We start from the raw sequence: 59,141 nt of genomic DNA on the forward strand, positions 1-59,141 counted from the left end.
ATGGAATTTGTACAATATGCATATAACAATGTAAGATTGATGTATGGTATCCAAGGGACAAATGCAAATTTTAAATAAATGCATTTTATGCTATTTTAAAGGGGCACCATTTTGTTGAAAGGAGACAATCAAGTGTCAATTTCATAACAATATTGTCATGTTTTCCACAAATTGTGTCAATATCTTCTCATTTATTGAGTGGACAATTTTTTGTTAAACACATTGCCCTTTTACTTTCTTAGCCAATCCATCAGCTTGGAAAACCGTTTCCCTTTAAATATGGTACTGCTATTCCATGAGTAGCAAATGTTGGACGGTTCGGTTAGGGTAAAATTAACGTAATGGGGATATTTAATTTTAATCAGGGAGACACTGGAGGAGTAGATCAAAGATTAGCATGAGGTTTCCCCAATGACAGTGCACACAAACCAGAAGATCCCAGGTTCAGTCCTGTATACAGAGTTATCTGACCTCAAGTGAGGTGTGACAATTAGCCTCTAACCTGGATATTGTATATCATAATTTAATAGATACTTGCACACGTGGTGGTCCACATGGCTTCTTTTTTTCGGCTGCATTTACATGAATCGAGCTGGAAGCATACTTTGGATCTTGCTACTTTCTGGGGCTCAGTACCATTCACTCCCCCAGACGATAGGATACCTCATTTCTATTAGTATACAAATTGTCAATCAAGTGAAAAGCATTTAAGTTGATCCCCCCCCCCTTTCTCTGCTAATGTAAGTGTATAAAACAAAAAAAAGTGTTTCCCAGGCGATAACAGATTGTTAATAAATTTATTTCAATTAAAAAGGCAAGTGGTACCACGTTCTGCACCTCATTGGAGAGGGAGAGGGAGAGGGAGGGGGCGGGAGCGCGTGTGTGTTGGCGCGGACACGTGACGAGTGCGCGCCCCACGTGACCCACGCAATCGCGCGGGCCCCACGTGACCCATCCGCCCAAGCATTTGTGACGTCACCAAGGCCCGAGCGTTTCTTTCTGAAGCCGGATCACAATGGACGGTCGCTACGGAGGTTAGTAGAATCGGGTCTTTCTCGGCGTTCTGTGCATTCATAAAGCTCGTGAATCTTATTTTACTATTTTTTTTGCTAATGGTTAAAAGATCATTTCTTTTAATGGCGCTCTCGACGTTTGCTTTCTAATAATTTGGGGATTGGAGACTACCTTGCTGCTGTAGCACGTCCCTCCTCTGCTTGGTTGATTGGTTGAGCTGCTGTCGTTGCTCCATGGGATTGGTTAAGGGCGCTGTCAATCATCGCCAGTCAAGTTTGATTGCTCCGGCAGAGGGAGGTCCGACATTGCTTTTTATTCCAGTACCGTACTTGCATTCGTTTTAAAAAAAAATAAAAACGGGTGGGTGCAGCTGGGCCGGGTAAAAATAATCAAATCCCTAAAGTTCAAAAAAAATATGAATCCGGACAAATGCGCGCTATGTGGCGCGCGCCTCCCACGTGTGGTTTGCGATCTTAAATGGCGTTTTTTAAAAAAAATTAAACTGCGGCGTATTTCCCCCCCCCCCCCCCCTCGGGCAGTGGGATCGCGCCCCGGCCCTGGTTTGGTTTTTGTTTTCAATTTTATTAACGCTGCCTGTTTGTTTGTGGCGGGAGGATGGCGGCTGGTTTGAGTCTGTTTCTCTTTCTTTCCCCCCCCCCCCCCGGTCTGCTCGCTCTCAAACGCCACAAAATGGCGGCGGCCGCCTCCTCCTCCCCCCCCCCCCCCCCCACCAGAGCGCGCGCTCGCACTCTCTCTCGCGCGCGCACACAATCTTTGGATTCCTTAACTGGCATGTTGCGCGCCTTTTGAAGAAGCCCTGCAGCAATCTGGGCCCATTTCCTTAAAATCATAGAATGATACAGCACAGAGGGAGGCCATCGTGCCTGTGCCGGCTTTTGGAACGAGCTAATCAATTGCTCCCTCCCCCCCCATTGCCCTGCAATTTTTTCCCCCCTTCAAGTATTCTCTTTTTAAAATATATTATTGAATCTGCTCCCACTACCCTTTCAGGCAGTATTAAGCCCTCGAACTCTACTTCATTTTCTCTTTTTTTTGTTTTTTTGCTTACTCCTTTTCTGGCCCAGCCTGCAGCAACTTCGGTGTCTCAAGTGGCCGTTTTTATTTTATTTTTAAAAAGCTTATGATGCGGGTAATGCTGATTGCCCATCCCTAATTCCTTGAGAAAATGCTGGTGGGCCTTTGCTGCAGTCCCTGTGATGGTGTTTACATTGGTGGCACTTGTTGTCTGTGTTCCCCCATTCTTAATTGTGAGTATAATGATTATTCCCTGGCTTTTGGGCTGTGGAAGGGTATTGCTGGTGTTCCTGATCCTGTCCCTTGCTATGCAAGTGTCAGGAGAGAGAACCCTGTATAATTTTTTTTCTGACTGAGAGTTATAGAAGCTAATTGAAATGTCTCCTACTATTTTTCTAAGATCAACCAATTTGACAGAGGGGTCAAACTGCCTTGGCTCAATATCTCATTTTGAATTTTGGGGAGATCCCATTGCCACTTCAATTTGTTTAGTGAATTCTTTGCCCCACTCCTTTTACCCTGCCACCACGCCAGGTTTCTGAGGCCAAAAAGCTGACTGGCTTCAAGATCAATGTTGACCTGTAATTGACTGCCAAGAGATGTGGGAATGGTCAGTGTTGCTTCACCCCTTCACTATGTCTTTTCTTCCCTGTAGGAAAAAACAGCAGCTTGCATTTATAATGTAAAATATACCTTTCCTTTTCATGTCTTTTAGGTGTTTGAGATTAGGACAGTGTTGGGCAGAAATGTGGTTGCAGCAATACAACCCACCAGTTTTTGGTGATACACTTGATGCTAGGCTGTTTGTATAGTTTTGTTGAGTTTTTATTTGAATTTAATACAGTTTCAATGAGATTTGTGTCTTTATTTATTGGTTTAGCTGGTATGATCTTTGAGGCAAGCACTTGTTTTGTGGTGTAACCAACTTGTGTTTTATATCCTGAATTACAAGAAACTGACATTTTGACAGCAAAATTGTCCACTGCCAAACTGGTGAATACTTGACATTTTAAAATGTGTTCAAAACATTGTTTATGATGCTAAGATGTTTATGTAGTGTACTTGGGAAATGCCACTTGTGTAGTGACTGTTCCAATGACAATCCATATTCTGTATTACCATAATTTTGTTTTCTCCCCTCCTGTACTGCACCAGGTTGTGTATTTGTCAGTTAAACCAGCAGGATAGCTTTTATCATGTTATGAATCATGTAGACTTCAAGAGGATATAGACAGGCTGGGGGCATCGGCAGACACATGGCAGATGAATTTTAACACAGAAAAATGTGAAGTGATACATTTCAGTAGGAAGAATGAGGAGAGGCAATATAAACTAGAGGGCACAACTCTAAAAGGGGTACAGGAACTGAGATCTGGGGGTATATGTACACAAATCGTTTAAGGTGGCAGGGCAGGTTGAGAAAGCAGTTAAAAAAGCTTACTGGAATCTGGGCTTTATAAATAGAGGCAAAGAGTGCAAAAGTATGAAAGTCATGATGAATCTTTATAAAACACTGATTTGGCCACAACTGGAGTATTGTGTCCTGTTCTGAGCACCACACTTTAGGAAAGATGTGAAGCCCTTAGAGAGGGTGCAGAAGAGATTTACTGGAATGATTCCAGGGATAAGGGACTTTAGGTGGATAGACTGGAAAAGCTGGGGTTGTTCTCCTTGGAACAGAGATGGTTGCGAGGAGATTTGATAGAGGTATTCAAAATCATGAAGGGTCTAGATAGAGAGAATAGAGAAACTGTTCCCATTGGCGGAAGGGTCAAGATCCAGAAGACATAGATTTGAGGTGATTGGCAAAAGAATCAAAGGTGATGTGAGGAAAAACTTTTTTACACAGAGTGGTTAGGATCTGAATGCACTGCCCAAGGTGGGTGGTGGGGGCAGATTCAATCATGGCCTTCAAAAGGGAAGTGGATAAGTACTTGAAAGGAAAAAAATTGCAGGGCTACGGGGGGTTAGGATGGGGGAGTGGGACTAGCTGAATTGCTCTTGCATAGAGCCGGTGCGGACTATGGGCCAAATGGCCTCCTTCTATGTTGTAACCTTTCTGATTCTATGTGTAACCCTATCCATGTGAATTCCTGAAGATATGTTCTTCAAAGTTTTCTTTCTGGTACCTGTAAAAACAAAACTACAGCTCTGTCCACTTATGGTCCCAACAGCTTGAGACGTGTTATGGTCCACCCAGCATTCAGTCATCTCAATCTGCACTTGGAATATATAACTTTCATTCCCATTTTTTGTGTTATTGTAACAAGCCAGGGTGAAAAGGGAAAACTGTTTACTGCACAAGGGTCTGTGACAATGTTGAGACCTTGGTGATATTAAATTGTCCCCTCCAAAAAATGTTTAATTGGATGTTGTAGTTTCTGTCGCTGACGTCTGCATTTTAGGTTCCTACTGGCTATTGTCCTGATACTTAAAAACAGTTGTAAACCCATGCAAAAGACCATTATCACTTACATGTTTATTTTGAGCAGTTCATCTCATTGGAATGGTAGCTGTAGTATGAGAAATGGAGATTAAAGTTTAATAGCTTCCCTCACCTCTGTGTCTCCTTTCCCTGAGACATTGAGTGATGCTGATGTATGGTTGCCTTATGGCACGTTGGCCAGGTGGGCGTTCTTTGCATGCAAACTTAGACATTAAATGTTAATGGGGTATTCAAGAATAGAGCATCGCAGCCAAGCCTGTTGTGTTTTGCTATCATTCAACCACATACATTTGCACTTTCCAGCAAGGTGAACGGATAGCTTATCAATAAAGGGATTCTGACTTTTTTCTTTTTCTAATGTTGAGCATTGAATCTCCATTACTGCACTGATTCAAGTGAGCTGATTCATCAAAACTAGACCAGACTCTGTAGCATCCCAGTTCTTTAAGCCTTGTGCTATTTCTTACTCCAGAATAAGTCACTGGAAAGCTATTGTGAGTACTTGGGTAGTTTATGGCAGGAAGATTGAATGATCTATGGCATTGTTGAAGAATGAGCTCTTATTTTTTCTGCTTCCTCATAAAGCAAATTTGTACGGATTTGAATTCTGAGGTAAACAGAACTGCTTAGATCATGGAAATTTGCTTTTTCTGTAGTTCATTAGAATAGTAATTATGCTCTGTAACGATGCTGAGTAGAGTGATAAATTGGGAGAGGTAGAACAATCTTGGCAGTTTATCCCCAGAAGCACTTGCTGAGAGTGGGACAGTAACTAATCATTAGATTAACAGATGATGTATGGCTAGTAAGCAGTCCCTAATTTTTTTGGAGAATATTGTGCTCAAGATGAACGATGTTAGTGCAGGGGGAATTATTTTGAGCACCCAATATTGGCATTAAGCACTCCCAGGTGTTGCTCCATTATCCAACTGCTTGTTCAACATCAAGACCTGGATGAGCCGAGATTTGCTTCAGTTTAATGTCTGCAAAACCAGTGCCATTTTGGTTCTATCCAGCACGTGTGTGCGCTTGACTCCCATCATACTCTGGCTGTCGCCTTGGCTGATTCAATAGGTATGCAACCTCAGTACTGCGGTTGGATTCGTTCCACACATCCACTCCATTACTAAGATTGTGTTCTTCCACCTCGGTTGCCTTGTCCACCTCCACCCTTAATTCACCCTACCTCATGGCCACTGAAACAACAGTCCATTACCTTGTGGCTTGACTTTTCCAACCAGCTTCCCATCCTCAACCCCTTCCGAGTTACAACCCAGAATACTGCAATGCTTGCTAAGTCTTGTTCTCCCATTACCCCTGTCCTCAACATGCTTGACTGGATTCTGTCTGCTCCAGTGAGTTGACTTCAAAATTATCATTCCCTTTCAAATTCTGTCCTGGCAAATATTTATCCCTCAACCAACATTACTAAAATAGATTATCTGGTCATTATCACCTTGCTATATGCAAATTGGCTGTTGTGTTTCCTACATTACAATGATGACTACACTTTGAAAGTGCTTCATTGGCTGTAATATGCTTTGGGATGTCCTGAAAGTGCTATATAAGTGCAAGTTTTTAAAAAAATCCATCTATGTTCTCACCCCATTTTACCATTGTGTTACACACACCCTCTGCTCCACTGTCGATCGTTCAGGCATACACTGGAATTCCCTTCCAAGTTCTCTCTGCTTTGCCACCGAACTGCCTTCTTTCAAAAAAAAAATTTTCTTCCAGTCCTGTCCACCCCACTCTGGCACCTTAACCCCTGTCTGTTTTTCTATTTTCCCTTTCCTGCTTGGTGTCCACTGTTTCGCCCTCCACTTTGTTACATCTGCCTGCATCTGAAGTACAGAAATGCTGTTGCAAGGTTATCTGCAGAGTGAAGCTCCCTCTCGTCTGTCTCAACAACATATCTCAGCCCAACTTCAGAAGAACACTGCTTACTGTACTGAAATTTTCCCAGTTCCTAGCTCTCCTTTGGCCTTTGAATAAGATTACCAATTTAGAGTGGTGTAAGCAGCAGTTTTGTGTTGTATGCCCACTACAAATTGGTTAAGATGCTAAATGTATATGCAGAGATCTTGCAGTTAACCTATAGAGAATTTCATTCCATCAGCCTTGGATGTGGGTTGACATCTGACCCAAAAGTGAAAGACCAGAGTTTAACATACTGTACCATCCAGTCGCCGTAGGCCCACAATCTTAAAAGTAGTACTCTACTGGTTACGAATGTAATGAGCCAGTGATTCTATACTGGCTTGGTTGCAATTTTGTGAATTGGAATAGGTGCTAATATTTTGTGATTTTAATCACGTGTGCCTATTCCAGGATGATAGTCCATTAGAATAGTATCTATAGTTTCCAACATTGCAGATTGCAAGGACAAAGATAGAACAGGAGTAAAAGTTCTAAATTGGGGAAAGGCCAATTTTACTAGCTGAGAAGTGATCTAGCAAAAGTGGACTGGAAAAAGCTACTTGAAGGTAAATCAGCATCAGAGCAGTGGGAGGCATTCAAGGGGTTCAGAGTAAACATGTTCCTGCAAAGAAAAAGGGTGGGATCGCCAAATCTAGAGCCCCCCTGGATGACAAGGAACATACAGGGTAAGATGAGGCAAAAAAGGAAAGCTTATGTCAGACACAGCGCTCTATACTAGAGAAAGCCGAGAGGAGTATAGAAAGTGCAGGGGTGAAATTAAAAAAGGAAATTAGGAAAGCAAAGAGAGGGCATGAAAAAATACTGGCAATTAAAATTAAGGAAAACTCATACATAAAGAGCAAGAGGATAACTAAGGAAGGAGTAGGGCCTATTAGAGACGAAAAAGGTAACCTATGTGTGGAGGTGGAAAATGTGGGTATAGTTCTTAACTAATACTTTGCATCTGTTTTCACAGAAGAGGGGGACGATGCAGAGATTGTGGCTGAGGAGGAGTGGAAATATTGGATGGGACAAACATGAGTGAGGAAGTATTAAGGGGTTTAGCATCTTTAGTTAAATCACCAGGCCTGGATGAAATGTATCCCAGGCTGCTAAGAGAAGCAAGGGAGGAAATAGTGGAGGCTCTGACCATTGTTTTCCAATCCTCCCTGGCTACAGGCATGGTGCCAGAGGATTGGAGGACTGCTAAGGTTGTACCGTTGTTTAAAAAGGAAGAAAGAGATAGATCGAGTAATTATAGGCCAGCCATTCCAACCTCGTTGGGCAAATTATTGGAATCGATTCTGAGGGGCAGCGTTAATCGTCATTTAGAAAGGCACGGGTTAATCAAGGACAGTCAGCATGGGTTTGTTAAGGGATCGTCGTGAGTGACTGACTAACTTGATTACCTTCTCAAAAAATTCAATGAGGAGGGTCGATGAGGTTAACATGTTTGATGTAGTGTACATGGATTTGAGCAAGGCTTTTGACAAGGTCCCACATGGCAGACTGGTCAAAAAAGTAAAAGCCCATGGGATCAAAGGGAAAGTGGCTCGTTGGATCCAAAATTGGCTCAGTGGCAGGGTAATGGTCGACGGGTGTTTTTGCGTCTGGAAGGCTGTTTCTAGTGGGGTCCTGCAAGGCTCAATAGTAGGTCCCTTGCTTTTTGTGGTATATATTAATGATTTGGACTTGAATGTGGGGGGCTTGATCAAGAAGTTTGCAGATGATACAAAAATTGGCCGTGTGGTTGATAGTGAGGAGGAAAGCTATAGGCTGTAGGAAAATATCAATGGATTGGTCAAGTGGGCAAAAAAGTGGCAAATGGAATTCAATCCGGAGAAGTGTGAGGTAATGCATTTGGGGAGGGCAAACAAGGCAAGGGAGTACGCAATAAATGGGAGGATACTGAGAGGTGCAGAGGAAGTGAGGGACCTTGGAGTGCATGTCCACAGATCCCTGAAGGTAGCAGGACAGGTAGATAAGGTGGTTAAAAAGGCATACAGGATACTTTTCTTTAGCTGAGGCATAGAATATAAGAGCAGGGAGGTTATGCTCGAACTGTATAAAACATTGGTTAGGCCAGAGCTTGAGTACTGTGTATAGTTCTGGTCACCACGTTGCAGGAAAAATGTGATTGCACTAGAGAGGTTACAGAGGAGATTTACAAGGATGTTGCCAGAGCTGGAGAATTGTAGCTATGAGGAAAGATTGGATAGGCTGGGGTTGTTTTCTTTGGAACAGAGGAGGCTGAGGGGTGATTTAATTGAGGTATATAAAATCATGACTGGACTAGATGGAGTGGATAGGAAGGACCTATTTCCCTTAGCAGAGGTGTCGGTGACCAGGGGGCATAGATTTAAAGTAATTGGTAGAAGGATTAGAGGGGAACTAAGCAGAATTTTTTTCACCCAGAGGGTGGTGGGGGTCTGGAACTCACTGTGAGAAAGGGTGGTAGAGGTAGAAACTCTCAACTCATTTAAAAAGTACTTGGATGAGCACTTGAAGTGCAGTAACCTACAGGGCTACGGACCAAGTGCTGGAAAGTGGGATTAAGTTGGATAGCTTTTTTTCATTCGGCACGGACACGATGGGCCAAATGCCTCCTTCTGTGCTGTACCTTTCTATGATTTCACAGTCTAGATAGGATGGTCAGTAGAATTCATGAGACTACTGAGAAAAACTCGTGTGTATTTGCTGTTGCTTTTTATCCCCTCCCTGGTCTGGGTGTGGTTGTCAACAGTTGTTTTGTACCATTGGTAAAGCCCAATCTTGACCAACTTTTTAAAAAAATTGCCCTTCAAATCCAAGGAGGTCAAAGCCGATTATAGTGTCCCAATACTGACTAGACCTGGTTCTGTTTCTGATTAATCCTGTTTGTTTTATCCATTATATTTTCAGCATAATGGTCATCTGTTTTCCTACGATGTTGACATGTATAGAATGCTGTATTTTAGGAGTTTTAAGTTTGTATGTTGGCACCAGAATACTATAATTTCAGTGTGGTATCTGACTGCTAAGGCTTGCCATCTATGAAGTCTTACTTTTCTCCTAACTGGTAAGACTGAGATCGATAGATTTTTGGTATGTAAGGGTATCAAGGGATATGAATCAAAAGCAGGTAGATGGAGTTGAGGTACAGGTCAGCCATGATCTGGTTGAATGGCAGAACAGGCTCGGGGCTGAATGGCCTACTTCTGTTCCTATGTAAGCCCCTACGGTCTCATTTTTATACATTGTATGTTTTGTCTGCATGTAACAACAGTGGTTGCTTTTTGTTGTATGGAACTACATAGAAGTCTTCAAAATTATGATGGGATTTAATAAGGTACATTTAGAGAAAATGTTATCCACTTGAAGGAGGCCAAAACTAGGGGTCATAAATATAAGATAGTCACTAGTAAATCAAATAAGGAATTCAGGAGAAACGTCTTTACCCAGAGAGTGGCTAGAATCTGGAACTTGCTACCACATGGATTGGTTGAGGCGATTAGCATAGATGCAATAAAGAGGAAGCTAGATAAGTACATGAGTGTAAGGAATAGAAGGACGTGCACATAGGGTTAGATGAAGTAGGGTGGGAGGAGGCCCATGTGGAGCATAAACACTGGCATGGACAAGTTGGGCCGAACAGCCTATTTCTGTGCTGTACGTTCAATAACAAAGATAAACTAATACAACAGTCTCCATAATGTAGTTGCTTCAGTGATTAGAGAATTGGGTGAGTGCTTTTCTAGGTTAGGATTATTTTAAGATGTGCATTGGGATTGATTTTAAAAATAACTTCTAGAAATGATGTCTTAATGCCCATTGCCACAGAATATGTTTGCTGTCATGAGGTCCTGGGTTCCCTCTAGGAGTAGGAAATAAGGACTGGATTGGTGCTGTCCATGTACCACTTCTGTCTAAAAGGTGAGGAGATTTTGGTGCAGCAACTTCATGTGCCAAGTGGAACAACGTGCTTATAATTTGTGGGGTAATATTTATGTAATGGGTGCATCCCACTGTGATGTGAAGCTTCATATCAACCACTCTGCACTTCTGTATCTAGTGATGTCTGGGTGGTTACCGTGTACAAGACCTAGAAGGCACAGCATATTTAGAACAACTTGTCAAGTTACTTTTGTGGGTCATTTTCTCATTCAGACTGGTTACTTTGAGGTGATAGACACTTGATGTTAAGTACTGCAAATAAGTGCTATCCCACAAGTTCACACAAGAATTTTTGCAGAAATATTCAGCCACTGTGAAATTAAGATGCAGCAGGTTGTCAAAGTTGTTCAAATTGTACTTTGATGTACTTGTATTGCAAAGAAATATCTATACTCCATGTGTATTTTTTCCGGTATATTCTAAAGCCTTGCCATAGCCTTGTACTCAACTGTTCTAGCTATATATCCCAACATAGGAATAGCTTTATTAATTATTTTCACAATGTGAGAGAATTTATTAGAATCCCTTTCAAAATCTCGCTTATTTCGATTCCATTTAAGTCACTTTTTTACCCAATGTGAAATGTTTCATTTGTTGGTATTAAATTTAATTTGGCCAATGACAACTGATACAAATGCCGCTGCAAAGTAACTGCATCCTTATTTCTTCCTATTTTGGGACAGCTTGCCTGTATTACCTGGATCATGAAGCCAATTGTGGACTTGTCACATTAATAAATTACCTATGGTGCGCACATCCTGTACTCACAGGAATGTGGTGTTGTGCTATTTTTATAACATCTGAATATTGGATTGAAGCTGATGAGGTTTAAATTTCCCATGTAGTCAAATGTTTACCTACCTTTCAGTCTACCTAGCTCCTGAGATATGTCCAGATGGTGTAACACTGCTTCTTTTTGCATTGCTTTGTTTTCCTCTCCCTTATACAAGCCTATGGTTCTGGCTTGATTCCTGCTCCAACCAATCCCCCACATACATCAGTGGAAAATATGATCTGTAGCCTGAATCTACTGCCCACTGTAGACCGAACGGCAGTTGCCTTCCGCCAGCATGTAGCCCTATCCAGATGCCACTCTGACATCCTACTCTTCCTAGCAGAAAATGTGGCCCTGTTCTGACATCTCTGCTGCCATCCATCACTTATGACCCCTTGGGGCATCCTGGGCTGGATCTAGCCCCTAACTACTACCCAATACCTGTCACTGAAAAAAGAAAGAGGGTGGGGGAGGGGAGAGTGAGAAAGGGCTGGAGGTGGGTGAGTGTGTTTAAATCTCAGGTCTCCTGTGATATTACTCATGGCTATTTTGTCATCCCAGTGATTACTTAAATGTTTCCCCTGTGTTGGATTTCATTACCTTTCACATTGCTGCAGCTCGTGTATGTATTCATAAAAACTAAATTTTGTCATACTAAGTTTTAAAAAAAAAAGTGAGTGCTTAGTTTGTTACGGTACTTATATAACAAATATATAGCAGATATTAACCCATAATCAGTTCAAGTGCTTGTAAAGAATTCTGCTTGATCAAGGCTTCACTGCTTGCATGAAGATCGGGAACTGAGGGAAGTTCTGATGGGAATGGAGGGAGGTGTGTGTGAATGTGGATATAGTTTTAAAAAATATCTTTACTGCTCTGCATTGCAATAAACAGAAACTTGCCTTTAAATAGCTCCTTTTAACATAGAAAAATGTCCCAAGGTACTTCACAGAAGTCGGGGGGGTGGGGGGAGAGAATGGTATGTTACATGAAGAATACATTTAGTCAAATAGGTTACTCACGGAGCAGTACAACCAACTGTTCTATTTACCAATCTATATTATAATAGTTTATGAATGGATTCAATTTGACTTTTGAGAATATTAACTTTCTGGTAGGATTTGCAAAATGGGATGGGGAGTCTGACTTCATCATGGCTAGGCCTGCATAAAACCACATCCATTACATGTTCTCCCCACCTGCTGAAGCCCACCTTGGCTTACAGATGAGTTTCTGGCTTGTGCCAGCAGAGTGAGTGAAATTTCCCTTAACCACAGAGCCTTCAACTGTCTCTGCTCCATGCTCTGGAATGCTCTCCCAAACCTTTCTATCGTGCTACCTTTTGTCCTTCCTTCAAAAACTACTTTGATCCCTGGGTTGATTGCCACCTACTGCTTATCTCGAGTGTTCTAGATTTTTAAAAAAATCTAAATTGTTTCATGTGATATTTGTAGGCCCCAGTGGCACTTGGCAGATGGGCTGCTCTTTTTCTGGGGAGTAATGCCCAGATCCATGTCAAGCTTCTGCCTCTGTTTAAACAAGGCTAAAAGCCCTCAATTGGTGGGCAAGAATGTGAAGAGTGAAGGTGGAGTCCTTCCAAAATCTGCCTGGGAGTGGGGTGCAAACATGGTTGCTGCGAGTGTGATTCTGGAATTTGGTCTGTGAACCAAATGACTAGGCTACAATCAGCTGTGGCTCGGTTGGTAGCACTCTTGCCTCTGAATCAGAAGATTCAAGCCCCATTCTAGAGATTTGAGCACAAAATCCAGACTGACACTCCAGTGCAGGACTGAGGGAGCACTGTATTGTTGGAGGTACAGTTTTTCAGGTGAGACGTTAAACCGAGGCCCCATCTGCCCCCTCAAGTGGAAGTAAAAGATCCCACGGCACAATTTCTAAGAGCTGGGGAGTTATCCCGGTGTCCTAGACAATATTTATCCCTCAACTAACATCACTAAAGCAGATTATCTGGTCATTATCACATTGCTGTTAGTGGGAGCTTGTACGCAAATTGGTTGCTGCATTTCCTACATTACAACAGTGACTACACTTTAAAAATACTTCATTAGCTGTAAAGTGCTATGGGGCGTCCTGAGGTTTCAAAGGCACTATATAAATGCAAGTCTTTCATTTGATGGTTTGCATCAGCTGACTAAAATGCAACATTCATGACTATCTGTGTATTTTCTCTTCAAATATACCATTGCTTTTATACTTCTAACTTCCTGTCTAATTACAAGCTAGTTATAATATGAAAAATGTTATAGCAAAGGATGTTGAGCACAATGTATATCTCTAGGGCCCTTCTTATATCTCTTCCATATATTTTTCTTTCTTGCCTCATACCCTTGTTTTTCTTGGGTATATTCTTGCATGCTTAATATGTTTCTAAAAGGATTTCCATGTTACCTCATCCAGGGTATTTAGGGTTCCGAGCTTTTTGTCTTCATAAACCGCATAGGTATGTACCATGGAACATCCGATGGTGGAGGGGGCAGGATGATGAAATACAGACATATAAAGTTTAAATACATGTTCCCATAATTTGCATACATCTCCAGTTGCTGATACTAACAGATCTTGGTGTTCTAATTTAGGATTTATCCACCAATGAGACAACAGCGCTAAGAACAGCCCTTCCCAAATCTCCAGGATTCAAACGGGAAAAACCAGTGAGCACGAAATATAAGTGCAAATAAGACTGAGTTGCCTGGGCTTCGAGGGTTAGATTTACGGGTAACTTGGACACATTATAAATAATCCCAATTAATTTCTTAGAGTTCATCCTTCATTCTGATGAAGGATGAAATCCTGTGTGTTTCTCCTGGTATTAATTGTCATTCTACTTTAAACCTAATCATATTGTCACTAGTCCTCAAATTTTTGCCTGCTGACTTGTATAATCCAGATTTCCTGGTAGTCCATGAAGTAATCCTGTACTATATTTTGATTCTTTGACGGGCATACATCTAGGCATTCCTGATTTATATTGGATGAAGTCACCTGTTATTGCTACAAAGTTTGCATGGACAAGAATGATCATGTAACTTGCTATCATTTGTCTGCAAGTCTATAGCAAAACCCTATTGTTAACCCAGTCCTCTGTTTTGTGTATATTTAGGAGATTGTCCCTACATCCATATTGCTCTTATGTGAAGGTATTAAATAATAGTCATTCATCCTTTACCTCTAATAGAAGTTAGACTAGAAACATTGAAACGTCTGGGTAATACGCTTTATCTCTCCCCTTCCTATCTCCTGTAACCTCCAGCCCTACAACCCTCTGAGATCACTATGCTCTAATTCTGGCCTTTTGCGCATCCCTGATTTTAATTGCTCCACTGTTGGCGGCTGTGCCTTCAGCTGCCAAGGCCCTAAGCTGTGGAATTACCTCCTTAAACCTCTCCACCCCTTTCTCCCCCTTAAAACCTATCTCTTTGATCAAGCTTTTGGCCACCTGTCCTAATATCCCTTTATGTGGCTTAGATTTTGTTTGGTAACACTTCTGTGAAGTGCCTTGTAACCTTTTACTACACTAAAGGTGTTGTATAAATGCAACTTGTTGTTAAATCAAGTCAATGTGATCTAGGTACCGATTATAACATAAATCACAAAGCAGGAACTCCTCAGTAGATCAAAAGTGTGTCTGTCTTGACTGCTTACGCTAGCCACAGCAAGTTAATATCAGAAGGTCCCCAAGGAGTTCCAGTGTTTATCTTTTTATGTGTCTAATTATGTCCTCCTAATGTAGTGCCATTATGTAAACGTGTTCTAACTATGTCTGGTTATTCTCCCTTCAACGAGTGCAGTAAGATCTGTTTACTCACTAGTGAGAAACTGTTATGTCCTTCCTCCCAGTACATTCATAACACAGGCCTACTTGTATCAGATTACCTCCCTACAGTCATTTGACTAATTTACTATATGCCTACTATATTTCTTAATCTCTTATGGATTGTTAATGAGGTAATGTCGCCACTGCTCCAGGCCTGATCCTGTATAGCCATTATATAGAATAAATGGATATGTATTTTAAAAGTTTATTATGGCTATTCTACCTGGCATACCCATACTTACACTCTGCCTGCTTGTTAGCTCAAGCCAAATTTTTGTTTTCTACCACCTTTCTTCCCGAAATAGAAATTCAGCTTCCTTAATTTGCACACTTTTTCCTGAACTTTTAAAGCTCCCCACCTGTGATCTCTTTCCTAAACACCTTAAGCACTTTCATGCTGAATTGACTCCTATCTTCTGAGGTGAGTCATGTTTCTGTAATCTGTATATTAAAATTTCCTGCTGTTACAGTATGCCTCCAACGCCTTATTCTGACTGGTTCTAACAATCAAGTATAGATACTTAATTGTTTTTTTAACTCTGATCTCTTCCCCCCTGACCAACCTTGAAACTCTGTTTGCCTATGTGGTTAAAATCTTAACCCCCTTCTTTCTCTCTGTGCACTTTCCACCGCAACCCACTCGGTACCAAGATTTAAAATGTGTCAGGGACTGATGGTTGATCTGATCCTGGAGCATCCTGATGGTTGACCTGATCCTGGAGCATCCTGATGGTTTAGTGGATGAGTGTACCACTGATGTGGTGCAAAGCTGTACAGATCAAGAAGGCCAACGGTTAGATTCTTTGCCTATACCAAGTTAGCTGATCACTGCCAGGTGGCTGTAGATGCTCTAAAGTTGGCACCAGAATGTCTGATTGAGGGAAGGGGGGAAGGTCAAGTAGGGTTTCTGTTATCATGTGGTGTATGTACATCGGTAAGATGAAGATTAGATTGAACTTGCCTGTGTTATCCACCCCTTCAGCTTCAAATAGCCTGCCAACATTCACTGGTTAGGCTTACATGAACAATGGTCACTCGAGCAAGTTACCAATAGGGGTCAGTCCCTTCAGGAGAGGTGGTGGGGAGAAAATTGGCAGGAATAAGTCCTGGGTCACGTGCAAGAAGCGATGTTCTTGTTGAGAAGCACTTAGGCACAACATGATGACTTAAGAATTATGTTGAAGTCCATCATCACGTCACTGTTGGATTATAACAAAAATGATGCTGGACTCTTCTGTTTTTTTTTTCTCTTTCCCCCCCCCCCCCCCACAAAAAACAAAAGTTTGTAAAATCTGTTGGTGTAACTGAAATGCCAGGTATGCTGATCATTGATGTCTGATTCTGTTTCTCTTAGAGTACGGAGAGGATGATTCTTGGAACACAGGAGGAGACGATGGTCAAGGTGATTTCCTTTTGATTTTATCACTAAAAATACAAGATGTTCAGATGGAAAACCTCCTGTGGGTTTAATGGGGTCAGGAATTGCTGTTTTAAAAATATTTAGGCATGTTTTTATTGCTTACAATAGATATTAATGCCACTTTATTCAGACAGTTAGTGTTGTAAGTAAAAGATATGGTTTAGGAATAAAAGGTTTTACACAAAATTCTTCAACTAGTTGGTTTGGAATCAGATAATCTTGGTGCTCAAATTTGTAATGTTGAGCATAATTAGGATAGCTGCTTATAATGAGAGGTATTAATGAACAAACCAGTTTGAATTTATATAAAAGAATGTGGTGATTTTCCAAGTAGTTTCTTTGGAATGCAGCACTACTTCAGGGGAGTCCTGAACTTCCCTTGAAAAGTAACTAATAAAACATGATCTCGGGAAGAATATATTTACCTTGGAAGGGATATTATGCCGATTTACCAGAATGATATTGGGATTTAAAGGGTTAAATTGAGAACTTACATAAAATTGGCTTCTGTTCCTTTGAGGGGTGATCTAATTGAGGTATTTAAAATGATAGTGACTTGATAGAGAGAGACTATTTCTTCTGATGGTGGGGGGGGGGGGGGGGAGAAATAGAACAAGGGGGTGCAATCTTAAAATTAGAGCTAGGCCATTTTGGAGTGAAATTAGGATACACTTTTTCAAACAAAGGTTAGTGGAAATCTGGAAAACTCTTACCCTCACCCCCAAAAAAGCTGTTGAGGCTAGGTCAGTTGGAAATTTCTAAACTATTGATAGGTTTTTGTTAAGCAAGGGTATTAAGGGATGTAGAACCAAGGTGGGTAAATGGAGTTAAGATACAGATCAGCCATGATCTGATTGAATGAATCTTGGAACAGGCTTGATGGGCTGAATGGCCTCCTCCTGTTCCTATGACTTTATTTTTTCTATGTGAATATCTGATCTTGTGTATTTTGTTCCTGTTAGGGTATGATGGCTATGATTACAATTACAACCAAGATAATTCAGGAAATTATTCAGGAAATTATGGCTATAACTCTGGCAATAAAGCTTGGGATGCTCCTAAAAACCCTAACACAGATTCCATCATCGCTAAGATCAACCAACGCCTGGACATGCTCTCCCAGCTAGAGTGTGATAAGACACCAGGCCCCTCTTCTCGCTCTTCAGGCCAATACAACAGGTATCTTCTGGAAAGTCACTAGATGGTAAAATACTGTACACATAAAGTGAAGAAATTGGCATTTGGGACTGATGTGGCACTTCAAATTTAAATAGGCTGGCACACATTTCTTCTTCCTCTCCTCCTCCTTCCCCCCCCCCCCCCCCCCCCCCCCAAAAAAAAGAAAATCTCATGCTTACCTGCACTGTGGTGAGAAAACCTTGGTTTATTAATTATTTTATACCCTTTTTATATTGCCATATTTAACTTTGATTTAACCCAAATTATTAAGCATGGATTTAAAATAAAGCTTTAACCAACAGTGATTCATTGTTTAAACCAAAGTTAATCTGGATGATGTATCTCACTCTATTCGGTGCCATACATTCGATCGTCAAGGTGCAAAACGTAGTCTTAGTTTGAGACCACCAGGATTGAAGTCCTAACTGACCCTAGGTTTGGTTAATTGTATTAGCAATGTGACTGAGTCTTCAACGAGGATCATCATCTGCAGTGAAACGTATGCTTGGTAACGTGGAGAGTATAGAAGGTAGTAATTTATTTTTACATCTCCATTCTTTACAGCAATTAGGTTAAATTTTTGAGGATGGCATCCAGCAAATGAACAATGGGGGGCAGAACATTGGACAGTTGACACGAGCCATTTGTTGGACATTTGTCTTTAAAGTTTGCTGTTGGCCAAATGTTTTTTTTCCATTCCTATGAAGGAAAGTTGGATATTGAGCAATTGCAGGCTGATCTCCCCATTACTTACACGTGTATGTCTTTTTGGTTGCAGTAAACCACCTTTTGCTGCTGTATTCAGTAATTTAGACATTGTTTACAGATGACAAAATAAAACCTGAGAGACCATGATTACCTGAAATATCCTGTTTAGTTTTTAGTCTGCTGTCACTGATTGGCAGGCTTGTGCCATCGTCCTTTCCAGCTACTGATTGGATTCCTTGCTTGCTCTGCAACTCTTTCAGGTTTACACCTTATGAGTCCTATGACTCCAGGTCTTCAATGAATGACCATGATCCGTACAGATCTGGCTACGGCTATGGTTACGGTGATTCTGGACCTAATTATAACGATTCTTATGGAGGTCACTATGACCACTACGACAACTCCTACGGGACCCGCAGAGATCAGTACCACAACAGAGCATATGGTAGCCAACGGGGTCAGAATTGGTCTAGAGACTGGGCTCCAAATAAGAGAGCAAACTGGAATGACCCCTACATGCAGCCTGCAGGTTCCAGGCGGATGTCTGCACACTGGAATGAGCTGTCAATGGGAAGCAGAGGCTTCAATGCTGCCTCCTCCACCAGAAACCTCCCTTCGCTCTTCTCCCCAAACATTATCCCCATGGACCTGTTCCGAGTTCAGGGTGCGGGAAGAGCGTTTGGTGGCAGACAGCGAAGGAGAGACAAGAATCGAAACAGAGGCGTAAGTACCTTTTTTTTAAAATGCATTTTTATTTTTATCAGTAGCCAATGGGTATGATCAACAAAAGATCAAAAAAGCCAAGTTGCAGAATATTTTTTGCAGTGGAATGCCCATCACCCTTTTTTAATATCCAAAAATCAGGTGTTCATTCTGCTAACTTGCTGGAGTGTAAATGTAATTTTCAAATCTTTAACCAGGTGTGGAAGAAGAATTTGTAGCCCTATTGGTTGAGGTTCCAGGTAAACGTTTAGGTTTTCTGACACTTTACAGTGGTTTTTAAGGTATTGCAGTGCTGTAGGATTGGTTTCAAAGTAAGTTTGAAAGTCTTTTCACTTTTTTTAAACCACGACCCCCCCCCCACAAACTAGTGCCTGTTGTCGATGAGTGAGTCAAGACTGAGTGTTGGCAAGGCACAGCCATCACTGGGTATTGATTGAGGGCTTTCCATGCAGGGATTGCACTTAGTTAAGGGATGCTGAGGCTGGTTAATAGTATTTCGACTGCCATCTGAGCTGGAAGCCATTCTCACATACTGGGATACTTGGGGGCTTTCTTGGTCTGGATGGTTCAACGGTGTGTATTATATACTAAGCCATAGAAAGGGCCTTTTCAAGAGAGGGGAATGCAATGTACACAATGAAAGGTTTTACCTTCGGGCAGTCCTTGGGTACACTCCACCATTTACCCGAATCTGCTTTAGAGTTACAGGTCAATGTGCTTCAAATCACGTGCTGTGATACATGATATATGCAAGCATTTAAAACCAAGCTTTCGTCCTCTGGCTGTAATTACCTGGTACTCGAGGCTAAAATTTTGTATCTGCGAAGACTGCCTTTTATTTGTCAAACAAATGTTGGTGGAGTTTTTGAAACTTGAATCAAATGTCAGCTGTTTCTGCTTTGTATCAGAGGAAGAAGGGTATAGGTGGTCAAGGCAGGAAGAGGAAGCAGTCAACAAGTAGCACTGAAGACCCTGAAAACAAGCAAGCAAAAACAGACGATGGTGAAGATTCTGATGCTGGTACTGTACAGTGAATTATTACTTAGTAAGACCTTGTGTCCTAAGTTTCCAACTGAGTTGAGTTTAATTTTGTACGGTGAAGAATTGAGAATTAATCCATGATGAACTGGAAATTATTGGAACATAATGCTGTCAAATTTCATTGAGAAATTCAAGTTACTCAGCTTACGATGCCTTCATAGAGTAACATATGTATTCTCTGCATGGAATATATTAATTGCTGAGGAATGGGTATTTCATTGAAGTTCAGCACAGTTCTCTCCGTCTTGATGGGCATGTGTGCGATCTAGTGAGCTGCTTGTGTGTCATTCTGCTGTGTATTGCATGGAAAATTGCCTTAGATTGCAGTTGCGAGGAAATGTGCAGATGTAGTCTACTCTGAAAGACCAGGTTTGAAATAAAGGCAGTGGTCCCTCATATGAGGGTAAATGCAATATTTAGAATGGTATTGCGATATACAGATGATAAAGGTTTTGGGTTCAATCTGAGTAGGCTGAACTCAGCTGCCATGCCATTAGGAGTGCAACAGTTGGTTTTGGCATTCCTATGCCAGTGGGGGGAGAATTTCAGGAGGGTTTCCTCCTCCCTGATGATCCATTTACTCCTGCTGGAAAATATGGGGAATGGATGATGGCAAAGGGCAGAATTGGTGTCCACTGTGATGCAGTCTAATAGTTCATTGATGTTCATTGGTTAGGCTCATGCATGAAGTGCCACTTGGGACTTGGCAAACCTTATTTTACCCAACATATGGAACTGTAGCATGGGGATGTATCCGAGAGTGGGGGAAGGACCGATGCGCTACACTGGTGGTGTAATATTGTTTCGAGTTTAGGACAGGCATGAGATGAGCATAGGCAAGTTTGAGTCCTGGTCTGGAGTGCTGAACAAATGTGGCTCACAAGGGATGCGATCAGACGACCTCTTTATACTGGTGCTGGCTAAAGGGGATCATTGGCCTAGGTCATGCTGTGCACTTGGGGGTCTTGTACATTGCAACTATGTGGAGAAATATAATTTGCAGGAAAAGAGGTCCAAATGAAAATCGGGGGGAAGCGGAGGAGAAATGAATGATTCTGCTTCCAGTCCATCAATTGGAGTGACTGAAGAATTGTGAACTGTCTGTCCTGTGGGGAGTTTGTGAAATAAAGATAGCTGGGAAAAAATACAAATAAAGAATGCTAAGCTCACACCCAGTGAAAGCAAGATTGTGGTAAAATCACCATTGATTTAACAGGATACAATTGCCAATTATACAGCCATTACTATTATTGAAACCCTTCTATGTTGGTCAGACACGATGACCTCTATAACTATACTCAGAAGCAATTGTTTTTGTTTCTTTTTTGTAGAAGACAAGGATGACGATGGGGTTGATTCAGTAAGTACTATTTTTTGTTGAAGACTATCTCCAAAAGTACCTGAATAGAGCCAGGACATATGTTGGAATATACAGTCAATGCCATTAATGGGAAAGTGTCATTTTCTAGTATGCTCTGCTTGAGCACAAAATTTACCTAGTTTTTAAAAAAAAATTGAATATTTTCTTTTATAAAGCGTAGTAGGGGCCTGGAATTTTAGATTTAATGTGGCTTGCATCCTTTTCAGGGTGGTGAGGACAAGGATTCAAGTGAGAAGGGAGAGAAGAAACCAAAGCGTTGTAAGTTACTTCAGGGATTTCTCTGTAAACATAATACATAACTCCAGGTAATGCAAGAGAACTCAGACCTGTGGGTTTTTTGTGTGTAAATATTGATATGTTATACACTCTATTCATTCCTCTTCCGTAAGAGGACAGCCTGGACTAAAATAATCTGGGCTTTCCTTGTGGCTGAGTAAATTTAACGTGAGGGTCCCAAGTTTGATTCCTGGACTAGTTTGTTCTCGGTAGAGGCATCCCTAGATTAAGGAAGAGAAAACTGGCTGGGGTTCTTGCATAGAAGCAGATTTCAGCTAAGGACTGGGGAGAGGGGGCAGTGCTCAGCTGTGATGCTGAGGGGCTCTCTTGTAATTGCTTTTGTTACCATCCCCACATCATTACCTCAAGTTCCCCATGGATCTATCTTTGGCCCCTTCCAATTTCTCATCTACGTGCTGCCCCTTGGCGAATTAATCCAAAAACATGTCAGGTTCCACATGTATGCTGACGATGCCCAACTCGACCTCACCACCACCTATTTTCAACCCTCCATTGCTTCTTGTCCGACTGCTTGCCGCACTTCCAGTCCTGGATAAGCTGAAATTTCTTTCAGTTAAACATTGCGAAGACCGAAGTCATTGTCTTTGGCTCCTGCCACAAACTGTTCCCTAGCCAACCGATTCGATCCCCCTCACTGGCTAAACAAGATTGTTTGCAACCTTAGTGTCCTACAGTACACTGGCTTGTGCCAATTTAACAACGTCTAAACATGTAATACTTCACACTGAACATATTTAAATTTTGGTTTTGTATGTTTCAAAACCCTAACACCAGTAATGCAGTATGAAGAAAATATAATGCTTAAATTATGTTGCATTTCTGGATCTGCAGTATGTACTAAAACAGTCTAATCACTACATTCCTCTTCCTACCTATAATGACTGTTAGCTAATCCTTACTTTTTTTGCTTTCTATTAGTTCCTACTATGCAAGAGAAGAAGAAGTCTGGCAAACCCAAGAAGAATAGGGACCGCCTCGCAGAGAGGTACTGATCAGTGATACTATTGATATTTTGACCAGGATTCAGAATGTCTTGCAGAAAGAACCATTAACCATTTACCCACCTGTTGCAAAAATATGCAATGCTATAAGCTGGGTTTCTGCACAGTGTGCTTAAAGAAAGGTGGGAGCTGACAATAATTGGTGTAGGGCCCCCTTCATCCCTCTTGTTTCAGATGCTGTCTGTCCATGCAGTCAGAGAGAGGAATTGGGTGAATACTGTTGTGCCATCCTATCGTATGAGTTAACCATTCTGTAAACTACTGGTTATAGAGCTGCTTCACTTATGCTGGGGAGGTAATTCCATCTAATGGCATTCATTTCTCTGCTGGAAGAGGGACTGGCATTGCCTTTGGCATGTAAAACTTGGGCACTGGCCCACAGTATTGTTCAGCCTTGACCCTTCTACATCTACTTCAAAGTAACCTCGCCATAAAATAAGTTCTGCGCAATTGTCCTTTTGACTCTTGCATTTTGTTCTTGCTTTCGTGCCCCAAAATTGCCAATGTAATTTCATTTGAGTTTTTAAGTACCACTTAAAAGGCTGTCTAATATCTCGGGAAGAGTAAATAAATGTTTTATAATTGCCTGACTCTGGCCCCAGGGCTGGATGGTTTCCAGTGTTAATCCTGGTTTGTTTGTTTGCAGAATAACCTATGCCTGCTCGGTCTGTAAGTTCCGTACATTTGAGGATGAGGAGATTGCTGCTCACATGAAGAGCAAGTTTCACAAGGAAACTTTAAAATTCATCGGGACCAAACTCAAAGCTCAGACTGCTGACTTCTTGGATGTATGTATATTGCTGCTTTTTAAAATCTTCATTCTAATACAGGATATTGAAACTGCAGGCCTGGGTTTAGAATCTGTCCTTGAAAGTTCAGGCAGCTCGGCCCTGTGTGCTTATATTATTCATGGTTTTCCCCGTTTGAAACTTAGGCTGGAGGTTTGGTGCTGTTGCTTCACTGGTAAATAAATTCTAAAGCAGAACACCAAGGCCTGTTAATATCAGAAGCTTGAACTATGAATTAATAGAAACATAGATTTAAACTTTAAGCATGGACCTCTGTGGCATATGGACAAAAAAACTTGACACCCATGCTCTAATACTGCAACCAACGGTGTCTGGTTTAGCAACAGATTGCTTTGTATTTTCCTCATTCAAGTTTTCTCTTCCCCTTAAAGGCATTGGCTTGTTCTGGATTTAATTTCCACTTTGCCTAGAGCATTCAGGGATACTGCAGCTGAACCTGGACCACTATCCACACGTGCACAGTCAGCTTGGGTTACTGGATAGTAATCAGAAGCAGAAACCCTGGTCATTGTTTCATTCTAATGCAGAGGCCAGTTGAGTATTCCCATTGCCACTCTGGCTGATGACGACTAACTGCACTGACCAGGGATCAAACGTGGGATCTCCTTGTCTTTTTGAAGCTCTACTGGTGATTTGTTGGCTTAAGCATTTGAGTTGTTGGAGGAGCTTTTAATGTAGGGCAAATTTGGTTAATCGTCTGTCAGCTGAGCAACTTCACATACTTAATAAGTTAATCTGATTACTGCGAGTGAAAATGGAGAATAATAGACTTCTGGGAGAGTGTTAATGTGATGGAGTCTAATTGAGATCAGAAGTCCAAAGCCATCACATTTCAAACCAGTATTTCCTAACCATCATCTGATCCCATGAAATCATACAGCTTTCATTAATTTTAAACAAACTGGTGTTTTTGTTGGCTTGAACATCAAAAAAATAGGAGCATGAGTAAGCCACATGGTCCCTCGAGCCTGCTCTGCCATTCAGTCAGATCATGGCTGATCTTCGACCTCAACTCCGCAGACCTGCCCGATCTCCGTATCCTTTGATTCCCCTGAAAAAAATCTATCTATCTCAGCCTTGAATATATTTGCAGTTGGTGTGCTTGTTGTGCAGTGTTATGTCCATGATGAAGGATTAATAATTGTGAAATACTTATGCAATCCATATAGACTTTTTAAGTCTCTTTTCCTGAAGGCACTGAAACTAAGGTTCCATAGATAGTTGGCAGTCCATTGGTACCTGACCGAAGCAGCCATTCTTCGGATGTGAGCCTGAGTGGTGCAATTTTGATGGGCTATGCAACTGCAAGGCATCACGCTTGAGCCTGATTCTATTCACGCATGTACACTTCCAGCAGGGATCACTAGTTAGTCACAGAAGTGTGACTTTTGATTCTTCTCTCGGGCCAGCTTTAATCTTGACTGAGATGGACTCAGACCAGAGATCATACCTGTGACCTACCTGGTCCATATGCATCACCAATGATTCAATTAGCTACTGAGCAAATTGAGAGCCGACTGTCTTTAATTCATATGCATGCTAATGGTCTCTGAATTTTGTTTCAGGAGTACATCTCGAACAAGAACAAGAAAACGCAGAAACGTCGGGAGCAGATTGGAGATGAAACCATTCTGAAAAAGCAGCTGATGCAGCAACATGATGTGCTCCAGGGTATGTCGGAAACTAACACTGCAAGCATTTAACATCAATGATTAATATTCATTTGCATTCTATTATAGATATCTTTTCTGTAAATGACCCACATGCAACCTTGTGTATAAAATGAAATTGTTGATCATACTTTTTATTTCTGTTGTGTTTTTGTCTGGTTTCTTACTGTGGTGTAACTAAGGCAGGCAGTCTGAGAATGTGGGAAATGAATATTATAGACACTTCGGGTGCTTTTCAGATGTTTGGTGGGGGGACAGCATTACCATCTCGAGCCCATGCATTACCTGTTCTGGGAGTGTTTAATGGTGACATGTTGCAAAAGAAGGGTAAAGGGCCATTCTACAGTACTGATGTCTCATCTTGATCATAAAATTCACCTCAAAATTATTATTGGCTGTGAAATTTCCAGTGCAGGCATGAAGCTTGGTGAAATAATATGTAGCAGGTTATATTAAAACTCTACAAATAACATCTGTTTGAATTCTGGTATTGTGTGGTACACCACTTGCGGTGCTATTTTTAACTAAAGTATTGGAGTGGGCAGAATCTGTGCATGTGTCGGGCAGGATTCTTTTCTTTCACTATATTGAAATGGCAAAACTGGATTTGTCTTGATCTTCGGTGCTTTGGGTGTCTCTGAAGGATAGGGTTGTTGGGGGAAGAAACTGGAATGCCTATCGATGATTCGTGGATAATGGTCTCCTGGAGCTTGTTGGTTTGTCTTGGGAGGTTCAGAAAGAATTTCCCAGAGCCACTGAATTTCCCCTACACCCACCTTCCCCATTTTAGTTTTTTTGACCTACAGCAGTTAACATTACTAGTGTTGGAGAGTGTGTGATGTCTAATGGATCAGGTGAGTATTGATGGGCCTTATGTTGTCGTCTTGCCTTTTCTTCTAATGTGGGAAGCTTACGCATTATAGTTGCTAGATAACCTTATCTTCTCCATTAATGCGAAGGTTTGTTTTTATACTTGTGCTGTGGAATATAATTGTCACTTTAACGTAGTCCTGTTTCTTTCCCAGAATGCCTTGCTTGTAGGAGAGGCATTGACTGTTCAGCCACTGCTGTGAAAGTATGCTTGGTTTCTGTATGTTGTGGTTTGCAGGGTACCCATAGAAGCTGGCCCAGCTGACAGTTAATGGGCGTCAGTTAGTTTTTGTATAGTGGCCACAGTAAGGCTGCCATTGACTGGAGGGTCTCTTCTCACTAGTTTAACTTTTAAATTTATGCATGTAGCAAATATAATCTTTTTTTGTTTTTTCTAACATTGACCCTTTATTCTGCTACAGGAATTGGTATGGAGCAGTGCATGAAAAAGGTGGAGGCAGCTCATTGTATGGCATGTGATCTGTTCATTCCTATGCAGACTGGCTTCATCGGACAGCACTTAAGGTCAGCTGAGCACACCAGGAACCGCAAAGTAAGTGGTGGAACAGTTTCAGCACAGTGTGTGTGTGTATGGTAACTCATGCTGGGTAAAGTTCTACAAGTGGCAGTGGTCTTTTATCTCCAAAAAGTGGTCATTTTAAGTGCCCATGAGTTAGTCTAACATTTGGAGTCATCACAAGCCCAATTCAGTCTTCACTTGGGTAATTACGTGTGTACGTCCAGCAGTTGTCAGTGGATCATGAAGTGGGTGCTTTTTTTTCCTATTGCTCTTTTTAGTCCATGGACACTGGAGCCAGTTTAGTTTAGCATCCCCACTGCTGCCTGGCTGTGATGAGAACTCTGGATCAACCCTCTTCTGACTCGGCCCACTTAACCATGCTATTAGGGGCTAGAGTTTTGTGTTTTTTGAAGTGGGTTTCTTTGATAAGTCGCCCCATAAGGAGGGTTGATATTTATAATTTGGGATTTATTTCAGCCAGTGGGATCCATTGACAGTGTAGCAAGTACCATCACCAATCTCCAAGCAGCTATTGACTTTGCCCAAGCAAAAGCAGTGTGAGGTGTGTTTCCAGTTGATTTACAATGAAGTTTTCTTCGTATCGCAGAAATCATTTTTTAAGTGGTGACAAAATAGGGCTGCAATGGAACTTCCATTATGTGCCTTTTTAATAGAACTTGGCAGATAATTGACTCCGCAAAGTTTGCTCTTGTACATGTCATATTCTAGGCATGGAAATGAAAAGTAACTGAAGAAATGTTATTTGGCGAGAAGAGATTGAATTGAAATAAAAGGAACATTGTTGTTTCAAAATCTCAATTCTGGGGCAACTCTGGTGAGTAATAGGGAAAGTGAAAAGTGGAGGATACATTGTGCTACTCATTGTACACATTTTAGATATGATTTTAAAAGAAATACTTCTGTATAAATATGGGTTTAGTTCTGTGCCATCGGTATTGTGCTGAAAAGCTGTATAATCCATGAAATTCCACCTTTATGCAGTGTTAACTTGCTAATGTTGCTTCCCCTTACCAGGCAGCGATTGAGAGAGCCAAAAAGGGTAGTCTGGTTATTGCTAAGAGCATCCTGAATAACAGCAACATTGCAACAATGTTGGAGAAATATGTCAAGGTAAGGATGTAGTACATCATTTTCCTTAAAAGCTATTTGTTTTTTGTGCTCAGTCAAGGATGTTGGTGCCGAGAAGGAACACTTTTCACTTAGTCTTATGTTGAATTCCCAAGTCTGATTTGGCATAAGATTGATATGAAGCAACACTCCCTTAACAGTTCAAAAATGTGCTACAGCTCACAACTCAGACCAATATTTCCTAACATTTTATTTCCTGTGACAGGTCATTTTTTTGTTCCCATTAAACTGGACTGCTTAATCTGTGCTCAATTTGTATCCAGTTTCCTGTTCAGGAATCACACCCACTATGAACTGGATTGTGCAAACAAATTTCACGTAAAATTGTAAAGCTTAGAGGAGTTTTTGACCCTGATGTGGATGAGACCAGTTCTGAAGTGAGACGGAAACATTTTGTTCTGTCACCTAAGGTCTCGGGTGATGTTAAAATATAGAAATTGCATCTGGAATTCCACACTCTGTTCCTTGATAGCAGGGCTAAAGTCAGACATCCCATATAAAAGGACAAAATAGCCTTGCCCTAACTTCTGAGTCACATCCCATCATGGTCAAAACTCAACTATATCTAATGCTGCTTGTTATAATTCTTTCCTTCACAGGGTGAAAAACCATTCACTGATGATCCAGATGACAAGGATGAAGAAGAGGGTGGCATGCATGAGGGTGAAGGTGAGGGTGAGGGTGAAGGTGATGGTGAGGGAGAAGGGCTCAATGATAGCACCAATGATGGAGGGAAGAAAGAGGGAGATGGTGGTGAAGGTGAAGGTGAGGGCGAGGGTGATGGTGAAGGAAACATCACTGCAGAAGAAGCAGCAGATAAATCTGAGGAACCAGTTAATGCTGCGGATGAAGAAATGGAGGCAGAGGCAGAGGCAGAGCCTGAAGCTGAAGTGGAAGACTTGGGAGAAGGAGAGGATGATGCAAATGTAAGCAAGGACCCTGAAGAGCCACTTGGAGCTGATGAAGATAAGATTCTGGAAGGAGAGGATGATGCATTACCATTTGATACAGATTTAGAGTAACTTAGTATGACTTGCTGAAAAGATGTGGACAAATGATTATGTTCCCCAGTCATTCTCTGAAGCTTATACTAGTTTTAACGTTTCTCATTGTTTGACTTGCCAGTAGATTTGTGTTATTGCTGTACTTGAGTTCCAGCTGATTGTTTCATTAGTTTCATGAGTCTAGTAAATGCTCCCTATGTACTGTGCTGAATGGCTTTTCACAATGATGTAGACCGTAATCTCTCCTGAACCTTTGTGTGGAACATTTTACAATAAACATTCTTTCTATAATCGGACTAAAGTGGTAATCTGTTGGTCATGTTCAAACAACTTTCTTCAGAACTATTTACTGTGAAAGTTCTATGTATTTGCAGTTGCAAGTTGTGGAGCTTTCTGATTTTGTAAACCAAGACGCTCCAGTTTATTAGAACAGAAAATGCTGGAAAAACAGCGGGTCAGGTGTCATCTGTGGAGAGAGGAAGGTAGGGTTGATGTTTCAGATCAACCTTCCATTAGATTTACAGATCGCCAGCTTATAAAAGAGGAATGGAGCTGTGGAAATTGGGATGGGGAGAAAATAAAGAATGGTCTGTGATTAGGTGAAGGAATGGAGATGATTCGATGACCGTGTTAATGGTGTGACAAAAGGAGGCATTACAGAATTAAAAGTTGTATTGAAATCCAGAGGATGTGTAAATAGTTACAGCAGAATAGCAATTAAGTTGGGCAATTCTTAGCGATCCGATGAAAGCACTGCTTGGCCATGCGACATCATGAGATAAATTTAAAACCGAAATAGACCGTTTTCTAGAAGTAAAGGGAATTAGGGGTTACGGGGAGCGGGCAGGAAATTGGACATGAAGCTGAGTTCGGATCGGTCAATGCCCTGTGGGTGGTGGAGAGGGCCCAGGGGCTGAGTGGCCGGGTCCTGCTCCTACTTGTGTTCTTTAGATTTGTGGTTGGGATCAGATCAGCCATGATCTTATTGAATGGCGGAGCAGGCTCGAGGGGCCGATTGGCCTACTCCTGCTCCTATTTCTTATGTTCTTATGCCCCATACACGTGCAGAGTAACGTCAGTGTGAAGAATCTGACTCAGATGGTTGCCTTACACCCATTCAAACACAAAATGCATATCTCTCACTTACAAATGCAAGGGTATAGATTTGAATTACTTTGCCTCACTTGGCTTCCCCCTCAAGAAAGTGAATTGTCCATGGCTATAACACCCAGTTGGGGTGGTATTGGCAAATACCCAGTTGGGGTGGTATTGGCAAATACTCTGTCCTTGCTTAGTGCTGTTGCTGTCCCATGCAGAAAAGTGGGGTGGGTGTTTGCCCTTTTAACTTGAGCCTTGTTAGAGACTTCAACAAACTTGTCAATTAATACCTCAGTTTCTGGTTCTTTTTTGGTTTTTGTTTTGTCACCTTGCCCACATCAGATTTTAAAAATATAGCAGGCAACTCTTGACCTTTGCAGGGACACAAATGTAGCTGCATAATCAGATTATTGAATTTCAGCTGAATATGGGAAACACTTTATCTCCTGGGTTTGGGATATAGAGGATTTTTTCATTCAATTAACTTCCTTGCTGCTTGGAACTCTTTGTGGAAAAACAATCTCCAACTGAAGATGACAAGCATTTAATCCCCTCTTAGGCCTTCAGCAATGCCACTTCTTTTGCTGCAATTTTCACCGCTCTCTTGAAGAAAGTATCTTAAACATAAGAAATAGGAGCAGGAGTAGGCCAATCGGCCTCTTGAGCCTGCTCCGCCATTCAATAAGATCATGGCTGATCTGATCCTAACCTCAAATCTAAAGAACACAAGTAGGAGCAGGACCCGGCCACTCAGCCCCTGGGCCTGCTCCGCCACCCACAGGGCCTTGACCGATCCGAACTCAGCTTCATGTCCAATTTCCTGCCCACTCCCCGTAACCCCTAATTCCCTTTACTTCTAGGAAACTGTATTTCTGTTTTAAATTTATTTAATGATGTAGCTTCCACAGCTTCCTGGGGCAGCAAATTCCACAGACCTACTACCCTCTGAGTGAAGAAGTTTCTCCTCATCTCAGTTTTGAAAGAGCAGCCCCTTATTCTAAGATTATGCCCCCTAGTTCTAGTTTCACCCATCCTTGGGAACATCCTTACCGCATCCACCCGATCAAGCCCCTTCACAATCTTATATGTTTCAATAAGATCGCCTCTCATTCTTCTGAACTCCAATGAGTAGAGTCCCAATCTACTCAACCTCTCCTCCATATGTCCACCCCCTCGTCCCCGGGATTAACCGAGTGAACCTTCTTTGTACTGCCTCGAGAGCAAGTATGTCTTTTCTTAAGTGTGGACACCAAAACTGTATGCAGTATTCCAGGTGCGGTCTCACCAATACCTTTATATAACTGCAGCAATACCTCCCTGTTTAGGGTGAGGTACAGATGCTGGCACCTTCCCCAAGTAGCTGCTTTTCATGTATGAGGCCAGGACTGGGCTAGGAGGGGCGAACGGTACAGGACGTTTGAACAGCAAACCAGTAAATAAAATTAAAGCAAGTAAACTTGAGACTGTACGCATGATCCTTAGTTCCCTCTGACTAGTTATTATCTAGGGCGGCTAAACCAAAATGCATTGGGATTTGGTCCTGAGCAATATAGACCAGGAAAATCCCAGATTTGATCCTTGTCTTGTGCTGAACAGAACAGTGAGAAAAGACACCAGGCGAGCCCCATTGATGACAACAGTGTAACCGCACACATTATTAAACCACCCCCTAACTACGCAATCTTCTGCAAGAAGCAACAAATAAAACCTGCAGCCAATTCAGGAGAAAAACCGTGGGGGAATTCCTCTCTGACTCCCTAACGGCAAACAAGCAAGACTCTGGGAGATGATGGTAGCTCACAATTTCAGCTGACCAGCAGACGTTCCAGAACTCAATGTCCTCATCACCCAGCAACCTATCAGTTGTGCTATTGTGTTCAGGTAGTCTGTTTTATTTTCTAGTGCCTTTTTATCATTTTGAATATTAGCTTCAGTTATGCTCTGCTGTGCTTGTTTTATATACTTGCCCCTATACTCCTGACAATTGTACGTTATACATTAAAAAAAATACTTTCAATAATTTCCCTGCAAACCTCCCTATTTAGCAATTTGGGCTTTGCTTTACCTTGAACCTTTTTATCCTAGGGCTATACAAGCTATCCTTGTCCATCTGAACTGCTCTACCCCTTTACTGGGGTCAAGGCTGGGAACGGTGGTGACTTTGCCATACTACTACTCTGAATGAGCTGTTGGAACGTGTGTAGTACAGTAGTTGCCTGGCGGTGCCTCTACGTTTTTGTTCTTCTGTTTCTGGAGAGGTGGTAAGTTCTTGCTGGTATTAGGAAGTTGGTGGTGCTGGGGTTGTGCTCAAACTTTATTCCTGCTGCTGCCCCCCCCCCCCCCCCCCAACCAGCTAGTGGTGATGGATTCTGATACTCCAAAATGCTGTGCTGCTTCAATATTTATCATTGGCAAGTGTAGGATGTAAGGAGACCAGCGAAGTTGCTGCTCGCTTAGCCCACGGGGCTACTTTGGAGGGACCAGAGGTGGTATTTTCAAGTGTCTAGGAACCTTGTTGCAGAAAGAAGTGACTAAAAGGAGAATTAGATGACCTGATTGAATGGGGGAGGGGTCTAATCTTGCCTTCTGTAATAATCTTGTCTTCTGTAAATATTTTCCATCGAAAGCTTTCTCCTCACAGTGAAGTACATCACTTGGGACGTTGGGCTGGGAGAAAACTTTTCCCCATCCCATTGCTTTTTTTCCCCCAGCCGTTCTCTGTTGCCCCTTTTCTCCAGCAGGTGGCGTTGTGCTGCACTGTGGCCCCACAACTGATTCTGTGGTAATTTTCCTACCCATCAGTCCATAACTGAGCTTTAAGCCAAAAGTAGCTTCCCAGCTACCCTAATCTGAAAGTAACTGCTGGAATTATTTGCAGACCTGCCCTGCTGTGAACAAGTCACCAGTATTTTGGATCTCTTGATGTCCTGAGAAGAAATTGAGATAGGGTTGAGCTGTCCCTGGTGATGGCATAATGGGTCGGTGCACAGTGTCCAGTATACCAGAAGATCCCAAATTTGATCTGTCATGCGTGCTGTGTTAACTGATCACAGCTGAGATTGCAAGTGGAGAACTATAATTTGCCTCAGTGAATCATAGAAAGGTTACAGCACGGAAGGAGGCCGTTCGGCCCATCGAGTCCGTGCCAGCTCTATGCAAGAGCAATCCAGCTAGTCCCATTCCCCCGCCCTTTCCCTGCAGCCCTGCAATTTTTTTTTCCTTTCAAGTACTTATCCAGTTCCCCTTTGAAGGCCATGATTGAATCTGCCTCCACCACCCCCTCAGGCAGTGCATTCCAGATTCTAACCACTCACTGCGTAAAAAAGGTTTTCCTCATGTCACCTTTGGTACTTTTGCCAATCACCTTAAATCTATGTCCTCTGGTCCTTGATCCTTCCGCCAATGGGAATAGTTTCTCACTATCGACTCTGTCTAGACCCTTCATGATTTTGAATACCTCTATGAAATCGCCCCAAAACCGTCTCTGTTCCAAGGAGAACAACCCCAGCTTCTCCAGTCTATGTAACTCAAGTCCTTCATCCCTGAAATCATTCCAGTAAATCTCTTCTGCACCCTCTCTAAGACCTTCACATCCTTCCTGAACTGAGGTGCCCAGAACTGGACACAATACTCCGGTTGTGGAGGAACCAGTGTTTTATAAAGGTTCATCATGACTTTCATACTTTTCTATATGTGCTCCTGGGAGAAGTTCCTATTCTGACCAATAATGATTAGGAAGCACACTTATGTGGATGTTAGGTGAGATTGGGGCTGAACTCTGCTGTGATGCCCTCCACAGTTGAATAGATTGCAGACACTTACTGTGAATTGGATGTCTGAGGGCTACCAACAGAACTGTACTGTCAAGAATTGGTGTCTTTTTGGTGGAATCTGAGGGAAGTGGAAGAGCAAATAGGTTTTGAGTGCCCCAATGTACAGTAAACAAATGCATTTGGTGTTGGGGCAGTGAACCTGTCCGACCAGTAAGATTCAGGCAGATTCCTATTGTGTGTAATACCTGGTCTGTGGGGTTTTGTAGCACACCACATAAATTTGGTCTTTGTTCTCAGACCAGATAGAGCAATAATGGTTTCTGCTCCCATTCCTGATTGTTACCCAGTGAGACCTGCTGGAAATGTGAGATTAAGTGGAGAGCAGCTTTGGGCTCAGCTGTGATTGAATAGTCAGCAAATACAGCTTGTACATTAACAGCCCTGGCCAAGATTGAGGGAGATGGAGAAAGAGAGGGTGCTGCTGCTGGGTAAATCACCACTTTTCAGAAGAGCTAAATAGCAAGAGGTTTCCTGAAAGGAAGGTTAGTAGTGCCTTCTCATACTTAGATTGCTACTGCCACAGTAGACCATAGTGCAGTACTGACTGGATCTTTTGCACACCCTTCTCTAAAGCAGTCTATTAATTTGCTCCCGGACATTGCAAAAATTGAGAGGTTTCCATCGTGCCATTTGAAAGGTAGAATGAAAGAATAGCACAACTTGATAAATGTCAAGTCGGGTCCCAAGTTTGATGCGTGGTCCTGGCAGTGATGGGAGCACTGCAACTGGCCCCCTGGGTAGAGGGTGGGGGAGGGAATTTCCAACTATCCAGTGACCCTTGCTGGAAGGTGCAAACATTTGATGAGTGCAGGATTGCTGTGATGCTCCATGGTTGAATAGTCTATCAATGCTCATTAATGCTCACAGGAATAATAGGCATTTGGGTGAGGTAGCAGAGGTTGCATGTGGAAGTGTATGTCAGTCAACAAATCAATACCTGCAGAGGATGAAGGGAGGGGATAAAATTGATGAGGAAAGAAAAATACATTGCTCCCTGCTCCCCAGCTTCTGTGCTGAGCTGGCCGATCTCAGCATGGTTGGAGCATTATATAGAAATTGAGGGGAAAGTCCAGGGTTCCTTATGATTGCTACTGCAAGGTACTTGTGAACAATGGTGAAAATTAGAATCAAGTTCAGCTGTGATTTGAATAGCCGCCTGACACTGGGCTCACTTGTAAAAGGGCGCTTTGGCATGATACCGGAGACGGACCAGTCAGTGCCTGTCGAATCCCAGTAATGCCACCTCCGTATTCCTTTTTGTTTCCAGAAGAGGGAAGAAAACTGGGAGAAACAATGTCATGCCAATTTTATATAGTTGGAAGTAAACAAGTTATGTAAAGTGTACATAAAAAGATGGCATTTCAAATGTACATATTTCCAGCTTAATCTGTGTGTTGCATCATCAGTAATACCCTACAGATGCAAATTCAATTGAGCCCGATCATTAGATTGAACGAGGACAAGGACGTGTTTTGGGAGAAGCAAGAAACATTGGTCATGCACTCTATGGGGTGAGTTTTCACTTTTATTGTCAGGTGGAAAACTGGTGATAACTGATCGACTCCCCCCTCCTGTTTTATGCACCCATTGACTTCAATGGAAATGACAATCAGGAGGGCTGTGTAACGGATGGCCAGTCCACTACCGCCTGACGGTAAATGAAAATTAACCCCTGTGGTCTCGTGCCTAACCCATTTATGGGATCCCTAATATTTGTGGCAAACTGCTGGGTTAGGGAATGGATTGAGGTGGAAAAATCTTGTGAAATCTGCTGACGTTTGTTATAAGCATCACGTGTCTACCCTGGAACTCCACCACAGGCTCTTTAGAACCATGCACAGATATAAGGGAGCCAGTTAAGTCACCGTGTGTCTCATGCTTGTAGCATTACAAAGCCTGATTTCCTTCCCCTGCAACCCCCCATGCCCCGGGCAGAAGCCAAGCAGTGAATTGACCTGGCTGAGGGTTTTTTTCTCCCACAGATAGTGAAATTTATTTTGACTGGTTGTGTGATCGATCAATGCACAGAGGTGGCACAGCGGATGCGAGGATTTCAGATATCAAACACAAGGTAGATACAGAACTTGCATTTATATAGCACTTTATCACCTCAGGCAGACTCTGTTTAACTTCTCATCAAAACAATGAGATGCATCTAGCAATGCAGCACTTTCTCAATCCTGCACTTTAATGTCTGAGGCAAGAGTGACACAAAGAAAATATACCAACTATATCTATTATGTCTGCCTAGTTTCTTTTTCAATCACATCTGTGAATACTGAAAAAAAAACTCTATTTGGTGACTGACATGTTTCACTGAGAAACTGCAAAAGGCTAAAGCTCCCTATGTACTTTGGTGAAGAACTGAATTATTTCACTGATGTATCTTACAATTTTAAAATATCTTCAAAATGCCCTATTATTAGAGATGTAAAGCACTTGCATTCTAGGCTTTTGCATTCCAGGATTTTTTTTCTAATTGCTCTGAGGGCATTAAGAGTCAACCATACAGTGCAGGACTAGACCAGACCAGGCCAAGTAGAGGTTCCAGATCCTTTCCTTGGGGTGGGGGGGTGGGGTCGTGAACTAATTGGGTTTTTACATTAATCTGGCAGCTTTTATGGTCATTGTCTGGGGCCAGCCCACAAATGACCAGATTTCATGTTTCCAGGACCCTGGGAAGTTTTTCCACCACTGGCCAGAGGCAATGATCCCAATTGTAATGCCTCTACATCTGTCTGCTCAGCTCCAACTAAACTGGTTCCATAATACAATGAGGTTGCTGTTCCAAATTTAGTCTTGCTTACATTACTGGGTTCGGTAAAAGCACAGGCACTAACAATGCAACAACTCTGTAAGAGCAATAGTGTGCTTGTGGTGATACTCAAAAGTTGCACTTGTTTCTGACTGGGGACCTTTCCTGCTGTTGTGGAAACCATATTGCTGACTTGCACTGGTGTCTGAATGCCATCAAGTACTGCTGATCACACCTGTTTGTTTGCTTCAGGTGAGCTTTATCTCCTTCAAAGCCTGTCTCATGAGGTGGGTCCTCAGTGGATGCAGCGCTGCAATATAAATGCCACATTTCACTGGTCCTTTTTATTTGCCCCATTTTTCTCCTCTTCTGGTTATGAATCAGGCTGGGTTACTGTTCTTGTCACTGGATTGTGAATGCTGGGTGCTTTTCTGCTCCTTAATCTGGGGACATTTGTTTCTAGTCTCTGTTGTCCAATACCATAAGGAGAATTGGGTGGGTGGGGGCAGCAGGTATAATTCATCCTATACCCCTCTCAGTGCATTGGTGTGCCAACCTATTGCACCAACATAGTAGGGTGCATAGGTTTTTCCACTAATCCTCATTTCTGAACAATCACCCACATTATTAAAGTATAATACAAAGCATCTGGGGACTTAAAGCAGCCCATGAATCCCTAGCAAATTTAGCTGTACTATATGGCATAAATATTCACCCTCATAAAATTTCCCTAAGGTTGGAAGTTCTGGGTTTCAATCTACTGATGCTAGCACCCCCACTGATCCCTCACTCAAGCAACCATGAGTTAAGATAGGCTAATTGACTGCTGAGAGCACCATAGCTGACCCTGTCATGACATCCACAAACTTTTCCTTGACTCAAGACAAATTGTGTGCCGCCACCCTGACCAAAAATCATATTGGCTGAGCTAACTCTGCATAGACCGGGAATTGAACCTGGGACCTTTCATACTCTGCAATGGCTTAGTTACTCACTGGATGAACTCCCTGAACCATGGGGAGAGGAGAAACGCACACCTTCGTAAAATCTAAATATGAGGAAACACAAGTGAAGGAAACCTCTTTTATTCTTGATTTGAAAATTAGCATTTAGGGTTGAATGTTAGAGTGTATTAGTTAGTCTGCAATTCTGCAGCATAACCATTGCATTCCCACTCATCAAGCTATGAAAAAGCCTGTCTGCTGCCCACCGCTTCTGGTCGGGCAACTTACAGGCACTCATGGTTACTGTCGTCAAGAAGAATATGATTGACTTCGATTACCGCTAATCAGAAATGGCGTTGCCCCCTTAAACCCGCCCACTTGCCTCAGCCTAGACCAATCGGCGGTGGAGGGTGGTACATCCGGGTGAGTAGAAGCTCACTGGAAGGCGAGTGAGGACTTCTTTCTGAAGCCGAAGCAAAATGGATGGTCGTTATTCAGGTCAGTCAAGCAAGTCTTGATAGGCGCATCATAAGGTCTGGTCTCCTTCGTGTTGCACCCATTTTTGCTGCCGTATGGTTGACACGGAGATCGGCGTTTCTCTGTCGGTTGTCCGTTGGTTTTGTTTTGAAATTTTGTTTCGCGTCACACGGCAGAAAACCAACTCAACTTGCTGCCGCCGGCAATCCCGCCTCCCCTCGGGCTGATTGGCTGTGGAACGCTTCAGTTAGGAACGTTCTGTCATGCGATTGGTTAGCGGTGATGTCAATCACCAGAACTGTCGGGTTGAGTTGCAGGAGCACTGCAGGTCGTGCGCTGCGGCGGCGGCTGTTTTATTTCCAATCTGGGGGTACTTCCCCTTGCTCCCACATTCCTAATCTATCACGTTTTCTCTTGGGGAGCCACGCGGATTGTTGTTTCTGAAGTACACCACAGAGAAGCTGTCCTAATTCCGCCAATGTTTTTAATAAAACTTGTTCGTTTAACGGCTGCTGTGCGCTTGCCTGGATGGTTCTTGAAGTCTCTCAACGGTTTTCGATGGTTCTCGACGTTTTGCCTCTCTGTGGCCCCCCCGCCCCCGCCACAAAATGGCGTCACTCAATGAGCGCGGCCCGTTCCCGACACACGCGCGCGCTGAGCCCCCCTCCACCCGCACGCGCTGAGCCCCCCTCCACCCGCACGCGCGCGCGCTGAGAGCCCCTCCACCCACGCGCGCGCGCTCAGATAACCCCACCCCCCTCCACCCGCACGCGCGCTCAGAGAGCCCCTCCACCCACGCGCGCGCGACGAGAGCCCGCACGCGCGCTCAGAGAACCCCCCGCGCGCGCGCGCGCGACGAGAGCCCCCGCCCCTCCACCCGCGCGAGCGCGCTGGGAGAGCCCGCCCCCTCCACGCGCTGGGAGAGCCCGCCCCCTCCACCCGCGAGCGCGCGCTCAGAATTTGCAAGGGGAAAACTGGACGGTGTGACCCATTCAGGAGCCCGCCATTTTGAAGGCGTTCTGCCTCCCTTTGAGGGGACAAAGCAGTGGTGGTGGGAGGAGCTGCTGCTGTTGATGCTGGGAAATTTGCATATCTTGCAAGGTGGTAGAGAGGGGGCGGGGAGAAAATGGAATTGCTGTCTACCCTGATGTGCATTTGGATAAAATGCAGCACAATAAAAGCTGAACCTATAGAACTTACATATCACCACGTGAAGTTGAAGGGGACGAGGTCCAGCCATATAGGGATAAGTTCTGATTTCTCTTTGTGTCAGCTCTGGTGAGAGCTGCCAACAAGGAGCAAGTCCCAAGCGTAGCTGCTTATCTGGTGCCTTTGCATCCTTTTGGATGGGGAAGATATAGCTTGTCACCTAGGCTGCAGTATATGGGCTGTCCATGCTTTTAATCCAAGCATGATGTCCTCTTTTCACTGGCTGTTGCCAGCTGATTTCTTTTTCCTCTTTTTTTAATGAAAAATTATGTCCCCAGATGATGAGAAGAAATTCATTAGCAGGAGAGGCCAGTGCATTGCTTTCCCAACTTTGTAGCAATGTAGCAAGTAGAGATAAAATGGCTCATGACATTGTGTTGAAAATTACCAAAGCATCATCCTTTAATAGTGCAGTAGAAAATGGCATTTGCTCCTTTTTCTCAATGCTTTGGTAGGGTTTTGTCTGTCTATATCTAAACACTTAAAACACATTATCGATTTAAATGTTAAAAACTGCTGGACCCCATACAAATAATGATTTACTCCTGTGTACCCCTGTCTGAAAGATAGTGTCATCTATCATTTAAAAAAGGATACAATTGCACAATTAAAAAAATTGTACACAGCAGCAGAAATAATATGTTAGTGAGTGAACGCATTGAAATAGAGAAATCTAATGAAATAAACCCAGTAACCTAGTGGACCGTCTTGGATCCTGTTGTTAACCCCCGAATGTCCAGGGACGTAGTTTGCAAATGTATCAGTGCCAAAGAATTCGACTAATGTTCTGTGCTTGGAATGGCTACACAGAGACAAAAGCTTTTTGTTTTCATTAGCTTTCAGCAATGAAATTGATGACTTCTATTCACAAGAATAACCTGGGGTTTTCAGAGCAAGGGTGCTGTTGTGCTCCACTTAAAAGAAAGAAATTGCATTTTTATAGCGCCTTTCACGGCCTCAGAACATCCCAAAGCACTTTACAGCGAATTCGGCATTTTTGAAGTGTGGTCACTGTTACAATGTAGGAAACGCAGCAGCCAATTTGTACACAAGGTCCGACAAACAGCAATGAGATAATGACCAGATAATTTTTTTTAGTGATGTTGGCTGAGGGAAAAATATGGGCCAGGACATCGTGGAGAACTCCCCTGCTCTTCTTTGAATAGTGCCGTGAGATCTTCTACATCTGAGAGAACAGACAGGGCCTCGGTTTAACGTCTCGTCCGAAAGACGGCACCTCTGACAGTTTAGCACTCCCTCGGTACTGCACTGAAGTGTCAGCCTAGATTACGTGCTCAAGTCTCTGGAGTGACACTTGAACCCACAACCTTCTGACTCGGGCGAGCCACGGCTAAACTTTAGTGGATTATTGCAACATCCTGCTTAATATTCTGTTTCACAATCTAGTTTGTAAAATTAGTCTTTTATTGAAAGATTTTTCCAAATTAAAATAGGACATTGTAATAACAGTCTTGTATTTTACAGGCTCGTATGGAAATTGGAATGCAGAATCCTCTGGCGAAGGTAAGTTCTATCAGAAGTGAATGAGGTGGGAGGGGTAATTTGGCTAACGTCCCTGCCCAAGTCACATTTTCCTGGAACATGATTTAATTTGCAGCAAACATGGGAGTCATTTTAAACCTGATGGCAACATTTGAAAGGCCCAGCAGGTTCTGGAATAGAAAACCTCCCACTAATTGACATCCTCTGCAGTTGCTCTGTCCTTGTTCTCCATCCCTTTGTTCATTGTGAAACCTGCCAGTTATTCTTTGATGCATTACACTGGTGTGCTGATGTGCTGCACGAGGAATGGTCGTGTGCACGCTTCTCAGACTGTTGGTGTATGGGAAGCCATCAAATGGAGAAGAGGTCAGAACCTCAGCTTGAGCAGATCCTGGTGGCTGGTTTATGACCAGTGCTTGTTGGGACCACTGGTCTTTTTGATACATATTAATGACCTGGACTTGGGTACATAGGGCATAATTTTAAAGTTTGCAGATGACACGAAACTCGGAAATGTAGTAAACAGTGAGGAGGATAGTAACAGACTTCAGGAGGACATAGGCAAACTGGTGAAATGGGCAGACACATGGCAGATGAAATTTAATGCAGAGAAATGTGAAATAATTCATTTTGGTAGGAAAAATGAGGAAAGGCAATATAAACTAAATGGTACAATTTTAAGGGGGTGCAGGAACAGAGAGACCTGGGAGTGTATGTGCAGAAGTCTTTGAAGGTGGCAGGACAAGTTGAAAAGGCTGTTAAAAAGGCATAAGGGATCCTTGGCTTTATAAATAGAGGCGTAGGGTACAAAAGCTTAGAAGTATCCTGAACCTTTATAGAACACTGGTTAGGCCCCAGCTGGGGTATTGTGACCAATTCTGGGCACCACATTTTAGGAAGGAAATCAAGGCCTTATGAGATGGTGCAGAGGTGATTTACTAGAATGGTACCAGGGATGAAAAACTTTAGTTACGTGGAGAGACTAGAGAAACTGGGGTTCTCCTTGGAGCAGAGAAGGTTAAGGGGAGATTTGATAGATGTGATCAAAATAATGAAGGGTTTTGATTGAGTAAATATGTAGAAACTGTTTCCAGTAACAGAAGGGTTGGTAACCAGAGGATAGAGATTTAAGGTAATTGGCAAAAGAACCAGAGGCGACATGAGGTTCCCCAAAAATTTACACAACGAGTTGTTGTGATCTGGAATGCACTGCCTGAAAGGTTGGTGGAAGCAGATTCAATAGCAACTGTCAAAAGGGAATAGGATAAATACTTGGAGGGAAAATTTGCAGTGCTATGGGAAAGAGCAAGGGAGTGAGACTAATTGGATAGCTCTTTCAAAGAGCCGGCACAATGAGCCGAATGGCCTCCTTCTATGCTATATCATTCTATGATGAGTGGCGGGTGCAGGGATGAGAACTTTCATTTGCAAGTTCTAGTCCATTTGATGGACTCAGAATATTCCTGAAGTGTTCTGCTACAGTCATTTTTAGTGTCCATTTTGTTTCCGGAAAGAAGCACTGTTGCATGATTTTACTTAAGACAAAATAAGGATAGAAATGCAAACTATTGAGCGGCTTATGTCAATTATTTGCGTTTCTTTTAAAAAGCTTAGCTATTGATTTATATGGAAATATGGGAGAAAACTACAGTTCCTAGGTCACATACAACATAATGCTCTTAGCTTTTCACTCCCATTATATGGAGATGATTTGTACACTTTCCATACCTATGTCTATATTGAATGTCTAGCCCCGAGATCTGTTTAGCTGGTTTTGGACAGGTGATGATTTTTTTTGAATTAATGGATCAACACCGAGATAACTCCATACCTCCAACTTGCTCTTTTTCTCTATAGTGACAACCATTCTTAATAGTGACAGTCTTAAAACCATTTAAAAACTTGCATACTTGGTTGATTTCAAGAAGAACTTTGACAATATTATTTTACAATTCATGTTTTTTTCCCCTCAGGCTATGATGGCTATGGTTATGGACAGGGTTCTGGATCAAATTATGGCTACGGTGGCAAATCATGGGACTCGCAGAAAGGCAATGCCAACCAATCTTCTGATTCCATTGTTGCTAAAATTAACCAGCGGTTAGACGTGCTTTCTCGCAACGAGGGTGATGAACAGGAAAGGTATCTATCAGGACTTCAAAAACAGAAGAGCTGCTGTGTGCCAATCGGGAGACTAATCTAGTTGGAGCTTTGTGCTTTATTTTACTTCTGGTATTTTGAATTTCCAAGATTAGACTCCTAATTAGTATTAAACATTGTATATTCAGTGAGTCAGTGCGCTGTGTCTTTTATATTTGCAGTGTTGTACAGTGTGCTTATCCTTAATGATTTATATGCAGAATAACTCCTCAAATGGAAAAATTGCAGTGGTTGGCTTCCTGTTGCAGACACCATGCTTATCCTCAACTACTTACTGATTATTTACTTATTTCAGTGCAGTGATATGGAGGAGCTGAGGTGGCAATAGAACGTCCTTGTTTCTGTCTTGGCCTAACTCTGTGAAGGTGGTAGCTTTGATTGGGAGGCCAGTAATTTGTGTTTTTAAACTGGTTATGGAGAAGTATTTTTTAGATCGCTCTACGATAAGGTTGCTGTATTTGATATGCCAAATGGAAAGAGCACTATCATCAGTGTTCAAATGGGTTAAACGAGCTTTGTGTTGAATTGATACATAAATAATTTTAGGTTTATTACAAAGTAATACTGCTGTTCCATTTTTGGGGAAAAGGCGAAATAACAATAGGGTTCTAATACTAAATTGCACTTTTGTGACTACTGGAAGTGAAGGTTTACTAGGAGGTCCTCAGTGACTTTGTTGATAAGTGCACTGTAGTATGAGCTGAGCCATACTGACGAGGAGAGTGTCCCTGATCTGAATTGCTTATCTCAGTTGGAGCAGGGACTGTAGCAGCCCCTCCCTACAGTTCACCATTGACTCCCTGGTGTTGGGAAGGTGTGATGGAGCTTGATATGCATTCCTGCTAGAAGTACATGCCTATAGATATATATGTAGATGTCAGTGAGGACAAAATCCAGATTTCTATGATGGCCTTTTGATTGAAGAGTTTTCTAAAGCTTACTTGCAGTGTTAATCACCATGGCTGAAGTACTGGAGGTTACTGGTCCCTGTGGAATTCTGCTTTCATAAGAGATGCAGCATGGAGGGGAGAAGGTGGTGCATCAAGCAGGTTGGCACCCCTCCAATTAACACTTGTGCTGCAACTGCTTTGTCTTTATGCATGTTACTTGCAAAGCTTATTGTACTGGAGAAAAACTGTCTTGAAATGGTAGGTGGTAAGAACACCCATCTCATATCGGGCTTCAGATCATGAAAATTAGTTGGTAGGTTTTGCCAGCTAACATTGGGAATTGCATATGGCAGACTGGTAAGTATGAACTTGTTAATAGATACGTTGTGACAACAACAACAACTTGCATTTATATAGTGCCTTTTAACATAGTAAAATGTCCCAAGGCGCTTCACAGGAGCAATTATCAAACAAAATTTGACACCAAGCCACATAAGGAGATATTGGGACAAGTGACCAAAAGCTTGATCAAAGAGGTAGGTTTTAAGGAGCGTCTTAAAGGAGGGGAGAGAGACGGAGACGTTTAGGGAGGGAGTTCCAGAGCTTAGGGCCGAGGCAGCTGAAGGCACGGCTGCCAGAGGTGGAGCGATTAACGTCAGGGATGCGCAAGAGGTCACAATTAGAGGAGGGCAGAGATCTTGGAGAGTTGTAGGGCTGGAGGAGGTTACAGAGATAGGGAGGGGCGAGGCCATGGAGGGATGAAAACAAGGATCAGAATTTTAAAATTGATTGGGCCAGGAGCCACTGTAGGTCAGCGAGCACAGGGGTGATGGGTGAATGGGACTTGTTGCGAGTTAGGATATGGGCAGTAGAGTTTTGGATGAGCCCAAGTTTATGGAAGGTGGAAGATGGGAGGCTGGTTATGAGAGCATTGGAATAGTCAAGTCTAGAGATAACAAAGGCATGGATGAGGTTTTCAGCAGCAGATGAGCTGAGGCGGGCTGGAGATGGGCGATGTTACGGAGGTGGAAGTAGGCGGTCTTGGTGATGGAGTGGATATGTGGTCAAGGTCAAATAGGACGCCGAAGTTGCTAACAGTCTGGTTCAGCCTCAGACAGTGGCCAGGGAGAGGGATGGAGTTGGTGGCTAGAGAACGGAGTTTGTGGCAGGGACTGAAGACAATGTCTTCGGTCTTCCCTATTTTAGTTGGAGGACATTTTTGCTCATTCAGTACCTCAAGTATACATTTTAGACAGATAACTGGAAGTGTTTTACTACAGGGATTCTCTGTTTTGGTTATTGACTATACTGTACATATTTTGCATATGATTTAGTGCTTAAAACTGCTGTGTACTGCATTTTTTGTCAGAGGCTGAATTAGAGTCTGTAGTGTATTTAGTACAAAGCGTGTTCTCAGGTATGTTTCAAACATTCAGGCTGGAAAATTATCCCTCTTCTAAATCCATGAAATCTGTATATTTGCTATTGCAAATATATGTAAGTAACACTGGTTCAAATGCAAGCATTTTAAATGGCAAATGTAATGGCATTTGATAGCAAATAAGCATATGGGAATTTTTTAATGAATATACAATGCTGTCATATAATTCACGCTGGCAGGTTTACTGATTGGATGGGATTGGTTTTCATAGCTCTCCAAGGATTGTTAAAATTTGGATTATTTTGGTGCATTGTTTATATGGGTTGCTTTGTCTCCGTGTTAGAATCTGATCTTTGAGAGGTTTGATGATTTGAATAATTCAATTTGAGAGTTGAATTGCTATCTATTTATCAGCAACTCTTCCAGAAGAGATTCTCAGCATTCACTGTGCTGTAATATGCATACATTTAAAAAAAGAACTACCAGTACTGAATTTCTTATTGAAATACCTTGCTGGCTTAAGGTTAGGGAGTAGTGTTGAGGAACTTAAGTTTGAAAGGCGTTCCAAAATATGGACTGTCTATCCCTGATCATGCGTGCTTGCTACCGTATAAGTGGGTTTCATAAACCGTAGTTGAGTATAATAGCACTCTCGGCTTGGCAATTAACTTAGCACTATGGACTAACGTGAAAAAATATGCAATCTGTTTTCCATCCACGTATTGACCATCATTGGTTTTCACATTGCTCAAGCACTGTGAATAGTCTACAAGTTTAGAGTGCATTTGCATATAGGTTACAAACTATTAACAGATGCTAACTTTGGGAAAAGTCTAGGTTTTAGAATCCATAATGAGGCTCTTAAATTGGTAACAGCTTAGTTATTAATACTGGTAAATATTTCATTACCAGAGCCTGTTGCTGATTTACAAAACACTGTAGAAAATGTTAGTTGCTAAAAACAACACCTAGCTTGGTTGAAACTCTGCTGTTTAAATTTCAGTCTGTTCTGACTGTTCAGCAGACTGTTTCTTGGTACTCTCCAGCTACTGACCAGATTCCTTGCTTGCTGTGCGACTCTTTCAGGTTTGCACCTTTCGAGTCCTACGACTCCAGGTCTTCACTGGATGACCGTGATCTGTTCAGATCCGGCTTCGATTACAGTGAATCTGGACCTAATCGTAATGATTCCTACGGAGGTCGCTTTGACCGCTTCGACAGCTCCGCCAGGAACCGCAGGGATCAGTTCCGCAACAGAGCACGTGACGGCTCCGGCAAGCAGCGGGGTCAGAACTGGTCTAGAGACAGGCCTCAAAATAACAGACCTTTCCGGAACGACCCCTTCTCGTCATCTTCAAGTTCCGAGCGACTGTCTGCACGCTGGAATGAGCTGTCGATGGGATTGGGAGGCAGGGGCTTTGCTGCCGCCTCCAGGAACCTCCCATCGCTCTTCTCCCAGGCCTTAACCTCCGGTTTTGGGTTGTTCGGCATGCAGGGAATGGGAAAACAGTTTGGAGGTGGCAGACAGCGAAGGAGAGAGCGGAATCGGAACAGAAGTGTAAGTAGAAAACTTTTCCCATTTTATAAGGTCGTAGACTTAAGTATTCAGCTGTGTGACTTTCAGTAACCAGCTCAACAAACTCATATTCCAAGAATCTTGTAGTCATTAATATCTCCCTTTCTGGTCCTGAAAAGGAAGTCGAATATAAAGATAAGATGAAAGACAGTACAGGAATGGTCAAATATATGGAATGGATCAGAACATGCAAAAAGAGCCGCTGTGGATTGCTGGAGTGCTGTAGGTGTAATATGCAGTTTAGGGAGAAACTCTTAAAATGTACCTATGCCTTTCATCAGATTAAAGGGCATGGATACAGAATGCAAAATCAGTTGAAGTGTCAACTTGAAGTAGCATCTTCACACATGCGTCTTTATACATAGGGCAAACAGCAGTACATACTTAGCATACTAGTAGTTGGTACTCTGAAATTTGCTATTTTTGCATTGCATCTGTTTCACTGGAAACATATCAGTGCGCACACTTGGAATTTGGGAGATTTAACTTTCGCTGTTACAACTCCGGTGGCTGTGTTAACGGTTCCTATAGGCTTTGTACGCTTCAGTGAATTTTTATATAAGTGTAATGGTGTGCACTTGTTCAGCAGTTCACACAAAGCTCTGGGCAGCAGGAATACTATCCTGGCTTTGAAGACAAAAGCTTCAGTTTGATTAAATGTGCATAAAACATTAGAATTGAAACAGTGGTCTGTACCGAAGTGGCAGATTGAGATTCGTCCATGTGTTTGAGCACCTGCTAGAACTGGATGTGAGTCCAGCCAAAAGTTGAAGAACATAAGAACTAGGAGCAGGAGTAGGCCAATCGGTCCCTCGAGCCTGCTCCGCCATTCAATAAGATCATGGCTGATCTGATCCTAACCTCAAATCTAAAGAACACAAGAAGTAGGAGCAGGACCCGGCCACTCAGCCCCTGGGCCCGCTCTGCCACCCACAGGGCCTTGACCGATCCAAACTCAGCTTCATGTCCAATTTCCTGTCCGCTCCCTGTAACCCCTAATTCCCTTTACTTCTAGGAAACTGTCTATTTCTGTTTTAAATTTATTTAATGATGTAGCTTCCACAGCTTCCTGGGGCAGCAAATTCCACAGACCTACTACCCTCTGAGTGAAGAAGTTTCTCCTCATCTCAGTTTTAAAAGAGCAGCCCCTTATTCTAAGATTATGCCCCCTAGTTCTAGTTTCACCCGTCTTTGGGAACATCCTTACCGCATCCACCCGATCAAGCCCCTTCACAATCTTATATGTTTCAATAAGATCGCCTCTCATTCTTCTGAACTCCAATGAGTAGAGTCCCAATCTACTCAACCTCTCCTCATATGTCCACCCCCTCATCCCCGGGATTAACCGAGTGAACCTTCTTTGTACTGCCTCGAGAGCAAGTATGTCTTTTCTTAAGTGTGGACACCAAAACTGTATGCAGTATTCCAGGTGCGGTCTCACCAATACCTTATATAACTGCAGCAATACCTCCCTGTTTTTATATTCTATCCCCCTAGCAATAAAAGCCAACATTCTGTTGGCCTTCTTGATCACCTGCATACTAACTTTTTGATTTTCTTGCACTAGGACCCCCAGATCCCTTTGTACTGCAGTACTTTCCAGTTTCTCGCCATTAAGATAATAACTTGCTCTCTGATTTTTCCCGCCAAAGTGCATAACCTCACATTTTCCAATATTGTATTGCATCTGCCAAATCTCTGCTCACTCACCCAGCCTGTCTATATCCCCTTGTAGGTTTTTTATGTCCTCCTCACTCTCTACTTTCCCTCCCATCTTTGTATCATCTGCAAACTTTGATATGTTGCACTCGGTCCCCTCCTCCAAATCGTTAATATTGATTGTAAAGAGTTGGGGACCCAGCACCGACCCCTGCGGAACACCACTGGCTACTGGTTGCCAGTCCGAGAATGAACCATTTATCCCAACTCTGCTTCCTGTTAGATAACCAATCCTCCACCCATGCCAGAATATTACCCCCAGTCCAGTGATTCTTTATCTTGAGCAATAATCTTTTATGTGGCACCTTGTCGAATGCCTTCTGGAAGTCTAAATACACTACGTCCACCGATTCCCCTTTATCCACCTTGTACGTTATGTCCTCAAAGAACTCAAGCAAATTTGTCAGACATGACTTCCCCTTCGTAAAGCCATGCTGACTTTGTCCTATTAAATTATGTTTATCTAAATGTTCCGTTACTGTCTCCTTAATAATAGACTCCAAAATTTTACCCACCACAGATGTTAGATTCCTGAAAAGTGATTTGAGCAATTTGTGGAGTTCTGCCACACATTAGAACCTGAGAAACATGATCTCTTGGTTAACAATATCCAGGTGAAGTTAAGCTGTTGACCAATGCTATGGTATCTTTGTGACAGAGGAGAGGTAGAGGCAGAGATACAGGAGGTGGAAGGAAGAGGAAGCAGTCAACTGCAAGCAACGATGAACCAGACAGCAAAATGGCAAGAACAGACCAGTCGGATATATCAGACAGTGAAGCAGGTAAACATTTTAAAATTTGATATTGCACCTTCTTGACTCATCTGATGTTCTTCAGGTGTGAGCCTAGACAAGTTTAGATAATCTGTTCAACCATGCGGGCATCCTTGCAAATCCTGATCCTGCCCGTGTCCAACATTCACATTGCGCTTTCCATCAGGAGTTACCAGATAGTGAATAGGAACAATCGTCTCTTTCTCCCTTTCTAGCATAGGGAACTGTATTCCAACTAGTACCCTAGGTGATGATCAGCTAATTTAGAATAGGTCAGACATGGAAACTGGGACCTTCCTGCATTGAATGGATCAGTGTATTTACCCACTAAACCTGATAGAGAGTCTGTTTTTAAAAAAAAGTAGTAACCTGTTTAGCTGAGGCCATTGTGTCTTTCTGATCAACTGTCTATAGTGGTTGGATATGTTTTTGAGGTTAATAATTCATGTGTGTTTTTCACTGTAGTGAAGCACTGAGCAAATTTTATGTTAGTGTGCCTTTTCTTCCTTGTCTGAGAGGCTAGGCAGATTTCCGAACCTCTATCAACATTTGTTTTGAGAGGATTGCTCAGGGTGGCATGTGAGCACCCTCTAACGTCTTCTAAAGTTTGCAATCTATGTATGCGTGTATTCTAAGTATGCAAACAACACTGATCTTTTTCTCGTTTCATGAAAATTTTGCAAACCTTCAGTGTTTTAGGTAACATGTTAATCAGTACACTAATGACCTTTCTGTTCATTTTTAGAAGAGAAGGAGCCAGGTGATGATGATGCTGAAGATGTTGCAGGCGGTGATGCCAGTGCTGTGAGTATTTGTGGAAATCTTAAATTGCATCATGTGGTAAAATTTAACTCGTGGTTTCAGCATACCTAAAGAAAAAAGTCTCCCCATAACTTGGCCTATAGGTTGGTTTTCTAGCTGCAGTCAGATCTGGAGCCATCTCTGGCCAGTTTGAAATCCACTGTTGTGTGCATTAGATCCCCCTATTGGATGCTCCCCATAATTGATGTCACTTGAGTGTATACCACAGAGGGCCGACCTGGATCTCCTTGTTGGCAACAAAATTGACCTCTTTAAAATAATTTTTTGTTGAATTAATTTTCTTCAACGAAAGCGGTGGAATACCATGAAAACTTCCTTCCACTTGTAACCTGCTCACAGATTTTCAGGTTTTTCGGCAGATTAAACACCATTGACGGAGGTGCTCTTTTCCTTCCTCTTCATTTCCACCCTCCCCCCCACCCAGTCTGATTAATTTGTTTTTGGTTCCAGATGCTAGCTGAGGCATCTGGTTCTGAGAAAATACTGAAAGTGCTTTTCTATTATCCTGAAGGTCCCAATTCATGCTGCGGTGCACATTTAGCAAGTCTTATAGAAAAATGGTGGTTTAAAAATGCAATCTCCAGATAACCTTACTTCATGTCTGAGCCAATATATATTTGTAAAAACTGATGGGATTGTTGGTCAGCCCATCATTGAAACTATTTTTTATATTTAGAATATCGAGGATAAAGATTCAACTGACAGCCCTGAAAAGGAGAAAAAAGAGACTGATGCAGATGGTAACGATACTGAGTCCAAGAAATGTAAGAGGGCTGGTATTTATTTATTTTTTGTATGTCTGATATATAATACCTGTGATGCCATATCTTGTTTTTGTTAGCTGGTGACGTACAAGAGGAAATTAATGACATTAAAAAGAAACTGTACAACAAGAAGGAGAGACCAAGGAAGAGACAGCGGGATCGTATTACAGAAAGGTAAAGGAGAGTTGCTTATTGTAACCAGTCTGTTTGTAGTTATTCACACTTAAAGGGAAAGGTTTTCATTATTGTAATTGGGATGGGTTGCATAATTCTAAAGCTGGTTTGCTGAACTGGACAGTAGGAACCAGTATTTGTCACTTACTGGATTGTGGGGTGGGAGTTTAGATGCTTCAGTCATGTGAGTAAAAGTCATGCTTTTTGTACTGCATGATTTATGATGAAGTATTGTTACATGGATAACGACAGCCTGCTGGTATCACGACCAAGTGGTCATGCTTCCTAGACAATTGAGTATTGGAGGCTAATAGACCATGTAAGTCATCAGAGCCAAGCCCAGTCCTGGTCCTGTGTGGTGTTCAGCCGGGGTGGTTGAATACAGAATGAGAAGTTTTTGTTGCAGCCTGATTGCCAGCCTAACTGAGATCAACTAAGTAAGCATTGATCAGGGTTGCAATTAGAATCTTTCTGGACTTTTATTTCCTATTCACTGGGCCCTTTAGAGTGAAGCTAACCTCATGAACCTCAAGCAGGATAAAAAATTGTTCGAATTCAACTTGAATCTATCCATTCCAATTATGTTAAACTATCGGGTGTATTGCCCAACTTTGTCTAGTAGTAAGATTACTTTGCATTGGTCAGTTTCAGTATTGAATATAGTGGCACCCTATTGATGCAAGCTGTATTTTCCACAACTAACAAAGCTTTGTTACTACAGGATAATGTATGTCTGCTCAGTTTGCAAGTTTCGCACATTTGATGATGAAGAAATTTTCCCCCACTTGGAAAGTAAATTCCATAAGGATAACTTCAAATTCATCGGGACCAAGCTTCCCAAACAAACAGCTGAGTTTTTGCATGTATGTTAGCTTTGCATTTAAATACACTTTTCTTAAAGCTTATGTTAGTATTTGGTGCAAGTTGAATGCATATTATGTGTTTTAATAACAAAAAATCCTTTCCCTGGCCCCTTACCCCAACTCAAAGGTAGCAACTCATGCTTGGGAATGATTATATGAAGTGATTGTATGAGCCTGGACAGTAAGTGTTGGGCTTTTCAGTGACGTCTGGTACTGAACTAACTTGGCATCTACAAACTTTAGCAGAGGCTGCTGGACAGTGATTTGTAGTAACCCTGCACCCCCTCAAAGCTGAGGGATATTCTGATGCCGCTGCTGGTCCAGCTGTGATCCAGTTTACCACAGACCCATTAATCTCACTGGTATATGCTGTACCGAGTACACTCCACTTCCACTAATGGATCTGTTGCTGACCATATCGCCTGGCAGTGAACAGTATTGTGGACTGTTAGCTTTTTAGTTTGAGCCATTTCAGTCAGGCATCCAATCAGAAGGACAGACTTAGTTCTTGCTGGAAGTTATCAAATATAGAGGCCGGAATTTTCTGTTTCTGTGCTTGCCAGCCTACGATTTGCCTGTCCATTAAAATCGCGGCCTGATCAGTGCACGAGTGGAAAACTCCAGCCAGAATGCTTAACTTCAGAAGTTACTCTCTAGTAGCAGGACTATGTTGGGCTTGTTTTAAGATTTTAATAGTCACTGATAACTGATCTTTCCTTCCAGGAGTATGTTTTGAACAAGAATAAGAAGACACTGAAATTCCGTGACTCAATGGAAGATAAAAATGCAATTAAAAAGAGGATCCAAGAACAAAACCTCCTGCATGGTGAGTAAAATCAGAAACTATTGCTAAGAGGGGAGCAAGAATTTGAATGAGAGTTACACATTTAATCGTAGAATCTCAAACTTTGCTGCACAAGGTGACCATTTAGCCCATTGTGTCTGTATTGAACTCCTACTCCTGTTTCCTTCCTTTCATTCTAAAATATCGGTGCATTTGAAGTAAAGCATTCCATATCCTAATCACATTTTGTGGGGAAAATTTGCTTCTGATCTCCCCTTTTATGCTTTGTGCCAATCCTCAGTTTGTCCCCTTGATACTGATGCATCAAATGGTGAAAATCTCTTGTGATTTACCCTCAAACCTGTTTCATAATTTTGATTATTTCTTAGATTTCCCACCCCCTTGTTTTTCAAGTCTCATCATAATATCCGAACTATACTTATCATCCAATAAGAAAATAAGAACTTGCATTTATATCGCTCCTTCCGTGACCTCTGGATGTCCCAAAGAACTTTACAGCCAATTAAGTTTTTTGTTTTGAAGTTATATAGGGAAACAGCCAATTTGTGCACAGCAGGATTGGTTGGCCAGGGCACCAATAATTCTTCGAACAGTGGCATGGGATTTTTTTGTGCTCACCTGAGGGTAGCTGCTGCCTCAGTTTAACATTTCATCCAAAAGAAAGCACTCATTCAGTACTGCAAACTGCATGCAATACTCCCAACTGTGACCTAACCAGTATCTTGTGCAGATTCTTCACACACTCAGTAATTTCTTTGAATTCAAGCAAAGCACAATCTGCTTACAAATTGATTTTGAATACTCCTGATTAACATATTAATTTTTAGATGCTCACTATTCTCCAATTATGGTCACCAGGAGTTCTTTTCTGACGTGAGACCAACTAGTCTATAGTTACTTTGTTTTCTCTTATACTCGTGTTCAAAGAATAAAAAACATTCACCTTGCTTATAAAGAATTTCGGTGAATTATGAAACTTTAGTCAATAAGTTAGTAGGCCTGCTTGGTCTGCACTGAGAATGTTGTGGTGAAATGACATGGGTACTGGTTCCTTTTCTAATATTTATATATCCATTGTATCGCACCCCTTTCTGATGCTCCTGCAGTCTTCACCTTCCTTGTAGATGTGAAATAGTTGAGTATCTTTGCCAGTCTGCTATTTACTACAATTGTTGTTTTCATGTTGCATATATTGGCCTCTATGTTGCTAGCTCACTCTGAACGTTTTGGCACGTTTTTCCAGGTGCCTAGCTTATGGGTTTGTGAACATGCCTCAAAGCAAGAATTTACATTTTCAGGTGACTTTCACCAACTTCTTTGTATTGCAGGTATTAGTATTGACAATTTCATGAAGAAGGTGGAAGCGGTTCACTGTACAGCTTGTGAAATGTTCATTCCAATGCAGAACAATGCCATCCAGCGGCACATGAAGACACCTGACCACAACAGGAACAGAAAAGTAAATCTGTTTACACTCTCTCAACTCCATATGGGCAACTGAGCTTTTTTTCTCTCTTCTCTCCACCACCCACCCCCAAAACATACAATATACTGCAATCTTTTGGCTGGGAGGAATGCATAGTCTGTTCTGCAGATGTAACAATGCCTCAGACAAGATACTGTCTTGGATGCGGAATGGTGCACAGTACTATGGTTATGCTTTATTTTTTAAAAAAGCAACAGAAACAAATGCAAGTGTGGTTATCCATTGCAGCATTCTATCTGACAATGGTAACTGAGTGGTGAAATTTTAAAAATGGAGCTGAGATTTGGACAAGCATTTGTTTGGAATTTAAATTACTTGCATTTATATAGTACCTTTAACATAATCTCAAGGTGCTCTAGACGTTAAAAAGAGGGAATGCCAAGGGTTTGTGGGAAGTTTAGGAGAGGACATCACTTGTCTCCGCCCCGCCTCAGTTCATCTGCTACTGAAACCCTCATCCACGCCTTTGTTACCTCTATTCCAATGCTCTCCTGGCCGGCTTCCCACCTTGCACTCGCCGTAAACTTGAACTCATCCAAAACTCTGCTGCCCGTATCCTAACTTGCACCAAATCCCATTCACCCATCACCCTTGTGCTCCCGGTGCAGCAAAGCCTTGATTTTAAATTCCCATCCGTGTTTTCAAATCCCTCCATGGCCTCTCTGTAACCTCCTCCAGCCCTACAACCCTCTGAGATCTCTATGCTCCTCCAATTCTGGCCTCTTGCGCATTCCCGATTTTAATTGCTCCACCACTGGCAACTGTGCCTTCAGCTGCCTAGGCCCTAAGCTCTGGAATTCTCTCCCTAAACCTCTCTGCCTCTCTACCACGCTCTCCTCCTTTAAGATGCTCCTTAAAACCTACCTCTGACCAAGCTTTTGGTCACATGTCCTAATATTTCCTTAAGTGGCTCGGTAAATTTTGTTTGATCGTTCCTGTGAGGTGCCTTGGGATGTTTCACTACGCTAAAGGTGCTATATAAATGCAAGTTGTCGACTGAAAGCTTGGTTGAAGGCATTTTTTTAAAAAAGAAAGGCTTTTAAATGCTTAGGAGTGAGGCGTTGGGGTCATAGGAGAGAAGGGATGCCGGCTAAAGCCTCTATTACCAAATGTGGACAAGGAAACAACGACTTGCGTTTATACAGCATCTTTAACGTAGTAAAATGTCCAAGGCACTTCACAGGAGCATTATCAGACAAAATTGGACACCGACCCACATAAGGAGATACTGGGATAGATGAACAAAAGCTTGGTCAGAGGTAGATTTTAAGGAGCGTCTTAAAGGAGGAGGGAGAGGTTTAGGGAGGGAATTCCAGAACTTAAAGCCTAGACAGCTGACAGCACAGCTGCCAATGGTGGGGCAAAGGAAATCTGGGATGCACAAGAGGCCAAAATTGGAGGATCACAGAGTGCTCAGAGGGTTGTAGGGCTGGAGGAAGTTAGAGATAGGGAGGGGTGAGGCTACAGCAGGATTTGAATACAAGCACAAGAATTTTAAATTTGAGGCATTGCTGGACCAGAAGTCAATGTAAGTCAGTGAGCACAGGAATGTTGGGTGAACGGGACTTAAAGACCAGAGTCAGGAACACTCCTGCTAAAGCTGTTAGTCTAACATTTGGTGGGTGGCTTTAATCTGTACTGATGTAAGATGGTGCTTATATTTCTGTGGAGGGACATTCAAAAAGGGTCACCTGAGACCAAATATGAAAGCCAGAAACTTCCTGAGATTTGTGTAGCTGGTTTATTGTAAAATTATTATTTGCTTTTGTTTCCAGATGATGCTTGAGCAGTCGAAGAAGACTGGCCTTCAAGTAGCTAAAAGTATACTCAATAATCGAAATATTGTGAGCATGTTGGAAAAATATCTCAAGGTAATCTTCAAATGCATGCTATTGCATCTGACCAAATAATTGAAGGGATTGCAGTTATTAAAAGGGTGTGTATTTCTAATCGCAAACCCAATTTGTTCTGTTAAGGAGATACTTTATTCTAGTAGATAAGTGTCAATGGCAAAAATACTACTAAATTTAGTATTTTCTTTCTTAAATCAGTTCTTGAGCACAGTACATGTAAACCTGTTGCCATGTTTTAACATTTCCACCTCTTAGTAATTGTGTGATAATGCTTACAGACTCCCTCTTAGGAAGGGATGGTAATTATGCAAGAGATCTTCATTATTAGTTGAGGTTGCTTAGTATCATGGCCAAGTGACTATGCATATATTAAGTAGAAATTTGATGGCAGTCAGTTTGTCCAGTATCTAAGGTATACAGATCACAAAGATCCCGGGGTTGATCTGTAGTATGAATTAACCGATGTTGAGGTGACAATTGTGGTTCTATATTTTGCCTCAGTGCCCCAAATGTTGTGTGTTTCTGGAGAAGAGGTGAGATTAGGCATTGTTCCCAATCGAGTTTAGAAAAATGAGAGGGGATCTCATTGGAACATATAAAATTTTGACAGGGCTGGACAGACTGGATGCAGGATGTTTCCCCTGGCTGGGGGGTCCAGAACGAGGGGTCACAGTCTCAGGATACGGGGTAGGACATTTAGGACTGCGATGAGGAGAAATTTCTTCACTCAGAGGGTGGTAAACCCGTGGAATTCTCTACCACAGAAGGCTGTGGAGGCCAAGTCACTGAATATATTTAAGAAGGAGCTAGATCGATTTCTCGACACAAAAGGCATCAAGGGGTATGGGGAGAGAGCGGGAATATGGTATTGAGGTAGAGGATCAGCCATGATCATATTGAATGGTGGAGCAGGCTCGAAGGGCTGAATGGCCTACTCCTATTTTCTATGTTTCTCTGTTAGCTATTCAGTGGCCCCTAGAAGTGCTTGCGTGGACATTGTGAGAGGACAGAATTGGGCTTGGTTGTGATGTCCCCTGCAGTCTCACAGAATCATACCGCACAGGAGGTGGCCATTCGGCCCATTATGCTTGTGCCGGCTCTTTGAAAGAGCTATCCAATTAGTCCCACTCCTGCTCTTTCCTCACAGTCCTGCAAATTTTTACTTTTCAAGTTTTTATCCAATTCCATTTTTGAAAGTTGCTATTCAATCTGCTTCCACCATCCTTTCAGGCAGTGCATTCCAGATCATAACTCGCTGCATTAAAAAAATTCTCATGTCCCCTCTGGTTCTTTTGCCAACTACCGTAAATCTGTGTCCTCTGGTTACCGACCCTCCTGCAAAGTGGAAACAGTTTCTCCCTATGTACTCTATCAAAACCCCTCAAAATTTTGAACACCTCTATTAAATCTCCCCGAATCTTCTCTGCTCTAAAGAGAACAATATACATAGCCTGTTTAAATTCTGTCATGTGTGTGGCCAATTGAGTGAGGTCCAGAACTGTATTCCAGCGAAGAGTCACAGACCTTCAGGGGAGAAAGTTGGCAAGATTAAAAGAAAAAGTGTGTCGATATAAAATGCAATTTCACCTTTGAGATATATCTGATGCTGGAATCTTAAGTGTCTGAAGTTTTTCAGAGCTCTAATTTCTTTATACTTCACAGGGTGAGAATCCATTTACTGAAGAAGATGCTAAAGATGATGCTGAAGATGGTGTTGATGACACTATGGAGGGTGATGCACTCAATGAGAGTATTACAGGTGAAAATGATGGAGAGAAGAAAGATGAAACTGCAGACGGGGAGGGGGTGGAAGCAGAGACGGAGCCAGGGGAAGAAGAAGGTGACGGGGAAGGTGAAATACACGCTGAGACAGCTGTATATCAGTCTGACAAGGAAGCTGATGCCACTGATGAGGAAGCTGAAGCAAACTCCACAGCAGACCAGGATGGTGAAGAATCTCTTCCCGCAGAGAAAGATGCTGAAGAACCCCTCACAGCTGAAGATGAAAACAAGATCTTGGAAGTGGGTGAAGGAGAAAATCCTGATGAAAGTGCTCCAGATGGTGGTGGCAATGCAGAAGAGTTAGAGTAATTTGCTGTACAGATGTATGCTAGTCTATGTCTCCTTCTGTTTCTTCAGCATAAAATTCTCCAAAAGTACAGTGTGTCTGAATTAAAGCAATGTTATTTTAGTAGCCACGAGATTCTTGTATGATCCCAAAACATCTTGCGTTTGGGACAATTCCATGTCATGACTGTCCCAAATCTGGTGTGGCTCTCTGCTTCCCAGCTTTGTCTAACTAGTTTTATGTGAACTGCTGATTTCTGTGAAAGTGGTTTGTGAGTGCATTTGCCCTGTTGACTTTTTTTAAACTTCCAGAGTAGGTGACATTGACCTCTGCCAGATTCAGGATGTGCATAGAACATTCTGTGGGAAACGGTTTGACCTGTTTAACACTTTATTTTTAAAAAAGGAAGTTTACACGTGAGATTGTATAGACACTTACATGAACATCAGGGAATTTACCATACACTGCATAAAATCTATAGTTCCCTGTGTTTCATAACATGGTGAGACTCTTCAAAACTGTCTGCTTGTGTCTCGCTCTTTGGATTGAAGATGTTGAAGGGGGTTTCACAAAAATAGTTGGCTTCAGGAAAGAAAATTGTTGCATGCTAATGCTTTAGTGTTTTCAAACTGCCTTTAATGGTGAGCAGAAGTCAAGTTGTATTGTGTAATCAAACTTTCTACATTTGCTTGTCCAAAAGTTTAAATGGAACACCTTATTGCAGATGTGACAGAACATATGTTTTCAGTTGGTATTTTTGACTAAAAGTTGAGTACAATTTCCATTTTTGTGAGTTTTGCTTTGGATTTTAGTGATACCATCTGGGTACTGACTGTATTTTTTTTTGTTTTACTACTGGAAAGAGGAGTAATTGCTTAACTTCTGGAAATAATTGTATACAATAAAACTACATTAAACCCTTTTTATAAATGTTAGTGTTTTGATGGAATCATTTTATAGATGTTTTTCTCCCTTTTTAATAGCAATGTGGTTTTCTTCAATCTGATGGTGAATAGGAGGGATTAAAGGCTTTTGGAGACTAGGTGAAAATTGGGGTAACCATCCTGTCTTTTTAGAATTGCTTGCTTTTGATTAGTCCCAGGCTTTAGCCGTTTAGTGTCCAACTGGTGAAAGTGAAAATTACCACCACCCCCACTCCACCCCAGTTTAATTCATGGGGAAGGTGGAGTTTCCCAGTGGTGTTGGCAGGCTATTCTATCAAAGTGACCATCACACCTGAGGCTGAGGCTGATCCTGT

At 42.2% G+C, this 59,141-nt stretch overlaps 2 protein-coding genes across 4 annotated transcripts; both read left to right on the forward strand.

The window, feature by feature from the left end:
• Positions 1–943: 943 nt before the first annotated feature.
• LOC137304507 (A-kinase anchor protein 8-like) lies at positions 944–29,021 on the forward strand. Of its 2 annotated transcripts, XM_067973136.1 has the most exons (13): positions 948–1,034; positions 16,313–16,360; positions 17,341–17,557; positions 18,526–18,988; positions 19,897–20,008; positions 21,361–21,389; positions 21,617–21,668; positions 22,626–22,692; positions 23,355–23,496; positions 25,083–25,188; positions 26,480–26,610; positions 27,613–27,708; positions 28,326–29,021. In XM_067973136.1, the coding sequence occupies exons 1-13, from the start codon at positions 1,016–1,018 to the stop codon at positions 28,746–28,748; spliced, it is 1,905 nt and encodes a 634-aa protein (XP_067829237.1). In that variant the 5' UTR covers positions 948–1,015; the 3' UTR covers positions 28,749–29,021. The 2 variants fall into 2 exon arrangements, with proteins under 2 accessions (XP_067829238.1, XP_067829237.1); XM_067973137.1 differs by lacking the exon at positions 17,341–17,557 and having other exon boundaries at positions 944–1,034; positions 18,525–18,988.
• An 8,749-nt stretch (positions 29,022–37,770) lies between these two features.
• Positions 37,771–58,818, forward strand: LOC137304508 (A-kinase anchor protein 8-like). 2 transcript variants are annotated; one of them, XM_067973138.1, is made up of 13 exons: positions 37,771–37,858; positions 40,532–40,570; positions 42,523–42,691; positions 46,067–46,538; positions 48,934–49,057; positions 49,794–49,852; positions 50,547–50,634; positions 50,712–50,808; positions 51,530–51,671; positions 52,395–52,497; positions 53,805–53,935; positions 55,738–55,833; positions 57,478–58,818. In XM_067973138.1, the coding sequence occupies exons 1-13, from the start codon at positions 37,840–37,842 to the stop codon at positions 57,904–57,906; spliced, it is 1,968 nt and encodes a 655-aa protein (XP_067829239.1). In that variant the 5' UTR covers positions 37,771–37,839; the 3' UTR covers positions 57,907–58,818. The 2 variants fall into 2 exon arrangements, with proteins under 2 accessions (XP_067829239.1, XP_067829240.1); XM_067973139.1 differs by having other exon boundaries at positions 50,547–50,610.
• The last annotated feature ends 323 nt before the right edge of the window (positions 58,819–59,141 follow it).

This window comes from Heptranchias perlo, chromosome 37 (assembly GCF_035084215.1).
Source record: "Heptranchias perlo isolate sHepPer1 chromosome 37, sHepPer1.hap1, whole genome shotgun sequence".
Lineage (NCBI taxonomy): Eukaryota > Metazoa > Chordata > Chondrichthyes > Hexanchiformes > Hexanchidae > Heptranchias > Heptranchias perlo.

Excerpts from the sequence above, each read along its gene's own strand:
- LOC137304507 (XM_067973136.1), top strand. Across the intron at positions 23,497-25,082 it reads AGACTGCTGACTTCTTGGAT|GAGTACATCTCGAACAAGAA; the intron begins GTATGTATATTG and ends ATTTTGTTTCAG. Across the intron at positions 26,611-27,612 it reads AGCACACCAGGAACCGCAAA|GCAGCGATTGAGAGAGCCAA; the intron begins GTAAGTGGTGGA and ends TCCCCTTACCAG.
- LOC137304508 (XM_067973138.1), top strand. Across the intron at positions 52,498-53,804 it reads AGAACAAAACCTCCTGCATG|GTATTAGTATTGACAATTTC; the intron begins GTGAGTAAAATC and ends TTTGTATTGCAG. Across the intron at positions 55,834-57,477 it reads TGTTGGAAAAATATCTCAAG|GGTGAGAATCCATTTACTGA; the intron begins GTAATCTTCAAA and ends TATACTTCACAG.